Genomic DNA, 64,964 nt, shown 5'->3' with positions numbered 1-64,964 from the left:
TTATTAAATAAAAAGTTTGTTTATACGCCAATAACTAGGAAATGTTTACAATTTTTAGATCTTTAATTAATTCGATCACCCACTCATGTACCGAATTTTCATCTCATAATCTATAGAATATTGAAATTTCATTAAAACCATACACAATTTTAAAATTATATAATGCAAATTTATTTATTTTTATTTAAATGTAATATATATTATATACCTATATTATGTATTGTACATTGTACTATTATGATTGGTGCCAAAGCGATGTTAAACTTAAAAATACTATAAAATATGTATTAAAAATGTACATAAAATAAAATATTTTGTTGTTTTAAATCAACTTAAGTGGTAGGCTGTTTATTATAATTATGTTAAATTATAGTACGAAATACTAGACCGTCGTTAATATTGAAAATTTAGGCCTAAAGTGGAATTAATTTAAAATTGTATTGTTTGTGAATTTTATTATAATTATTTTTTATTTTAAGAAAATATAATGTTGTTGTTGAAATAAATGTGTATAAATGATTAGTTTGTGTTAACTTATTTTAAATAATATATAATAAAATATGAAAATACTTGAATTAATTGACCTTATAACCTAACTCAATTTAATTTTCAACAACAAGTTCATAAATATTTTTATTGATTTTATGGGTTGTTCAGTCGTTGTAAGGTAATATAGTTTGCAATTATGGATTCCGCTGAGGTTACATTTTAACTTATAGGTTACATGTGTGACTGGTCAGTGGTTATAGAGTACAGAACTACAGACATATCTAAGTTAGTTACAATATTTGCGACTCAGAGTATATCAACATCACCCTTTCGTTTATACGAATAATAACATAATATTATAATTTTTCTTATTATTAAATTATTTATGTTGGATAAATTAATTAAAAACTATATACTACGTGAACAATATTAAATGACGATTCTACAAGGATTTGTCTTCTCAGTTCCCTTCATTACGCTCACATACTACAAAACAGTAAAATTAAATTAACTAGAGACTATTGTTATACAGTCACTACAATCTACACTACAGCATATTATAAGTTGGTACTTACAGTATAGCTACATACAATAAATACAATAAATAATCATATGATTATTCTTATGGAGACCGTTCATTTATTATAATATCAGTGGAATGTCTGATCATCAGTGCCCACTTGCAACAACAGTGATCAATTCAGATTTTGTAAACAACATTAAGTGTTTGGTCTTTAAAATAATATTGCAATATACCTACTATATTTAACAATAAAAACAACCAATCAAATATTCGCTATTTTAATTTTTATAGAGTATGTATGTGTTCTTAGTATTCTTAGTATTCTATTATACGAATCGTGGACATTTGACCCCTGTAAAGTTTTTTAACAACCAGACATTTGACCTCTCAAAATAAATTCATTAGATTGTCGTATATTTAAATAATTATTATGATTACTAATATTACATTAAGAACTGTAATGTTTGAAGATAAGAACATCTTAACCTTCCAAATACGTATACATAACAACGAATGGGTTATTTAATAAAAAAAAGGTTTTTATTTTTTAGTAAGGTTATTGAGAAATTATATTAACAAGTAATAATATTTTAATACAATTTTAGAAAACGAAATATATTTTATAATACAATAAATTATACGATTTACAAATGATTGAGTAAAGTATGCCAACAAATATTACAATATACCTAATTATTAATAAATAAATATTTGTCGTTTAATTGACATATATTTCATTTATATTTTTATCTTGTACTTCATAAATAGGTAGTAAATTTTATATTCTGGATGTTACCATTATATTAAGTTGTGCATTTTATTTGAAAAAACCGTGTCAAGTTATCGTAAATTTAAAAAAACTAAAAAAAAACTAAGAGAAAAGCTCCAATTTATAAATGTATAAAAATTAAGAGCGACTGTAAACTTGGGTCAAACATTATGTTGCTTATCAGATAAAATTAAAGAAAATACTATGTAGAAAAAAAGATCCATTATTTACATCAACAAAAATATGTGTTAGAAGGGAGTATAAAGGATAAATTGAGATTAATCGAATTGTTAAACAAAGAAGAGTAGACAGATTCAAAATAGTTTGAAAATAAATTTGCATTTACCAAAATCTCAGAACTTGGCACTCCATAAGATTCACACTGTCTGTAAGATCTGCTAATGGTTAGTTTTAACAGATAAGTTTACAAAATAAACACAAGTTGTATGCAAGAGCTTTCTTGGATTGAATTTTATAGTTCCGATGACAACACTTAAATAAGAATTATAACGGACATGATAATGGGAATACTTTCGATAATCATCAAGATTGTATTAAGTGACTTTATAATTCTAGTTAACTCTTAATTTCTCAAAACCAAGTCTGATAGTTTTTTAGATAACTAATGTGGTAAATGAAATTTACGAATAGATATCTGAGAAATATAATAAATACGTACGTTATATACATAAATTAAATAAATTCCATATTAGCATCATAGTCTGTAGAAGTGTATGAAATCGTTGCTATTCTTACAAAGAATGTATGAGTAACATCCTCTCTCGAAGCATCTAGCCTGTTGTTTAGGTAGCCATGAAAAAGACTTTTTTTACTAACTGGTCAGGATGTCTATTCAGCTGCCTATTCAATGCTATATCATTTCATGTCATTTTCATAAAGTTTTACTATGGTTCTAAACTATACTTTGGCATAAAAAGGACATTACTTATAGGGAAGACCACAAAAAGGTACAGTATCGACCTACCCCCTCTCTCTTACATAGTGACTGCTGATAATATATAGTATGTACGGTGAGTAGTCCTTCATTTTTCGATGTTTTTCTTCGAGTTAAAATTCTGAAGTGATTTGGAAGATCGTTGTTGACTCGTTTCGCAAAAATACCTTAACATGATGATAAAAGTATGGTATATCACTATGTTATGTAATATATTCGCACTCACAGATTTACGGGTGGCTACGCAAGAAAAATTTGACCAAAAATTGTCGTAAATCGGGCGGCACATAGTGGCGAAACGGTTACAGGTTGTCGAAAAAATAATGAATGAATGACTCCGCTAAGCATTTTATGGATTTTTAACAATAAAGCCTAAACTTTTATAATTTCTTCCATAGATAAATACATGGCTAACAATAAAACAACGCAATAAGGATTTTTCACTGTTCACTTGTATTTTATTGATAGAAACTACACATACAACAAAGCTCAGAACCTCGCATGTTTTACAGGACTTTGTTTACTAAAGTTAACTAACTATAAAAGAAAATATACTGCTAGAACATAATCGATAATTCTCCACTTTAACATTAATAGTCAGTTGGTATTAAAAGTAATTTTTAAATTTTCGTCAATTTGACGGATTTTTTTAAAATATCAACTTTAAATGTTTACGAAAAAAAATTTGTGACTGTATTTTTGATACATTTTAAAAACCTCAAATTAAATTTTCAAGTTTTAAACAAAATGTTATCAACCTGTTTTGAAAAAAAGCTAAAAAAAAAACGTTCAATATTTCAATCGTCTATCACTAATAGCTTAATAGTTAAATATTTTCTAAATTATATTATTGTGTATATAAAAGTTAACATGAAAATTAAGTAACTCATTTTGTTTTTAACTAAAGATAATTTTACTACACCCTCTCCCAAAAGTGCCAACTAAATCAAAACAGCCAGGCACTGAACATTAAAGCATTTTTATTATTGCAAAATGTAATTGCAGAAATAAAAAAAAAGTTAAAATAAACATCATTGTAAAACCAATCAATTTATTGTTCCATTTAGAATCTAAATCGGGGCCAAGTTTTATACATAACATATTGACTACCTATCTGAAAAAAATGATTGTATAATAATTAATAGTCAAATTATTTAAAACCACCTCCTACAACTTACAAGTTATCTACTTATAGTAGCTTGTATTATATAAATAATATTGCAGCAGTCAGCAAAATTACATACGATGTCGATTGCAACTATAGTACCTATACCTATATAATATATTTATAATATATATTATACTATAATATGCATAATTAAATTTTAAACGGTAACAAATATTTATTAAACAAAAATACATATTTATAATTTAGATATATATATGTATTTATGTATGTATGTATAGATGTGTGAGTGTGTGTGCTTATATGATCTAAACTTATGAGATATACCATTAATACCTAGGTATTATTTATTAATTATATTATTACTTAACGCTTATACGTGGATAACTGTAAGAGCCAGCAGCAATTTGCCGCGGGCCTATAATTTTATGGGTACGTAAAATATTAAAATGAAATATCGAGGAGGTTATTCAATGAGATTATTACTACGATATGCAATTGAGGAGAGGCGGTCGTTGATGCGCGTGAATGTCGCCGTGGACCGGCCACAGAGCTGCTGCAGCTAAGCGCGTGCCGCGCGCGCGGCTGGTGGGAGAAATTTAGCTCTCTTCCCTTCGGCCCGACTGTATATATTATATATTTTTTCAACTTGGCGGCAGTTTTCAAGAAATTTAGTAGTGTACCATCGCCACCTATAATAATTATCTTTTCTTTCGGTTTTGTCGATCCTGACGAGCAGTCGTGCAAATACTAACTTACGCCGTCTCGAAGGTCTAATGTAGCCGTGCTGCACAGTATTCCGAACCAGTCCGTCTGCAACGTAGGTACTCGCATCACAGCAACATAAACAGCACCAACAACAACAACAAACATCGACAGTTACAATAATAATACAACACATATTACATCTGTGTTTTTCTGTGATATAATATCCACGTCGACGGAGGTGACTTGTGTGAACGTGAAATAGACAGATTGCGGTCATCGAAATTTAATTCAATTCGAGGCGACTTCGCAATATTATTTTTATAAGACCGGGCCACGAAGACGCACACGGACGGACACGAGACAGCAAAATGTTGTACGATCCGCCAAAGACGACCTTGTACGTTTGCACCGTACTCCTGCACACTGCCAGTACGTAATAACAATAATAATATGATATTATAATATAATCTTATGCTATTATATATTATTATACGACTAAAACAATATTTTGTACGACGCATTCCGTAATATTATATTATGTTGATATGTTACATATTATGATATGTATATGATAATAATATTTATACATATTATGCATATAGACCACACAAATGTTTCATGCAATATATATTTTTTTTAAATATGATCTATAAATTATATATTATTGATAAATAGTTCTGAGCCCTAGATTTTCAAAATATTATAATATACCTAATACGAGTGTTTGACGTGAATCGTGTGATTCGATGGCATACCTATTTACAATATTCTTTTAGATGGTGATGAGTGATAACTAAAACAAATTCTCAATATTATTTGCTTTGTATTTTAGATTAATGACCTAAAGCTTACTTTTTCGATAATGTCACTTACAATTCAATCAATGTAGTAGAACATTTTTATTAAAACCTTATTTTTTCAATCTAATGTCACTAAAATTAATAAATACAAACATACCTATTTATGTTTATTTTTCAAAACATCAATAACTGTGGATTACAAAATACAGTAAACATTACACATTTTTTTTCAAAAAAAAATAATTTCCAGAGATACCTAATACATATTTTTGATCAATCCTCTTAAATAAGTCACAGTTACTGTGTCAGTGTTACAATTATTAAACATTTCATATTACTACTAAACTATTATTGATTATAAATAGTATAATCAATACCTATGTATAGATACAGACTTGCAATTTAATTTATCATTATTATAAAATTTTAATTAAATTTTGTTTACATTAATTTTTTTTAGTATAATTATTTCTTTTAAAAACCGGTATTCACGTAGTTTCGTTTTTTCTATTAGCTTGTAATAATTTAATTTATAATATCAAATACATAATAGATATTATATTGCCCCCGCAGGATACCTATATAATATAAATGCATACAAGTATGTGAATTATTAAGCGTAGGTATCAGTAATGTTCTTTTATATGTGTCGGTTCAGTATTTTTTATTTCTAATTAATAATGCACTTAATAATATTTATATATAATATAATATGATGCAACTTGCCTAGACATTTGCGTCATAAATCATAATACAATAGTAATACGTATATTATATACGATGGCGACAATAATGGCACGTTTGGACCTACGAAATATAACGCGTGTTGTCGCTCTACGAGTTCACCGATGCATTAATGCAGTATTGCAGTAATACCTCAAGAAAGCTTAAATAATTTGAATTAGGGATATAGATGCTATATGTATATATTAGAGTTAAACTCTTTAAAAACGTATAAGTGTTAAAATTCCCCAAACAAATGTAAAAAACGTATGATTTACATTGCCAAGATTAACATTTTGTAGTACAAACCTAAAATAATACATGAATATTATTTTATTTGTTTTTTATCTACTTGCTATTATTGTATTGTTAAAGTATTTAATACGCTCTCCCTATAAAATATGCTGCATGGGAGGGGGATACATAACTACAGCATATTATGTACTCTTCTTATTGGATACACTAGTATAAAGCATAATATAATATTATAGGTAGTAAATTAAAATAATATAATAATAAATAATAATCAATAGTAAAACGTACATTTTAACGATTAACTACAGTATAATATGCATACAGGGTAATTATTTTATCGAAAAACACTTATCATTTTAACAACTGCTATAACGTTTTTGAAAGTATTTTGAATTAATAAAAAAAATCTATTTTTTTCTAATAATTTTTTGTTTCAATTATTTAAGTTGTTAACTTTTTGAAAGGGATTATACAATTTTTAATTTCATATTCTTAAGCAAAATATTTTTCTGAAATGTTGATATATAGAAATTGAATTTCAAACGAAATTTTCAGTTAGCTGTAAAATAATTGTCATTACAAAATATTAATTTAAATATAATAAATATTATTATTTGTTGTTAATTACTATATTAATAAATCAGTTTTCGATATCATGTGCACAAATTAGTATGAAAAAATTGAGTCTTTTAATAACAAACACTTACTATTTCGAAAAGTATTTTCATTTTTGAAAATACTTTTTATAACTATTTTAATTTATAAGTACCTATTTAAAGTTTAGATGAGTGAAGTGGCTACTCTTGTATTCCATAGGAGAGCTTAACAAAATGTTATTTATTTTGTTTATCAAAACAATAAATACTTACAATCTTTCAAAATTCTTAAAAATATATTTTGTTTTAAGTGTGAAATAAAAATGTAAGTAAATATAAAAAAAGTAAAATACATAAATATAATAACTATGAAAAATAGTGAAAGTGTAAATTTTTCAAAAATATTGTTTTATAATTAATCAAAATTATGTAAAAATAATATTTTAAAAAACTACTATACTTTTCGGTATGATGAGATTTTGTTGTCTAAAAAAATCACCCAGTATATCATTATAATATAGAAGTATATCTTTGTTGGTCGGTCAAAAATTGATTGACCTTTTTTTGACCGTTTGTTTTTCACCCGGTCATTGAGATTATCAATCTTTTCTTATTTATATACAATATATAAATTATTTATGTATAATATGATATAAACTTATTTTTACTATACAATCGTGTTGTAAATTACAGTCAAAAATTATTTTTTAAGTCTCAACAGCTCATTTTTGTATTATTTATAAATTTAAAAAAATACATTATCAAGCTTAGTGAAGACATAGTCTAAATTAACTGTTTACATTTAATAAGTACATAATCTAACATAAATTAATCTACATACGTTTACCTTTATTTAATATTTTATGCAATTTTACCATTTATTTTATCTCTACCTAAGTATAAATAATTTTAATAATTGTAAAGCCTAACCTAATCTATGCCTAAATGGCTAAACATATACGTGTATAGGTTTGTATAAAAACATATAATACAATTTAAAATATACTGAAAAAAATTAAAACTATAAATGTAATGGATAACAATCAACAAATACAAATAATATTTTAATTTTTATTTGTTTTTACTTATAAATAAAAGCATGCTTAAAATTATAAGCATATATATATATATACTTATAACTTATAAGTATATATATATATACACTTATAACTTATAAGCATACTCAAAGTTTGAACAATTTGATTGAGCCATACAATTATACATATTTTTGAAACGAAATGCACGTTAACTAATATAGTAATTTATTAATACATTTTTGAACATTGAATATTATTATATACATTTATTATGTTTAATGTTTAGTAGTAATCTGCTATAAGAGTTACACTAAGTTAATTTGAACTAATATTATTGATTTATAATGCTCAGTGCACATAGTCATTAATTGACAAATTTACAAATTATGTTTATTTGAAAAGACGACGAGTATAATTATGTTTCATACTATAAAAATTATAAAAAAAAATTAACTTAATTTATTAATATACTATAGTATCTATATTAGTCTAATTTGTTTAAAAACAATTAAAGATATTATATAATATTGTTTTCATTTTCATTTTAAAGTGGTAAACTTTGATGTACCTATACGGAGTAATCTAATTGCTGTAGTTAATGATTTAAAATTCGTAGTTTTTTAGGGTTAAAGAGTAGAATATTTATTAAATTAATTACCTATACATTAAAAACAATAATAATAATAATAACAAATGATATTATGTTTTTACACAATATTATTTTTTTTCACATTATGCTGGTATATTTTTTATCATTTGTAATTTTATTCTAAATTGTTTTCTCCCTCTTTAATAAGGCATCACATATTATTTTTCTTTTTGGTTTTAGTTTTAATTGATTACACATAGATTTCCTGCAATAATCATCATAATTAAATTTATCTTACGCAAATAAACTAATTTATATCAAATTAAATACCATATATGTATAATCATGATTTGATAAGTTGCTTAAGTTCAATTGCCTTTATGCAATTTCAAATTTGTATGTCTAAAGATCGTTATTCCATGAATTATTTAATCGTTTTAATTTTTAGATACTAATTTGTTGCTTTGAATGAAATAATAATAAATAAAATATATATTTCACTAAAACATGTTTTGGTTTGTTTGTTTTTACACAATAGTACATTTAAAAAAAAAAAAATTTAAAACAAAAAAAAAGATTTAAGTATAATAAATATTGATGTTACGCGCAGTTAAGTATATTTATGTATAATGACGACAATATATAAATGTAATTGTACATATAGGTAATATTGATTTTATGGATAATACAAAATTTAGGAATTATGAAATTAAGAATTAAATCATTTGTTTACTAAATAATAACAATTTAAAAAAGTTTTTAACATTCATAGACAATAGACATACGTAAATATAATTTTAGGTATCTAACCATTAATCGGATTATTTCATGCATAAATATAATTACTATCAATTTATTAGGTAACATTTATTCATATGAAAAATCTAATAGTTTTATTAAGTCTGATAAGACAGATTTTACTATTTTATGTAGGGTCTTACAGATTTTTTTCTATAATATCACAATTCCCGGCAATCCATTTTGCCAACAAATAAAAAGCTAGGTAAGTAATCTTCTAAAATAAAGTATTATATTTTTATTATAATTTAACACTTACGAATATTATAGGTACTTATTATAGATAAAATCGTTTATCACACTCAAAAATTTTAAAACACGCTGATGAAATACTTTGTACTTCTAATATTTCCAAAAATATCTTTACATTTTACTCGTTAAGTCATGAGTTACACAAATTATATTATTAATACATTTTCTAGCACGGGTCGTCTGGCTGTATTTTTATGACTATATTCATAAAAATTAAACGGCAGTTAAAATACTTTTATAATATAGCATAGTATATTGTTATTTAAAAATAAATATTAAAAAAAAATAAATCAATCCTACCAAAATCTAAGATATAGTTAATATTTATTGTTAAATAGGCGCTAAGCACGTATAAATAAACACGTATACTATCGTCATAATTTATAGGTATTTATAATCTGACTACTTTTCCAAAATATAAATTAGTATAGTCATCTATTACATATAATATATATAATGATAGAAAAATACTTTTACAAAAGTATTTTACGTAATCATTATTATTTTCTTCTGGAACAATTAAGTTAATTAGGATAATGTTATGATTTAATACGAAAATTCTGCGATAACTTTCATTTACCTATATAGGTATAGTAATGTATATCGACTAGTAGATATAATGTTAGTCAAATATTTATCATATAGTTTTGCTTAAAAATTATCAAAATATTAAAAATTTGTTCTTATGAGTTATATTATGTTGTTTAATAACTATAAATTTATAAACAATGATCACTTACCAAGTACCAGCAGTATTATACTATAATGTACTATAATATATTTATATATATTTATATTATAGATCCGTGTACTATGCTCGCCAAGTGTTTTTCCTGTGTTATTTTTAGATTCTGAGTTGACTGAAGAATTAATATTGCTTTAACAACGTATTTTATTTTTTTTTATTATGTGTTAGCTATTACCCTTTGGAGTAGGTAATAAAATGAAAATGGTTAAATTTTCAACTTTAAAGTTGATTTTTGATAGCAATAATTGGATCTAGAGTAAAAAAAATTTCAGAAATTTTCGAAAATTAAATTCTTAATAAACAATAGCGTACAATTAAACACTAAGATCAATCAAATGTTGTTTAAGTTATCACAAGTTCACCTACATACTTAATAATAAAGTGTTTTTATACGATAAAGATAATTAATAATAATTGAGCAATTGATAAAAACAATTATATTATTTTAAGGATGATTTTAATACATTTTTAAAGGTCATGTTCTTATCATTTTAGCAATCCCTGGTATATATTAGTATCAATAAATTCAATATATTATATTTGTATACCTACAAAAATTATTGTAGGTACCTTAAGAGTAGTACATTATAGTCATTTTAAGTTCAAGGTTAGTTGTTAATTAATATAACTATCAATAATTTCAAATATATTTATTGATATGTTAGGTATGTACTTGTGTCAGTTAAGTAAAAACATATTAGTCACATAACTCACATACTTAAGTATAATTTTTATTAACTAAACTGTAAATTCCTTCCCTGTTGCAGTTTTACAGGTTTTGACACAAAATGACCAAATTTCAAACCTTTACAGATTGGTTTATCTAAATTCTAGTTTTATATACAAAATTTTAAGAATTATAACAACTTTTGACTATTTTGAATCTTTTACAAACACAATTATTTTAAATAATAATTAAATAATCGAACTCTTTACGTTAATTTATTCTTTTATAATGTTTATATCTTGTAAAAATGATTAACAGGAAAAATAGTTTAAGTATACTTAAATTAGTTAGAAAAATCGAGACAAATTGTTGTATATTATTTAACATTTTTGTACTTGTTATTTTTTTTATAATTTTTATTTTGTATTCATCAACCTATACAGTGGATGATATATTGGGTAGGTACTAAAATATAACAGGAAAAATTAACTAATAAATTAAAGTTTGTGAATAAAAACCTAACAGAAACTTATCGCTTATAGTTTATAATTATATACGATATAAAGTTAGATTTTTTAAACATAAATTTAAATATGATATTTTTTCCTACAAATGCATTTAAAAATTAATTTAAATATGAAAAAAGAGGAAGGAAGATATGTATTTATCTATATCTCAATTACTCAAGTGGGAGACACTGACACATCACTAATACCAATAATACCCTAATCCCATTTTTGCTTTGATAAAATTCTATGCTTATTACCATTGAGTATAAAAAAATGTATTTTTTATTATTTTAATTTATTTTGAAAACTAGGTACTACAAATATATCCATAAATATTATGAGTTATAAGTGTTATAACTTTATTATAAAGTTCATTTATATTATAAAAATGATTATTAACATAAATAGTATAAAATTCAACTTCCTATTTTATTTTCTGAGTGATCGATGAATGTGTATTAATTTTACAATGATGTGCATTTAAGAGGACGCTACACAGACATTTGTTGTCTCAGTCTTACAAGTGCGTAACGTCAAATTTACATTCAGCAGATTAAGTTTAGCTTCGTTAGCTTAAATATTAGAAAGAATCGACTTTTAATAAAACTTGATGATAATAGAACATTATCTGTGTTTGTCTGTGGGTTTTTTACGATAGTTCAATTTTTTAGCAAGTTTTGCTTATTTAAAATATAGTAAATTAAAAATGTCCATAACTCACTTAAAAAATTGAATAATCGTAAAATCCCACATACGAACACAGAAAATTTTCTTACCATTAAGTTTCAATCCATCCTAATTTTTAAGCTAACGAAGCTAAACTTAATCTGCTGAATGTAAATATGCTATGTTATGCATTTGTAAGACGGATACAACTAATTCCCGTGTAGCATTCTCTTAAAAACATATATTTTGTAATAGCTGTAGCTAAAATACTTTAATATTCAATATTAATAGTCGCTTCTAATTGAAAATTTAAGCTATTTGGTACTATAAAGGATTAAAAATTAAAATAAAAAAATTCTCAGTACTTTTTAAAAAAATTATCGTAGATACTTAAATTTTAAAATATTTTAATACTTACTAAAGACATTTTAAATGTTCAAAATATTTAGTTTTATTTTTATAAATATCGATACAAATTTTTTTTTATGTGAAAAAGACTGAAAATACAAAATACTTCATAAGTTGTACATTAACCAATTAAAAAATACTGAAAATACATTTTTTATTTTTCAATTCGTGTATATACAATTTGTAAAACTTTATTTACAATAAGAATATAAGCTATGAATAAAAATGATAAGAATTGTATGAGAAAAGAAGTAACCTAGTGGTTACACTTTTATTAACTGAAAATACATATCAACAATACTTATTTTTTTAATCGTTTAAATTTAGTATTTTGATTAAATTCATAAAATTTCGAAAATAACAATTTATAAAATGATAAATTTTTATACCTTATACTTAAAAATATAAATAAAGATTCTTCGTAAGTACTTCATACTGAAATCAAAAAACATTTTTTGTACTGAAAATAGATAAATTATTTGTATTAAAAATAAGTACAATAAACAAATATGATAAAAAAAATTTATGAACTTAACTTTGAGATATTAAACTGCAGGAAAACTATCCAGTAATAGAGCTCTTTTAGCGAGTTTCGGTATAGGCGAACAAACAATGATTTATTCTAAAAGATCTCGATACAAACGTTTTTTAAGAAATGTAAAATATATAAACACAATTTTATTTATAAATACTTTAAATTCAAAATTGGACTTAATTAAACATTTTAACGATGATTAACGACGTTAACTATTCTGTTATGAATCTAAAAAAAAATTATCTATGGGGACTTAAAACTTTGGGCAATACTCATTTGCATGAATTTACCTTTTTTACGACTCATTTGTGCACGTTAACGTACAACTCGATTGCGCACATGAATTTTTAATAACTGCATTTAAAATTACCCAAATGTAGAATTTGTTTGCATACATAAACTATACCAAAACTCAAAAAAACTTACAAAGAGAATGATCATATTTAAATATTTTGTAAGATTATTTACAAATTTAGTATTGTAGTAAACAATCCTCAACCGTTCCTTGTTTTTTAAACGGGGGAAAAAGAAGAAAAAAAAGATTGTTTTCAAACTTTTTTTTCTTAACTTTCACATGCAACTCGTTTCTCATTAACATCGAATAATTCAATTAAAATAGGTATAAAAAATATATAATAACTCAAAATGTAATTAAATTTGTTACCAGAAAAAATTATAACTTGATTATAATCGATTCAATTAATGTGTATTTTATCAAAAAAGATAAATCTTATTATTATCTATAGCATTAGATACAGCGTGTTACAATTTAGTTTAAATTAGAAATGAGATTTAATAGTGTTACGCAAATAAGTTGTCAATTTAAAGATAAAAATTGTGTTCTGTGCACAAACAAGTAGGTATCAGCAAAAAAATTTAAGTATATTATGAATTTTATATTTTACACAATGACATTATCAAAATATTTAGATTAATTTTAAAACATTACCTATTTATACATTCCATACACCTTTTACACTAATGTTAGGCAGGCCCGAATTTACATTGTCATAGATCCTAGACACAGATGGTTAAGAAACCTTCTCTTTGAGAGAGGAAGTGTTAAATTTCACTGTTAAGCTTTTTAAAACAAAAGTATTTTTAACATATAAATCAAATCTTAACTTTTATATCATAGTAATTTACTCATATACATAATATTTTATCTGTTGTGCTAACGTGTATATTAACGTATAATAATGATAAAAAATAAATGAATAAATAAAAAAAGAATAATACAAAAAATTGTAGCCACACATTTTCATAGGCCTTAAACATAGTAGGTACCTACCTAATGTACCTATAGTGCCTAATGGCTAATACGGCCCTGATGGTAAGGTAGTATTAACATAAAAGTTAGTAACAATAATTATTATAGCATGATATAAATATATATTATATTTTAATAATATAATAAATACAGTATTTTTGGTAAAAATTAAATCAAATTACCGTAAAATACTAATAGTAAAGTAAATTACTTCAATAATAATTTACTAATATCAAAAAACAAATAATTAAAAATATACTTAGTGATATAGACTTGCAGTCTTCGTTCAGAATCGTTTCTTTTTTTATAATATAAAAGTACAATGATAATATATTATGAATTTAAATTTAACACATTTATTTTAAGTTGACGCTTACTATACTGCAAAATGGTACCCGCTTTCCTTAATAGCTAGTAGTAGTATGATATAAAGTACATTATTATATTAATAACACCAATAATTATAATACCCACTTTCATCACACAATAAAATACCAAAAAAAAAAAAATAATTGTAGTTAGATTCAATCAATGAATTGTAAATTGTAAAAAAAATTACTGATTATCAAATTCTTTTAAATAATAATTACCTACCGTAATTTTACATCACTACTTGCCTTCCGGTTATCTATATTTTTCTCATAACTAAAACAAAAACAAGAATTTTTTATATACAGATTAAATTTGTGACGAGTTTAATGAAGCCATAGATTTCAGATCAGTCTGGTTAGTTTGATATTGTTTAAATCATCTGGAATATCCAAAAAAAGTTTATCATCAAAATTTTTAGTCGATAATTATTTTATAGGTAAATTATTAATAATTAAAATAGTCTGTATCATTAAATGTTTAAGCTTTAAAGAACTATATCAAGAGTGTACAGACTGATGAAGATTAGCTTGTAATATAATGTTAAAAATACTCAAGATATATAAGCATAGTTATTTTTATAAACCTTTAAAGTTCAAATATTGACAAAATTCGTAGAAAAACAATAACAATTATAAAATTGTTCATTTTTTTATAGCTAAGAGTTTAAAATGTAATAAAAAGATCATGATAAATATCATAAATTCATAATAAAACCAATAAATCTAAAAAAAAAAACATTTTAACGCAATTTGTTTTGTAGACATTTGGACAAAATTAGATTTTTAAACTAAGAATAACAATTTTAGTTATTTTATTGTAATCCAAAATTATTTTTAGTATGGAATGATAACTTTTACAAAAATTATTATATTATAAATATATATATATTTTTTTAATTAAACAAAACAGATATTTTATAAATTACAATATAACAATATAAATATAAAAAAATTACAACTGAATGGACATAATATAGTATAAACTTAATGTAACATTATATTTAAAAATAGACAATAGACAAAAAAACCAAACAGACTTTATATTAACATAGCGTTTTTCTCTAATTCCAGAAATCCTTATTTGTATACTACACGTATTTAACATTCATTGTATTCACAATTCACATGTAATTTTGGTTAACTTCTAGATTACTAAACGAAGCTTACTTTATAGATTGTTAATATGAATAAATTCGATCTCATTTTAATATCGAATATTACGTCTAAGTATCATAGGCGCAACTAGAGCTCTATTTCTGGGTAGGCTGAATTGTTATCAGCAAACCTGTAGGGGCTTACACTACACCACTAGTATTGATAACATATAAAACTGGGTGGGCTACAGATAAAACTAGATAGGCTTAGCCCACCTAAGCCCCCCCCCTAGTTGCGCCTATGCTAAGTATCGAATTCTTTCCAATTTTTTAATAAATTTATAGTTTTGTGAGAAACAAATTTTGTTAATGTTATAGCCATGCAGTGGTGGCGCCATGATTATTTTCTAAATAGGGCTAATATGAGACAAAAAATAATAAGGTTGGGCCACAAAAAATGAGATTTAAACAAAAAATTTTAAAATATGTATAAAAAATATTTAATAATTGTAAATATTGTATAATTAAAAAATTATACAATAATATAATATTATTGAAGTAAATTAATCTATATTACATACAGACTGCAAAGTTAACAAAATACAAATACCATTATTTTCTGCTTATAAAAAATAAGAATATTATTATGTCTAAGATTAGGCTAGTGGTAGTGCCACTGGTAGGCCCAGGCATTTCTAGTTAGGGCCAGGTTAAGGGTTAGGTTAGGTTAGGTGTACCTGGCCCGTCCCTAGCGCCGTCACTGTAGCCACGAATTGAAATAGTACCTATTGTAATTTATAGTTATCAATACATTTGTTAATTGAAAACAGCAAGATTACAGTTTTTTTCACATTTAAAACTAGATTTCTATAATTTAAATTATCAATTATCTGACTAAACCCTCTGTAGGCTTTTTCATATACACCATCCTAAGACTTATAAAAAAAAAAAGTAAAGAAGTATCATCAGCATACATGACTATAAAGTATAAAACCATCAATATTAACATCACAGATTTTATTTATATGTGTACTTATAATAAAAAGGATTGGTCCTGGTACACTTTACACAACCCTGTGGTACACCATATTTTATTACACAACATGTAGACGATGTAATTTTCCAAACATTTAAATTAATTTCAAGTTATTATCTATTTATACTACCAGCCATTTTTATTTAAACAACTCAATAGTAAGATGGTATTGACTTAAAAATTAATAGCAATTATAAATTATACAAATATTTACTATTATAATATTATATTTGAATAATGATATTATCATAAATTCAATTTTTTCGTCAAAAACTATAAATCAATGTATCATAATGTTAATTATAAAATAAATGACTATTAGCAATATAAATGTTATACAAAATATCATAAACTGAGTAACTATCTCTGCTCTGCATCGTTTTTTGGATACCTACCTACAACAATAATATAATATATCATTGAAATAAAATTAAACACATTTATTAAAGTGACCCACTATCATATAGGTACTATAATATTAAATTATTTATATTACATTTTTATAAATTTTAAAATCGCTCATGTAAAGCCTCTTAAAAACGAATTTATGATGTTCTTAAAAAGTTAACATATCCTGTTTTATTAATGGACTTATAGTATTTTTACAAATAGAATAAATAAAAAGATAATCAAAGGTTAAGTAGGTACCTATATAGTGTTAGTTAACCACCCCTGATAAATACTTTATTAAAACTTCAAAATTCACACATTCACCTTGTAAATTATCGTGATGTACAAATTGTTACAGGTATAATACTATAATTTAATATGGTCTAGATCACTAGGAACTATATCTATTTTTTTTTTTTTAATTAATATTTTGTATTCAGCTATGGGGCACTGCAAAGCCATCTAATACCAAAACGCTTCAGGCTTTTCAATCCATCTGCCTACGAATATTAACGTACTCCCCTTGGTATTTCACAAACAATAATCTTCATAAAGACATAAAAATTTCTACACTCAATCAATTAGTAAAATTATATTATTCTAAATTTCACAACAACTTAAACTCTCACAGTAATCCATTAATAAAACAACTAGCCTCCAACTCATTTCCTGATAATGTACGTAGAAGACTCAAAAGACAGTGACCTAAAGACCTACGAAAAAAAAAAATATATGTAAAAAAACATAATAATATTTAAAATGTACACGGCTTGGTGATGCTACAGAGTGGCTGCCTTTAAATGTTTATCACCTGTCATTAACCATTATAAGTTATCAAATTTGCTTATCGTACTAATTTTTGTATAGATTGTAAATTATTTTAAATAAAAATATTAAAAAAAAAATTAATATTTTACGAAAATTGCCTATACTAAAAAAGCATACTGCAGTTACGCGGTTTTAATATTATTTTTTGTAAGTTTATAATTATAGTTAAGTCTTTAGTCGTAATTTGCTAAACTAATAAACTATCTTAAAACTTAAATACTTACAATACTAAAATTTATTAAAATCAATTATTACTTACATTTTTGTAATATGACTTTAGATAAGTGAATATATTGAATAAATAGGAACAGAATTTAAAGGATTAGGCATACTTATAATAATTTTGTTTTTATTTATACAAACAACAAAAACATTTTATTGTGAAGACGTCACCACACGTCCGATAACCAATAGACAATTTTAATGAAACTTTTAGGATATTTAAAATTTTAAAAGTTGTGCTATTTTAGTACCTACTAACAATTGTTGATAGTATTGCGTAATAATAAGATTAAATAGAAAAACGGGTTTTTGCAAGATAAGCTCACATTATTTAGTAATAAATTTACTGTAAATTTACCCTATGTTCACACAACTAAAAAGTAGAAAACTAACTATATCAATTGTGTCATAGTGTTTTAATTTTTTAATATAAATGTATAATAATTTTCAACAAATAAATTCATCTGTAAAAACTAATAAATTTGGTAGTCTTTAAGCTATCATCTATATGTGTAATAAATTTTGGATAGGTTTCTGTCTATCTAACTATCTTTGTAAATTTGTTTTGGTACAAAACCATTTTCATGGATAAATTATGGGTAGGTATTGTTGTATTATTAAATCCATAAAGATGTATTTTTCTTGACACTAACACTTAAATGTATAAATATTAAGCGTTGCCTCATGGTTATTATTTTTTTTAATTATGGATGAAATAGCATAATTAAATCATTATTATTTTTCTATAAAATCTAAATAATTTAAACGCAATTTTTTCTTTTTTTAGGTTTAATTATTTGTACAACAATTCATCCAGATATTAACCCTACACCTCCGCTAGAATTTCCATCAGATGGATTACATGTAAGGATCGTACAAGCAGTCGAACCTTATAATTTAACTAAGCCACCAATGTTTAATTTTGGAAATAATGAAACAATAACTGATGAACCAACTGACAAACTTCAAGAAGCATTCAAAAATGAACTTAATGATGGAGTACTCAAACCATCTTCACAACCTATCAACGTCATTGCTAAGATATCAAAAAATTATACTGAAAATTATATCGAAAATAAATATTACAATAATCACATTGATAGCTGGACATCAATTACATTAACATTAATTGTCCTTATAGTTTTATCAGTTATGGTGTTGGCATGTTCTGCATTATGCTTGAAAAAAATACAAAAGTGAGTATTATATTGTAATAGATGTTACAAATAAAAAAAAATATGAGTAGATGGACATTAATTGCTTATTAGATTATAGGTATAAATATAGGATTATCATATCTACTTATAAAGTGAATGGTTTACTCTCTGGTAGTCTGATTCTACATCTATACATTTCAAACATATATTTCTACTAGATAGCTATAAATTGATTTTTTTAAATAAGTTTTATTTCAAATATTTGGCTTAATTAATAGATAAGATAATTAAAAGACTAAATTATTAATATTTGTCAGTGAAAATTAAATTTTTTTATGGAGCTTTTATTAAAAAAAGAACAGATTTATAGTTGAATAATGGATAGTTTATATAAGGATGAATAAAAATACAGAAAATAGCAAATAATTGGGTAAATAAGAATTAAATGTATAATACATTTTTTATATTATGAAATCAGGGTTGAACTTTATCATTTAAACATCAAATAATTTATGATATACAAGGTTTCAAAAGGAAAATAGTATCGACATACTTTATTTTTATAATGACAATGTTTTAAAAAAAAAAAAATAATAAGATAATAAGGACTTCAATTATTTATTTTTCAGCTTGAAAATATCAAAACGACAACTGCTGATAGAAGATTATGATGATTCTGTAATGAACGATTTAATACACATTCAGCGTGTGTAAACAATTTACCATAAATAAAGAAATATATATCAATAAATGCAAATATGTATTCTATTTAACTGAATGAAAACATAAGACTAAACTAAAAAAATTAACAAACATTTATATAAATGTATTCAATGATTTCATACTAGCAATAATGATTTATTTTTTCTTAATTATCAATGGTCCAACATTGTCCTTTTGTTCAACATTGTACTTATTATGAGCACCATCACATAAAGGAAATTTAGAGCTTCTCCAACAGCGACAAAATGCTGTACTTTCACCTAATTCTTCAATATCAAAACCATCAACCACTTTTGGAGATTCTTTTTTAATGCACGGGTTAACTGGCTAAAAAGAAAAAAATACAAACATGAATTCATAAAAAACAGGTTAAAATTGTAGTACTTACATGTCTAGGTTTGACAACTCTGTATGAAAGGTAACATACACCACCAATCGTAGCATAAAACGGAATTAATTTCAATATATCTTTACCTATAAAATACAATTATTTTAGGTAAAATAGTCAAAATACGTTAAGTAATTACATATACATTTTATTTTTTAAGAATAATTAAAGAGTGCTGAGCAATAAATAATATAATTTTAAAGGTTTTGTTTTAGGTTTTATTAATTTAATAAATTGTACCTAAATGGTTGGATGTATTTAAATGTTCAAGAATATAATATATTACAATATACCTATCATAATAAAATAATTATTTAATATAATCTTATAAGGTTTATGTTAATAGTTCTTGAATTCAACTATAGAAATAGGTAATCAAGGAACTGATGAATGTATTAAATAGAAATAAGATCTGTAAGAATTATAATCTTGTTAAAAAAATAAAACAAGTAAATGGTTTAACAAATATGATAATTAATTTTATGATTAAATATAATTATTAACTAGCAAGATTTTAAGTACTTAAGTATTTCATTTTTTTATATAAATAAAAAAAGAGATACTTCTACATCTAAATTAATAGGTTGCATTTAATTTACAATAACTAATTATAGGGCCAAATACAGGCCCAAATTATCATTATTGTAGGCCATAGGCAGATGGTTAAGAAACCTTCTTTTTGAGAGAGGAAGTGTTAAATTTCACTATTAAGCTTTTTAAAACAAAAATAGTTTTAACATCTGAATCAAATCTAAGCTTTCACATCATAATAATTTTCTTATATGCATATTTTACTTGTTGTGCTAATGTGTATATTAACTTATAATAATAAATAAAAAAGAATATTACAAAAAAATTGTAGTCACACATTTACGTAGGCTCTAAGCACAGTGCCTAATGGTTAATACAGCCCTGGCCAAATACTACGTTAAAATATAATATTATTGATTATAAATTAATTAGCTAAAATTAAATTATTAATTTTAAGTGCCAGAGTTTTTAAGACTGTTAATAATTAATATCAGCAAATCAAACATACATTACAATATCAAATCATATATACAAATATATTTATTTTTTTATATAAATTAAGATGTTCTTAGCCTATGGCTATCTATGTTTATGGATAATACAAAAAAATAAACGTGACTATTTTTAACGCAATGGTTTTAAATGTAATGTTAACAATATACATGGTGATTAACCTATATAATAATTAAAATCATATATTTACTTACCACCTAATTTGAAAATACCAAGAAATGAATTTGGTAATGGTAAATTGGCTAGATAGTTAGCTAAATGAACTTTCACTAAGTTGGAACTGAATTCCATTTTATTAAAATGGTGACACTAATGTAGTTTCAAAATTTAATGTAACAAAAATATTTTTTTATAATGTAAGGTAATGCTTAAAAGCATTAGACGATTGAAGATTGATTTTTATTTTTAATACGATAGATGTCCTGATTTGTAAATACCTATCAGTCACTTCAGCATACACTGATCGATACACTTAAGGAATTAATTCACCTTTCAAGTTCAATTCTTCAAATTCTAAATGTTGACTGTTCTGAATGTTCTGATAATGAAAAAGTAAAATAAAAATTTAATGGTTAAGAATAATGTAATGTATTTTTACTTCAGTGTGGCAATATGAACATTTAATTTTGTATTTACATAAATGATAACAATTTAAAATTGAGAACTGTGCAACAGATAACTGTAGTATGCTGAACAATTTTCTTAATAATTTAAAATGTCATTCAATGACATATTTTAAATATATTGATTTTAACAAAAGATATACAACTTAATATAATAGTAGCTTAAAACTTAAAAATATTCTATTTAACTACAACCAAGACAAATTTTTGAATTAGTTTTTGATTGGCTACACTGAAATTTTATCTTTTTTGTACACTTTCAGCTGATTTGTCATCAACTTAAGATGTACCACGAAAGAAGTTTACTGCTATAGTGTACAGTACTGACTACTGACTACATAGTGACAAAGTGCAATAAAGAAAATTGATATTTGTATTTTTTTGTTATTATATTTTTTAGAAACAATCGTTTAAAATTATATTTCAAATTGTTTTGTCTTTTATCGTTTGTTAATCGCGTGACCAGTCGAAATTATTGTTGATAATGATTAATAATTTTATACCGTGCATTTGAAATAGGTTTATTTGAATTTGTTGAGTACAACGAAATAAATAACAGCAACGATGTAGTTATGTAATTATCTATAACAAGTTTAGAACTTTGCCAAGTCGCATTTTTTTACGGGTTGACAAATTTGCTGTTACCATGGGGACAATAGCTACTGAAGAGTTTGATCTCATGAAGGATTCAAAATATCGAATGTAAGTAGGATGCTTATCTATAGTTAACTAACTGTATTATAGGTAGGTGTTGTTTTTTTTTATTAATTTAATCTGGAGTGTCAATTGTATGAGTCATTTAATTTTTAACCAATGTGTACCTACCTTAATTTGTTAGGTGTACGCTGAGTCATTAAAATTGTTAGTAATTAATAATGTAAAACTGACAATTTTAACTGCAATATTTAGAATTATCTAAAATTTGACAAAACTTTTCATTGTTTAATATATAGTTCATGAATTAAGTACAGGCTAGGGTATGATATCCTGTAGCTTTTAATAATATTATTTTCAATATATCTTTTTATCATACCTATTTATCTTCCTATTTTAATTACCTTAAACTTAAAGTTGTAAGGAAAGTATTTAATACCTATTTATAATTTCATATAGGATATATACTATTTACAAGGTTATTAACTAGAATTAACTTAAAAATATAACAATGTGATTTAGGTAGATGTGTGTTGCCAAATATTTATATTTTTAGTTGTGGAAAAATATATTACTTATCAACTATATTTTATTAATGTAAACCCATATAACATGTTTCAATGAATCTTACAAGTCATATTTTTATTTATAGTTGTGCATGGTTTTTATGCATTTTGGTAGATAATACTTTGTTAAATCTGTAATAATATTGTGATCTACTTATATATTTTTAAATAACTGTTTTTTGAAATTAGTATGGTATAATGACTTAATCGATATTAAATTAAAATTATACCATTTATACAAATTTTATGATAGATAGTATTTTTGTTAAAGTTTTGATTGAAATAATACATTTATATATTATGCTATATACTAATTTATTAAAATGTATATCATCCTCATTCTATAAATCTTGTCTAAATGTGGTTTTATCTTTTAAAAGTATAAATTATAAAATTTTATTTATTTATAAAGTGTTATAAGATTTATAACTCCCAAATACTTATGTTTATATAATGAAAATAATAATTAATTTGCAGGTGATCAATTTTTTTTTTGTGTGTGTTTACAAGTCATTAAGGCTTCTTGCCACTTCCACAAATTCTTTCTAAACTAAGATTATAAGTTACAATTTCTAATTAACCTCATGAGTTTTCTTGAAAAACCAAATATTCAAGTGCTGTTCACAGTTAGTTCCTGTGAATATTATTGCAAGCCTACTTAAAGGCAATTAATATCATGTAAAGGCCCTTATCAAATTCATAATATTTTCCATTGTTTGTCGTACAGTAGATATATGCTAGTTAATTTTCCTTTCCAGAAGCCAAATTGATATTCACCGAGTAGGTAGTCATAACCTATTAAACTGCTTTAAATAGATTGTTATATTTAATTTTTTGTTACCACATAAATTTAATCATTTAAGCATAAAAAAGAGATTCTTTTTCAAAAAATTTAATATTTGTTTGATCAATAAATAAATCAAATATATAGTTTTTATATAAATAATGAAGTTTAGAGTTGAATAGCTGAGTATCAACATGTATGTTTTTTTCAGTATGACACTTCTACATAATCATTATTTATAATTTTCCAATTATAGTGTCATATTGGAACTATCTGAACAAATTCTAGAATTGTGAATGATTTTACAACCATTGATGAATTTGATGAATTGTATACTAAACTAAATCTCAGTTATAAATGTCAAACTAATAAAACTCATTATTCACAATTTATAGCTTACAGTTATGGTTGTACTGAACTTAGCAATCAAATAATATTAACATTTATCTCCCTGATTACTCTTTTTGAATACAAACTTATCAAAATAAAATGTATAGATAATTATAAATCTATACTACATGCTGGCAGAAGGGAGCCCTTTTTTTGTTTTCTATATGCCGCTCCCCCCTTGAAAAATTTTTGTATTCGCACCTGCCTGTAGAGCTGGATTAATGTATGAGCAAAAGAAAATTTTGGTCCAGGGCAGTATATTTTATATATTCATAAAATATTATATATGAATTATTTGTTGTTTTAAAAAACTGCTTATTGATAAGAGATATTAAATATTTATTACGCTATTGCAGCTTTGATATTTAATCTTGTTCTGACTACAAGTAAACATAACAATTCTTGTTTTAAGTTTTAATATTTTGGGGTGGGTAATGTAATAAAATAGTATTAATTATAATTATTTTACTTAACAATTTTAACTAGGTCATTTTTGACATAAAACCAAAAATAATAACATCTATCTACCTTGATTTTATTTTATTTTTTTTCAATTTTTTGTTTAATATTATAACTTGATATATACTCATTAAGATAATATTAAAATAAATAGTATTAAGTTTACATTAATTATGATTATTAGCTGTCTAATTAATTAGGTATATTTAAAATATCTTTTTGTTAACCTGTATATATTTTATATTATGTAGTAGTATATATTATTTAACTATTTACATACAATTTAGTGGATCATTTTAATATAAATATCTGATTAATTACAGACCTAATTATAATATGATATACAGAATAGGTAGCTACAAAAAAAAATAATTTAAAAAAATAAAAAATGTATAACTAAAAACATATTTATTTACCATAGGTATTTACATTAAATTAATTATTCTAAATTATAGGTATACACCTGTTGTTATATAAAGTGGGTTCTGTATAAAATTAAATTTATGAAGATTATGGACTATAGTCAATATCTAATATTTTTCATAAAATATAATATAAATTTGATTTTTTAATTATGTTTATTTATTTATATTTTATTTGTCTATTATCACTTATTACCTATTGGAATACTAAAATTTTCAACTTAGAATGTAGTTCCCTCAATTATTGTAAAATACCAAACTTTGAAAGTAAGAGAACCTTAAAAAGAGCCTTAATATAATTTTGTTTAAATTTTATTATTAATTTTGCTTAATTAGACTTAATTATAATTTTGTTATAAAATCATACTTGGAATACAATTAAAATGTATTATTTAATAGAACTCATGTATGTGTTGTCTTTAATTATCATTTAACATAAAACATTTTACATTCAGAAAAATTCATTTTACCTAATTATTTTTAATATTAAACTGGACTTATTATCAAATTAAGGGTAAACATACTAACTATAGCTCTGCTTGGTCTATTTATAACATTTTAATTTTAAAATGTTTAATATCTTAAAAATGGATAATTTTTAAAGGTAAGAAACCTTTAATAATAATTAAACATTATTCAATAGACCAATTAAATTTAATATTAAAAACAATAATGCAAAATGTATCATCTGGACATATAATTTATGTTACATGGTTATTATTTTTTCTTAGCAATTATACAATTTTTAGAATGATCAATTTTTTTATGATCAGCAAAAATATTTTGAATCAATACTTTTGTAAACACAATATAGAAATAATTCAACCTTGAATCTTTTTTTTCAATATAATTATTGAATGGATGTTGTCAATCCAATTGAATAGCCCTATAATATTGTTATTCATAGTTTTTCACTCAGTATTATTAGCATTATTATGTTAAGAATAATATTTCAGTAAAACTGTTTAAGTGTTGTTGTCTGTATACAACACCAATTCCAAGGCTGAACTAATAATTATTTTCATCATTGCAATTGCTCTTAAACTGAAACTAATAACATTAATAAAATAGTTTATAATTTGGGTATATTATTTAATGATCTTTAATATACTCATTAAATAAATTTATTTTTGTTTTTCAGGTATGTTAATGCTGTTGATAAAGCATTGAAGAGTTTTGAATACACTAGTGAATGGGCAGATTTAATATCAGCCTTAGGAAAGTTAAATAAGGTAAATATATTGAATTACTAAACATATCATATAATAGACTATGTTATGTATGTTATGTTATAATAATAAAGTTTGGTATTCAATGTATTGTATAATATTGCCAGTTGTTCAAAATTATATTGGTATATATCTTTATTATATACAGGTTGTAATATGGTGTTTTATAATGTTTGTTTTTTTTTCAATAATTTTGTTATAATATTTGAAAATATGTAAAAACTTCTCTAAATTAATTCAGACTCATTATCATATAAATTACTGATAATTTTTCTAAGTACTTAATGACTTTAAAATTTTGTTTTGATTACAAATTCCAAAATATAAAAATGTATTAATTATATAATAGTACAGTAGTTAGGAATTTAAAAAGGTTCTAGTCAACTTACCTTAATTTATTAATTAGTCTAAAAATGTATAATTTTTTTTTTTTTTTTTTTTTTTTTTAATTTGAAGAAGTTGATAACATTTTGAACATTAGGTATAGTACAGCAGTAGTCTCAAAATCTCAAAAACAAAATTATTATTGATCAATTTGTTCATAAGTTAATTTTGTTCTGGAACTTTGTACAATTTACTATTAATGGAATTATGTGCCTCTAGACTACTGAAGCCCTACTGTAATTACTACACTAAATTATTTAAATGCTTCATAAGTTTTAAGAGGTACAAAGAAAGAAGTTAAGGTTGTGAAGTATATTAATTAGTGGATGAAAGGAGTATGTATCACTTGTATCAGTACAAATACTATGATATTTTGTGAATATATATATATATTTAACTATATAATTTTAATAATAAATTAATAAAACGAGATTCTTTTGTTCTATGGTTTATTCGAAGCCGTTTAATCCCTCACTGCTTCCACTATGCCTTGCCACACTTCTATTCAATGCTAACTTTTCTCTATTTCTAATTCCTTGGAGCTTTCTTTTACTTAGTTGCTCCATCTCTTTCTTGGTCTTGTTTGATCTGGATTTCACATTGTGACTTTGTATACTATTCTATCCTTTGCTCTCCACACATGTCCTGTCCAGCTAAGTCTTAGAATTTTTAGAATACATATTATATCAATTTTATTAAACAATTCTCTTAATTTTGCGTTTATCCTTTGTTCGTGTTCATTGTTTTCATCAGTTTTTTCTCATCGGCCTCTTTTGACGTCCACGCTCCAGATGTATATGATACAATAGCCTGACTAGGGCTCTGTATAACCTATTTTTTGTTCTGTTTGATAGTAATTTTGACTTGAACAGCGACATCAGTGTGATGTAGCACTTATTCTTAGCTATTATTAAATAATTGATTTCCCTATGAGTATTTATCCTTTCATAGATTGAGTTTAATATAATGAGATTATTATTCTATTTATAATTTTTAATACCAATAGATCACTGATAACAGTGATAACTGTTAAGAGTTTTAATAATCATGAATATAAATTAGTTATATTCAAATTATAATACTCTTAATATTAATAACAATTTTTAATGGTTACCATATTTTTCATAGTTGTTCACTTTTACTTAAATTTTTCATTATCAAGAAAATAGAACAATATAATAATTTATTATAACATGGTCTCAATATAGTAAAATAAATGAGTAAATAAATTTTTGATTTATTACATTTTGGACATTTTTTTCAAAGATTTTATTCTATACAAGTTAAATAGATGATTCAGTAACCGATTTGTAGGCAGAAATGTGGCTTAGGGAACACAACTGGCATATAGATAGTTAACTCGGTGAGAATAATAAATGGGTATTACTTTAATATACTGGGTACTTTTTTTTAATTTGAATAGAGTATAGAGAAGTAATTATGTATTTAAATTTAAACAAAAAACACATATTTTGTATGTATATATTTATAATAAATAAAAATCTATAATCATATGTCTATAATACACATTTTAAAATAAGCATTTATGTATTTTGTATATTATTTACTAATACTTTGTATTTACATGATTATAAAACTAATATCCATTGAGTTTTATTATATTTTTTATTATCATTATAATTGTCAAATAGTTGTGTTGTTGATTTTGTTAAAGTATTACATATCAATATTTTAATTTATGCTTCTAGAGTTGGCATTAAATACATTTTTTACAATTTTTTACAATTATTTATTTATGTTTTATAGAGCTATTTTATCAGTATTTATGGTCGAGTCCTGTACTATTTTTATAGTATTAGTATTTTATTAATAACTCCTAATTACATTCATACTGAAGACTCATAAATAATAAAACTATTAATTAGCATACTCATAAACTAGAATTTGCTTTACTTTTTTGTTATTTTAATTATAAAAAAATATATTATTATTCTTATTCCATACTTATATTAAGTTTTTAAATAAATTAAATTTTGTCTTAATATTTTTTAATGGTCTTATTTCAATTAATAATATATTTTTACTTAACAATATTTAATTTTTATACCACACGTATATTATGTACTGTACTTGGTAAAAAATAACTCCTGCCAAAGATAATCATACTATACCCCTGATTTGATGTAGATATTTTTAGATATTGCATTTTGTGCCACGCCTAACCAGAAATCAATAATAATATTGTTTATTTAAAAGAATTAGGCTATAGCTATGTATTATTTTATTTACTATTGGCATTAAAATAGTAAAATAATGTAACATATGTTTTGAACTCCTGGGTAAATATTTACTTTTTATAAATAATAAAATTATATTTTTATTTTATTGTTTATTCCTGAAGGGACCTTATAATTGTAATAAAGTTAAAGGTCAATATAAGAAATTATTTTTCAAGCTATAAAAAACCAGTTAAAGTAATTTAAATAGATGTATTTATGCCAAAAAAATTTTAAATGCTATTTATATTAAGCTTCAGTAACTATGACCATTAGTTGTTGGACTTTTAAATAGGTTTCCAAAATATGTGATTTTATATGTAAGACATGGTTTTGTTGCTAAAAACACTGGTAGACATCAATCCAAGAACTAGCAATACCGAATTGTACTTGAACAGAAAACTATTCTGTAACTGTGGCCTAATTCTATACCATATCATACCCCTTTTTTATTAATAAACAATATAACATATGTTTATATATTTACTTGCTATTAATTATATATGTTCTATAATTTATTATTATACAGGTGCTACTAAGTTATACAAGATATCCAGTAATACCACGAGGTATAAAAATCAGTAAACGTCTAGCACAATGTATGCACCATGCTCTCCCTTCTGGGGTTCATTTGAAAGCTCTTGAAACATATGACATTATATTCAAGTGTATGGGAACTAATCGTTTAAGCCAAGACCTCTTTATTTATAGTGCAGGTTTGTTAAAAAAAAAACACTTTGTATAAGTATATAAAATATTAAGTTATTAAAAACATTTATATTTTTAAAATGTTATAATATTTGAATATAATAATAATTAATTATACAAATTGTCTTTAGGTTTATTTCCTGTAATGGGTTATGCTGCAATGAATGTTAGACCGGATCTTTTAAATATTTATGAAAATCATTTTGTACCTTTAGGAGAGAGATTAATACCAGGATTAAATGGTTTTCTAAGCGGAGTATTACTTGGCTTGGAAGAAGGTTCTGATTTTTTTGACAGGTAAATAAAATAATTTAAATCAAATATCAAAATATATTATTTAACAATGCATTTTATTTTAGGACAAATCGTTTATTAGACAATGTATGTGCTGGTGTTGGTGCTCCGATATTTTATAGTCACTTATGGGAATGCTTAGCTAATAATTTAGCAGTTCGACTTCCTGCAATTTTATATATACTGTCTCGATTTGATCGAAAATTATTGATAGAAAATCAGAGTCATATAATGGGTACTAACGTTGATACAATGGTTACTGCTATATGTGCATGTGTACAAGATTCTATGGTTTTGGTTCAAAGAAGTGGTTTAGATTTATTACAAATTGGATTCCCAATGCATAGCACACAACTATCCAAAAGTGATATGATTCGTTTAATAACAGCATCTTTAGTAACTATACTCCGTAGAGATATGTCATTAAATAGGTATTACATTTTGATATATTTATAATTTAGAAACTATGACCTATATATATTTAATTCATTTTTAGGCGTTTATATGCTTGGCTGCTTGGTAATGAAGTTAATTTAACTTTATTAAGTTCAGACCATCCTTTAGTAAAATTAAGAAAAGCAAGAGAATTAACTACAGTTAAATATTTTGAAATATATTCCAGAGACTTACTAGTACAGGTATTACTTTTTAAAATGGTTTTACATATTCTTTTAAATTAATAATTTTAATGATTTTATTTATTTTAGGCTATAAAAATTAAACTTCATGAAGCGACTGGTTGTAAGCCACATGACTTACGCCCGTATAGACTTCTAGTGTCTTTATTAGATAAAACTGAAATTGGTCCTGTAATTCTAGATGATATTTTATATGAAGTTTTTAGACTTCTTTATTTATGTTGTCAAAAAGATAACAAAATTGATAAGTCATCTGAATTAATAAAATCAGCAAATTTATTATTTAGTTCCTTGGAGCCTAAATATTTATGGGAATATACAGGTATCATGTTTTCTAATGCGTGTCAATCATTAACCAGAATAGATTCATGTGAAGATACATCTAATGCAGTTAAATCTGTTGGCAGTGGTGATTTAAGCCTTATTGAAATATGCTCTTTGACAGACTTTCTGTTAGATGCTATATCATTTGAAACTTTTACTGAAACTCCTAGTGAACATTTACTTGAATTATTTATCCATATTGCAAGTACATTAACAGATAATTGTGATATGTTAACTTCAGATCAAGCAAGCACATCATTAATGCTGTTCTTAAAAATACTGTCTAAAGTTCAACCAGCATTAATACCACAGACAGATTTAGGATATAGCTCATTGGATCAAACTACTGATTTGCCAAAAAAAGCCACTGAGCCTGGAAAAATTGTCCAATTAAATGTGGATACACCTAAAATAAGTGGTATAAAAAGAGCTCAGTCTCCAAAACTAAGAACTATATCTGACACTTCAAGTGTTCAATCTGATTCAACAATTATAGCAGATAATCCGTCAATAGATTTACATTCAGATACAACTAGTGGAGTATTTGATGGAGATTCTTTAAATTCAGCTATTTTGATGCAAAATTGTAACCAGAAAGAACAACATAGTATTTATAAATCTTGTATTAAACAGTATGAAAAGTTTTTTGTAACCTTTGTTTATGGTGTGCGAGCAAACATTGGTGAAACTAAAGGATTATCAGTTTTGATGGATGCCTTAAAAGTAAAATCACCACAAGCAACTGCTGAGGATCGAGCTAGAAATTTAGAAGAACTTTTAAAAACTGTGCTTAATTCACAAAAGCAAACATTGGATGAAAATGATGAATATGAAGGTAGTGATGAAATATCTCCTTTGACCATTCTTAACAATAAACGCAGTGCTGGGCTTGAATGGACAAAGCCGGTTATGTTAGCTTGTAGAGTATTAGTAGACATATCAACATTTCAAGCAATTCCATTGACTGACTCAATGACATCATTAGTATCTTCAATTGATGTAAAAGACTTAAATAATGATGTTCTACCAGAATGGTTGAAATTAATTATTGTATGTTGTTGTTGGTTGGGAAATACTGCTCCTTCTCTACAACTTGTTACTATTGGAACTTTAGTGGATATAGTTGCCCTCTGTCGAAGCTCACAATTACATTGTAAATCTAATGAATCAAGGAATGGTGTTGTGTCACTAGTCCTCTTACCACTATTGAAACCTTTTCAATTATATTATATTGAATACCACACAAATGTTTTTCACGTGAGTTTTCTTTAATTTATAATTTTTAAGAATCCTATTATAATGACTTTTTATATTTTTTTAGGTCATTGCACATTGGCTTTGGTTTCATTTGGCTAATCCATTATATCAAGTACGCTGTGTTGAACTACTTTATTTATTGCAGAGCTCTTTACATTCAAGTGATATCGTAGAAAATTGTATTGGTATGTAGAATATGTTTAAATTATAAAAATATCTATATTTACAATTTATCTTCATTGATTTTATGATGTTATAGGAGAAGAATTAACATCAAGAAAAGCGACTGAATTTCAAAAGTTAAATGCATTCAGAAAATTTTCTCTTTTATGGCATGTAGGCCGAGAACTTGCAGCAAATTCTCAAAATGTTGGAGACATGTTTTACAAGTAAGCCACTAATATTCTATTATCATTATTATTTTTATGTTTTAATTATAAAACAATTATTAATTTAATTTATTGTTACAAATCAAAACATTAAATGTTAAGAATAAAATATTATGCAGATAATTTTCAACAACCTAATTCACATCTTAATAAGATTTGTATATTTTAAATTGTCTGATTTAATTATTGATTTTTTTGTTTTTATTCATAGATCCATGTTAAAAACATTAGATAATTTAGAACTTGGAGAAAGAAATGCAATAAAAGTAGAAGCAGAAGGATGGCTTTTACACTCTTTATTAAGAGGTGATATTGGCAGATTAATAGATCCTCTTATACTATTACTTCTTGATCCGTGTACATCAAGATTAAGTGTTCTCCATGCCAAAGTTAGTCCAACACAAAATAATGATACACATGATTATTCCGAAACTTCTTTAAATGATCCATCTGCCAAAATTTATGCTATTAGTTCAGTTGATGGAAATGTAATGTATCACGTAGCAGACAAGTGTAAACAAGCACCAAAAATTGCCCCTAGTCGCAGTAAACGTGTGTTTGCTATTACAACATTGGCCGAACAAGATTCTTCAAACCTTTTTAGCCGTTATGTTACTGTAAAAAAATGCCAAATGATGACTCGATATGAACCATCATTAGCAGAAATGTCAGAATCTCATCATAAAAACATGTCTTTGCTTCAAAATATTTCTGTTTTTGTCAATCCATTTTCTGTTGATCCAAATGTTACTAACAATAATGAATTTGATGAAGATTATTCTGAAGAAAAGAAAGAAAGTTCTCAATACTCTATGGATATGTTGAATAAAATTAAACGGTTTAAATCAAATGTACAAAACACAGTACGTCGTTCACCTAAAAGAAAACCAGAAAGTAAACATATTCAAAAATCTGTACAAAGAACTGGATCCTATTCATCCCTTGATTCTATAAAAACTAACCCAGTTATGAATTCTACTACAATGATGTCATCAATTGATTTATTACACCTATCATCCATATCAGACACAATATTTGCTCGAGTTACTGATGGCGAGACATACCGTAACAATATACGAACATCTGCTTCTGCAACTGATATGAATGGTCATTTTACAGAAAATGAGACAGATTTAGTTCGGAGCTATTCATTTTGTGGAAATGAACAAATCAAAATTGATACAGATGAGTCAACACCTGCTGATGAATATTTTGATCCTTCAAAGTCTGAAGAAACATCTGTTGTACGAGAAGTTCTTAATAGTGTATTAGATGCCGTTGTAGATGAAACAGTTGTGCCTTTAAATGACGAAGAAGATGATGATGATTTAACTGAAGTGTCTGAATCAATTAAAGAAGATATTTCTATGGCTCCACCTGAACATAATATTGATGGCAATGTGAGAAATATACACTCCCATCTACTGTTATATTGTGGAGTATATGATGTTCAACGAACATTGTATGCTTTCTGTACGTTAACAAACATGTTAAAAACAAATGCTCGTGCTCTTTTATGCGCTGCTGCTACTACTTCTGTTCCTGTAAAATCTCAGATATTAAAATTACTTTCTAGACATAGAAAATCAATGTTTGGTAGAGGATTTCATGGAGAAATTGATATGACTGGAATTCCTTATAATCGAGGCAGTAGCATGTATTTAGAATTACTCATTTCCATATGTCTTTATTATATACGAAGTTACTATCCTAATTTAGGACAATCTAAAATAACACAAGAAGATATTGCTGGTAACCGTCAAGTACAAATGTCCAGTGTAGAACTGTTGAGTCTCATCTGTTGGGAATTAAGTGGTATTGTAAGAGATAGTGGACGAGGTTTAGCATGTTATTTAGCTGAATTGCTTGCGAGATGCAAAGCACAAAAAGTCGCGTTGCATTGTTTGTTAAGTAGTGTACTTGAAAATTCTGGTCCTGAATGTAAAGCTACCAGTTTCACTGCAGAAATATTATCATTTAATAATCATGACCCAACAGATCAGGGATCTGTTGAAGGTAGAATGAATCGTGAGTCTGAAGCATTCCAAGCTTTATTATTAAGACTATTGTTATCACTAATCATATTAGAACATGAAGTTGACAATAGTCGTCATCGTGGTAACAATTTGATGAATGATTCCTATGCAGATTTAGCTACTGATAATGTAGAAGGCACTGATGTACGTTACTTATCTGGCAGACCAATTCCGTTGCAACCAATGTTTGTTACTGCCTTAGTTGCAGCTTTACATCCATCTGCTAGAATGAGACATTCCCATATTAACTGGACATCACTTGTTACATCTTCATTACCATATCTTGGACCTGCTTTGGTGAATGTTGTCTCAGTAACTGTACGACAGCTGTGTGCAAATATTGAAACTTTAGCAGAAGTATACGCTGATAACACCAAAAATGTTAATTTGAGGTAATCATTTTTATGTAAATAAATTGACTACTTCATTTTTTTAAATGTTTTATTATATAACTAATAACTATAAAATTATGTACTTCAGGTTACCAGCAGATTATGCAATAACACAATTAGAAGCTCTTACTGTCTTATGTCATTTTTGTCTCCTTGATACTGGTCAACCATTTAACCACCCTTTAGATCATAATTCTATGACAAATTCAAATACTCCAGCTCAGCTATTTAATAATCTTGTTCATGTCTTTATTCCATCTCCTCTTTTAGCCGTGAGTAAAATAATCACATTTTTTTATTTAATAATAAATGTTAATAAATGTTATTTTCAATTTTATTATTATTAAAGCTCCAAGATCAATCATCTAATGATGAAACTGAGCCACAGTTAGGAGCGAGGAGATCTTTATTAGCAATTTTGCCAAGAATTGTAGCAAGTGTTTCATTATTATGGAAAGCGCTTTGTACTGGAAAACAAAGGTATACCTCCCATGTTTTAGTAGTATTATTGTTTATTTGTTATTTAATGTTCAATTTAATTCATTGCAGTGAAAATAATGTTGCTGGATGTCCAAGGTTAGTTAAAGGTCAACTTTTAGATTTATTAAGTCCTATAGCAGAATACCACGGCAATAGCTTTCTAACAGCATTTTCAATTGTATGGAAGGAGAGGCGATCACGTGCATCTGTATTATCATCAACTGTAAGATCATACATTTATTTAGAAAAAAAATTTAAATCACCATTTTATTAATTTATTTCTTACTATTTTTATTCATCGTTTTCAAAATAATATTAATGTACATATATTTAAGTCCAATGATTATCTTATTGGTAGAAATAAGTCTATGCTGTGATTAATATACTAGCAACACTTAAAAACTATAATATTACACTATATTTTTTTTTAGATTGTCCCTGAAACCACAGAAATGCAACAAGTTTTAGTACAATTATTGAGTTCAATAAAGTCTATGCCATTAGATTCATTAATACAGACTATTCATCAAGTTGTTAAACAACCATCATTAAGTCAAGTAATCACAATTTTGTTTGACTTATGTATTGTTGTTATTAATATTTGTATAATATTTTTAGGCTGGTCAACAAGATACTCAAATTAGTATTGAAGTGAGTGTACTGGAATTATTTGTTCATTATGTACAGCTTGCTCCTGGTCATTACTTAGCAGAAACATGGCAATCACTTCTTGGGTTACTTAAAGAAGGAATAACATTATCACCTCCTTCACAGTTTATGTTGTTATCAGTATTAAGTCAGTTTGTACATAGAGCTCCTGCACCATTAGCTGATCGTAAAGATCAGAAAGATCTCCAAGATATTACTGCTAAGGTAAATTAAAAAGTACAGTAAATTTTAAACTGAAGAGAACTTATTAAGAACATGTAACACTATAATTTTAGCATTAATGGTATTTATAAGTCAGACAATATTTTTAAATAATTTAAATTTTTTTGAATGCTATAAAAATTGAATCATATAATTTAAGAATCCTATATACATATATTTTTTTTAGTGATAAACTATGATAAAATGTCTTCTCTTATCATTGATTTTAGATGGTTGAAAGCTGTTCTCAAATAGCAGGAGCTTGTTTGGAACAGAGTTCATGGTTAAGAAGAAATGTTTCTGTAAGAGAAGACGAATTATCTGCAGCAAATTATATTACCGAAAAAGATATAGAAAAAGGTAAAAATTAATAATTTATTATTCTTAAACTTTTTTTTTTTTTGTAAGTTTATAATTGAATTATTTATAGTTTTTAAATGTACAGTTAAATATTATATTATATGAATTTTTTAGTTGGAAGCGGCAGTGGAAGTAATGCGCAGTACAGTATACCAGCTCAAAATGTACTAGCTCAACTTCTTGCACCCTTATTAGACATAACATTTGGTAATCAAGAAAAAGAAAGAGTATGTACAATACTCACAATGATAATGTATAATGTAACACCTTATTTGAAAAACCATACGTAAGTGCCTATTAACCAATTAGATTTAAAATGATTTTTCAAACACTATTTTTATTTTTTATTTATATTTTATTTATAAAAATATAGTAATAAAAATATGCCAAGTTTTCATGCGTGTTCTCAAATTTTGGCCAGCATCAGTACATATCAATATACACGAAAAGCTTGGAAGAAAGATGCAATGGAACTATTACTTGATCCAACACTATTCCAAATGGAAGATCGCAGTATTCAGTACTGGAAAATTATAATTGATAATTTAATGTCTCAAGACACTACTACTTTTAGAGATTTTATGGGTATATTTTTATTTTTCATGTTTATTCAATTAATAGCTATTATTATTTATTTTTCATATGTATTTATATCTTAAGGTCGAATCAATATGAACCAAGCAAACACCTTAAATTTATTTTCAAATAGAGAACAAGAATGTGAGCAGAGAGCCCAATTATTAAAAAGACTTGCATTTGTTTTGCTATGTAGTGAAAAAGACCAGTTTCATAAACATGTTCCTGAAATTCAAGGTTGAATTAAAAAAAAAATACATTTACTCCAAAAATTATTTATTTTTTTAATTATTATATTATTTATTATATAGAAAGATTAGTTGACACTCTTCGTATGCCTCAATCAGGACCCGGTATCCATGCTCAAGTGTTTCTATGCTTCAGGGTTTTACTCTTGCGTATGTCTGGTCACCACATAACTTCTATGTGGCCAATAATAGTTAGTGAAATGGTTCAGGTTATGATTCATATTGAACATAATTTAAGTACAGATTCAGAAGAGTTCAGGTATGTAATATCATTAATATTAAGTATTGTTTAATGGTAAAAACTGTAATCTTTACTTTTCCTACTAAACAAATGTATTGTTTTTCTGGGGCGTGTGGCTGATCTTCCATTTTTGGCTTATGGCAGGCGAAATACCAGGTATGTTTTATGTATGCTTATTGCCAGTTTGTTGTGTGCTTTTAACATTTTTTTTTAAATTAACATAGTTCTAATAATTATTTTAAAATCTATTACCAAGGTTAAGTCAATGTCGCTGCTTGAAGGTGTCTTGGGTTAAATCTTAAACTGATATTCTTCTTTATTTCTCATTTTTAGTAAAAGTATTGAAAATAAAATAAAAACTAATAACGCTAAAGATTAAAAAAAATTAATCAGTGTTTCTTTTTTTCCATTCTTCCAAAATATTTCCAACTCTTTATTTCCTTACTCATTATTATAGTAGTGAAGAAATTAATATGGCTGATACCACTCTTAAATCACATTCATCTTCAAGACGAAGAAAAAAATGGAATCACCGAAACAAGTATAGCTTGCAACCTGAGAAACAGAGTTCATCAAATTCTAGAAAATCTACTGTCATTGCCAACCATACAATTGAAAAGTAAGTTCTAATAGTGAACAAAATATCAATTGGGGAAAAAGAACACTTTTTAGTTTTTATGTGCATACTCAGCAACAATGTCTATAGGTTATATTTGTAAAGAAAAAAGAAAACCGTTTATGAAATTATTTTTATTAATTGCCTTTAACAATATCTAATATTGACTTGACCTTGATCAATAATTTTAGTTTGGTGTGTGGAAGTAAACAATTTTTTTAGCTATATTAATTGCCTGTAGAATTATTTAATATGTTTGAATTTATTTTAAAAAAGTTAGAGTAAAAAATCAAAAAATTGAATACTAAAGTTTAGAATAGCTTGTAGGTTAGAAATTATACCTTATGATTTATTATATAATAATTTATTTATTTGATAATTATTAATTTCTAATAAGTATTAACATGTATTACTCATATTTATGATAGTTTTATATTTTATAAATAAATAAAAATATATAACAATTGATTTGAATTTCATATTTTTAGTAAATAAAATTGTTTAATTTTATAATATATTTATATTTTTAACTAAGAAATAGATGTATATGATATATGGTTATAAATTTTAAAAAAACCATTGAATGTAATGGGTGATTTTTTATTTGTTTTATTTTCCAATGAATGAGTGAATCATTTTTAAATTTTAATTCAACTAAACCTGTAGACCAGTGGTTCTCAATCTTTTTAGTAATGTGACCCACGTGGTTTAATTTTCAAAAAGTAGTTAAAAAAAAAAAAATATATGATAATTATAATATAATTTTTATTTTTTTAACATTTGTTTATTAGGTTTAAATTATTATTTTTCTTATTGTATAAGTTTATAATCAATTTAATTTTATAAATGTACTTTTAAAAATAACAATATATTTAATATTAATTTAACATATATTTCTTGAAATTTGTATAATTCAAAAAATTGTTCATGACCCACTAAAAATTGATTGATGACTTACCAATGGGTCATGATTCATGACCCACAGTTTCAGAAATACTGTCATAGACTTTATTTAAATAAGACCCTAAAATGTTTAATTTGACTTTGTGACCTTTAAAAAACTCATAATAATCGTCTATATAGTTCTTATTTATTAACAATAAACTGAAGTATAAAATATCAAAAAAAAAAAAATAATAGAAATTACACATACTAGTATATCAATTATTTATTTAAAATGATTTTTTGTATAAATATTTTTTATTTCAAATATTCTTGAAAAATTATGTTGGAATAAAATGTGAATTATGCATTTGAAAGCCACTATAACAAGACTAGTAACAACAGTGACCTATGATTGGGAATTGTCAAAATAAACAATAAAAATCCTTAAAAATCGAATTAATTAATTCTTCAAAAGCAACAATCTATTTAGTTTTTTTTGTTATTGACTATTAATTGTATTTATCATTTATATTTATAGAAATCTTATAAACAAATTTAAATATTTGATACTTACAGTATACATACAATAAAATGAGAAAGTAATACAATATTACTTAGTTAAGAATAACATATTAAGTATAATTATTAATAAGTTAGTTTTAAGGATAATCATTATCAAAAGAAAAATTATTTACATGTATTTCAAAATTTTGAAATTGTTTTACTATCTAATAAGTAATATTATATGAATTTATGCTTTTGGTTATAGCAGTTAGCATAATGCATGATTAAAACTATTTCATACTGCTTAATTGGTTTTTGTTGATCAAAAGTAGAAGCATGAATATAAATATTACTAATTAGTTATTAAAGCTTAGCATACTTAAGTTCATGCATCATACACATTGTATTATATTTATATGTAATACTATCATTTAAGTATACAAGCATACCTTGAAATTAAAATTAATAATACGCCCGCATGGGATATCTCCATTTTATAAACGTATAGAATAGCAAATTGTTTGATCTGAATAATCTATTTAACTCTGTCATATTGACTACTACAGTGAATTTACTTACTATAAAATTTAAAAGTAAGAATATAAACTAATGAACTCTATAGACTTTTTTATATTTTTATTTTAAAACATACAAATAATTTAGATTTTTAAAATTCTCACATTTCTTTTCAAATAAAAGTATAAAAAAAGTTTAAAGAGTTCATTAGTTAATATTCTTAATTTTTTATTTAATTCACTATAATATTAAACATGACAGTGTTATATGAATCATTCAGATCAAACAATTTGCTATTCTATTCATTCGTAAGATGGAGACATCCCATGCAGATAAAATGTCCTCTTAATGTTTTACATAATAATTATAAGAATAGTAACGGTGATTTAAATTTAATTTTATTATAAGAATATATTTTGAAACCTACTAACCAATTAATTTATAAGTATCAAGATTTTTTTTTGTTTATAGAAATTGATATTATTTAAATTGTCAAAATAATCTAAAATTATAAATTTAATTTAGTCTATTATTATATTTTAGTTTATTTTTTTTATTTATTTATTAATTTTTTTTTTTTTTTGTTAATTATTAAATTCTAACATTTTTTTCATTTTGGCTTTTACAATTTATATTAAGTTTTTATCGTTAGTACATAATGTTTGTATTTATACATCTTAAAGTAATATTTACATTTTCATAGGATTTTTTATTAATAAATTATAAAAGCTCTAAATTTAAATTTTTGATTTATATATAGACAAGTCGAATAATTTAATTTATTATTGCAATGCTAACAAGCTAAATATGATTGTTGTAATATTATTTAATTTTCATAATATTAAAGCTCAAAGAGTTATTAAGTTAATTAGATTAATATAATTTTACACGTGATATTTAAGTACAAAGTATATTAATTATAAATAAATAAAATATTAATTAATAAAAAAAAAAAATTATCTGTTCAGAATTTAAAATTACTTTTCTTACTTAATTTAGTGTATTTAATGGTTAAAACGATCTAATCATGTCATACATTAGTGTATGTATTGACAAATATGATAATTGGAGAATAACAAATTGAAAATGATTTTTTAATGCATGTTTGTCAATAATAGTAATCAATAATAATATTGCTTTATTTTAACAAAAAATTAAAACTGTTGTTTTCTAGTTTCCAAAGAATTTATAAAATATGAATTGATAATTTTTGAAAATATTTAAAAGATTAAATTATTAATTTATTTTAAGAATTTAACCAGTTGTATAAGTTATGAAGTTTGTGTAGAAGTAGTAAGTGTTTATGCGAGTGGTAGATTTATATTTAATGCATTTATTTACATATTTATCTTATAGAACATGTAAATACTTATTCAGTTGGAAATATTTTTAAGGAAATTTGAGTTTTAATTCAATTGAACACTTGTAAACTAAAAATTAATAATAATAAAAAAATGTATATTTAATGGTCATCTATGACATTTATAGCAAACAATTTAAATACCATGTTTTATGAATTTCAGTTCACATATACGACTGCTTTCGGGACTTGATTGGACATGGGTAGTTAATAGCAACAACGGTCTTCATGCCAGTAGTAATCCACAATGGTTGCAACTTCAACTAGCCGCAGTTAAACTCCTTAGTGTTGCCATTCAACTTCCTGCCGATATTCTACCTCAATTTCAAATGTAAATTTAATTCATATCATTTGACTACAAATTTTATGTCTGACATAAAAACATTATTTTTTTAGGTACAAGTGGGCTTTTGTTGGACGACCTGAACTTTCACAAAACGAACAGAACCCAGTAGAATTTGTTCCTCATGTTTTAAGGATAGCAAAGATTATGGATTCAAAAGTAATTTTACTATATTATTTTATTACAATATAACATAGATAAAGTGCTTACTTTAAAAAATATAGATATTTAATAATTATATAACTCATATTTTTTAGTATGGGAGTCCAATAGAAACATACCCCGATACTTTGTTGCCAACTGGTTCAACAGCTCGCTCATTGCAAGACCTTCATCCATTTTTTTCTGCACTAAGCACTGGTGAGCCACACCCATCCCTTAACAGTTCCATTAGTCAACTAGAGCAGGAGCTTGAGTTGGATTTCCTAGAGCCGATACCGTCCAGATAGGCTGATATTAGTCTGCCTGAATTCACCGTACCTACGACAAACTGTGATGTTGTACATGTATATAAAATTAAATTATTATAAAAAAATTAATATTGTTATTTTTGCAATGATCGTTTTAATGTGAAAAAATATTATTATTATTATTATTATTATTATTGTGGTTTTTCTGATTGTTAAAGTTTTGTTTCTTTTTTTTTTATTTAATTTGGTGATACGATCATTCCGTTCTAATTAGTAAAAGAACACACATTTTAAACTGCAAACTCCTAACATTGTAATTTTCTTTTTACAACTACTTAAGTATATTTATTGTAGCAAAAAAAAAAAAAAACCACTTGCTTTAAGCACATAAAACATTAACTTATTAAATTCTATGTTACCTGTTATCGTTGTTAAGTTTGTCGTATTATAGAACCTTGAGAAATAATGTATGTTTAATGATGAAGTATGATATTGTTAAGTTGGTATAAATAATTAATATTCTAATTTAATATCATTCAATAGTCTTATTCTTCATAAATAGGCTTAATTATTTTATTTTTCATGTACATTGTAAAAGTAATTTTATAATTTAACTAAAAATCCATGGATGTATTCCTTAAGACACCTTAGGTATTTTGACATTATTCAGTTAAATTTCACTATGAAAATTGTAAAATGGTGATTTTCTAGTAAAATTTTATCCATCATTTTATTTTTCCTATCTTTTAGAAAAATTGGTTTTTTTATAGTATTAAAAAAAAATTGATGCATTAAAAAGTATATAAATATTTTTTTTTATTTATTTTATGTTTTAAGTATTTCAATTATTATTCCTTTATCATAAATTTTGCCTCCTATAAAGATAATTATTATCCTGTGGACTGGTAATTTGTTATGTTTATGTGTTACATTTATGATCTATTTATATATTAGAAAGAGGTATGATATGTATAATTTTTTTTCTTATGGTATTTATGATGATTAAAATGGATTTCACGAATAAAACAACATTTAATATTCACATGGGTCTAGCATTAATACATTACAAGTCTAATGGTTCCGGATTATTATAGTTATATAGATGAATATGTTTATTTTTTATAACCATGCATTGATTGTTTTTACCTTTTAAGTATAGTTACATTTAACAGTCAATAGAACACAAATTGGTATAACTAGGAAGAAAATATAATATCCTCTAGTTTAATTTTAGACTTCATCTGTACCTATAATCTTATAAAGTTGAAAAATATAATTTTTAATTAATAATTATAATAATTCTATTACCTACCTGTTATCACTAAATAATAAAAGTTTTATTTATTACATATTTTCATACTCGGTACCTTGCAACCTTGATACCTAGAAATTTAAAATAAACAACTGTTCAGTAGTTATCATTGCTATATTACCATTTATACATATTTTACAACTGTCAAGAAATCCATAATTTGTTTACTAAACTTAAATTAATTATTAATATTTTGCATGATCTATCAAGTTTAAGATACGTAATATTAATAATTAATATAGATAGTGGATTGTGTTTTATATTAGGTAGGTATTTATCTATTTTTTAAAAATGTATAATTCAAAATAATGTACTTTTTATTTCAGTTTGCAGTTATAACTTATAAATATTATATTTTGTATTGTATAGGTACCTAATTAAATATATATAATATAAACATAGAACAAAGTGGATTATGGTAGTAAATAGAAATAATTGGATCTAGTCGGTACATTCTGGGCATCAAAAGTAAAAAAATTCAATACTTTTCTTGATAATCGTTTAAAAAATAAATAACCATAGTTACTTAAAATGTATACTAAATATTTATAATATCATTTTCTATATATTATGTTTATGGTTTAATATTCAAAATAACATAACTCTTTTTAATCTATTTATAGACAATTGAAATAATTAATTATTTTTGGTTTTTTTTTTACAAATGCCGATAAAAATTTCTGAATATGCAAAAATGCTTGAAGTATAATACAAGATTCTTAACAAATTGTTCATTTCCAAATTAAAAGTCTCAAAAATTACAAAATATTTTGTAGTTGAAAATTCATAAATATTTTTCTGTCATAACTTAGATATATATGTATGCGCATATTCTTATGATTTTAAAAACAATAAGTCCAATTAATTAGATGATGATTCTCATATATCAAATAATTTGTAACTATCTACATTTTGATGAAATATTATAGACTTCTATAAACATAAAAATTAGTTTATAATATTTATACGTGGTTCAATTTAGTATTTTACAAATAACGGAAATATATAAACTTTTTTAACCTATAAATAATATTTATTTTCATAATCTGTTATATTTTAAACAATAAGTGCAGGTAAGTGATAAAAAAAAATTTTAGCGACAATGATAGAATAAAGAAACGTTTCAGTGAAGAAACTTTGACAGTTAGTGACTTAATTACAATTACAATTATTATAATTATTAATATTTGAGTATTAAATTTTAGGTGAATATGTACCAATATCATTGCATTATTAAGTTTTTTTGGGAATTATAAGAAATGTTTGCAGATTTAAGTCAAATTGTTTATAGAAGGTTATTGGCGTTATTGCTACATGTTAAACAGGTGAGATGGCAAGAATAAATGCTACCTAGATCATTTTATAGGAACTGGTTCGAAATGTAAAATTGAGTTTTAGTTATAGCACGGAGGATTTTGGCCTTTGGGTAGAAAACGCTGTATACACTATACGGTTTATGTTCGAGATCTTTGCAGAGCTCCATGACTCCATAATATTATGATTAAACGAATTTATCATATTATAATGTTTAATAAACAGGTATTTATCATCTATGGACTACGATAAACACTACCTAATAAATTATTACTGTACCTAGGTAGCATAACGATTATAATTATTTTAATGAACCAAAAAAATCTAGTAATAATAGGTGGTAAACTCATTAAAAAGTAATTTAATTTTAGTATATAACAGTTGATGAAGTAGGTAATAACTAATAAGTATTACCTACCTATTTATCCCATGATATATTTTTTTGATAGAACTATTAACGTAATTTATTTTACTTTTAGTAAGTACCTACATACTTAATTATTATAATAATATCGGTATGTATTCCATAATATTTAAATTAATATAACTCAAAATTTCGGTGTTGGTGAGTTACGGCTTAATCCCAAAATAAAATACGAGTTGCGGTCCGGGTTTATGAGAGATACGTGCGAATTGCGGCCATACAATAATGTATATATATTACATATTTATATTAGGAATATATATATATATGTATGTAATATATACGTGACAGTGGAATGTAAAATTATTTGAAGCAATTGCTTCATGTCTGAAATAGATGGGTTAGTAGCCAAGTCCGGGTGGATAAATATTATAATATAATACAATATAATAATATGCTAGTGTACTACCATAAGTCACTGTACCGACATGCGTGTGTTGTCGTAGTTATTTTAGTTCTGTTTTATCAAATCTAACAAAAGATAACAAATTTTTAAATTTAGTTTAAGTATAAATGTATACCATTAATATATTAATTTAAATTTAAAATTTTATTAATAATATAATATAATGATAATAATACAACCTTAAATAAATATAATATTATAATATACATTTTTTTAGAATAGTACCTAATATGCGTTAAATTGTTAATTATTTTAAGCTTTAATAAAACATTATCAATTATAAAGATTAAAGACAGTGGTAAAGAATTTCATTGTTTTTATTTATTTATAATCTAAATTTTAAAATGTGTGAAAAAAATGTATTCTCATTGAGGTGGTTCGTGACGTATCGAAAGTTCTCAAAGTGGTCTGTAGTAGCAGAAAGGTTGGGAATCACTGATCTATATTATACAAAAATATAACTTCCCATATAGGTACATAGCGAATCTTTCATTTATAGTTATGTATATATAACTTTAGTAATGATAATTACCTACTCGGGCCGCAACTCACTCTCAGCTCAAAATTTAGTTTTATCTTTCTGCAAATACCATTAAACAGCAAAAATAAGTTCATAGTATAAATATATGATATCTTAAAATAAACCAAAAATGTCATTAGTCATTACGTATAATAAATTTTATAATAATATAATTTACTTAAAATTTAAGTTAAGTTCTCACGAATTTTGTTTTAAAATTATGACAAATAGTTAATAGCATTATTTATTGTTTAAATTAAGTAATTTCATCCAAGTTTGAAATTAAGTTAATAAAAATTTCCTTTATAATTTTTTTATAGATTTTAAAATTTCAATATGAACTTTTGTTCAATATGTACCTACTTATGAGGAGTCTTATAATAAATTTCAAAACTTTAATATAAAAATTAAAATGTTTATGAATTCCTAACTGCTAGATAGTTTGCAATTTTATGTTGTTTTGACGAATTTCGTCAAAATTTTAACTTCAAATTTATGTAACAAAAAGTTGAGCACTAAAGTTAATTTAAAGTTGGTATTCCATAAAAATAGCTCAAAATTTTATCATATGGTGAAAATGATAATATGTTATTTGATAAAAATGTCAAGTACCTATTCATTATTATATATTTTTTATAATACAACAAAATTTAAAAAATTGTTTAAGAAGTAATAGACAATAGTTATTTTACAACTTACAAGTGAATATCAAATGTCGTTAAAATTTTAAATACTATAATAAAAAGTTAATTTGGATTTCAAATAGAATTTTGCTTACATAAAAAATACTTACATCATTTCTAATCAAAATAAAATTATTAAGATAGGTTGGCCTATAAAGCAAATGTGCTGAGGTGACATTAATTTTTATCCTATATAACACCGCCACACAAACAAAATACAGCTAGTATGACAGAGCATGCAGTTCCATTGTTGTCGAGAAATTCGACGAAAATATAAATACGACGATTAAACACAGTCGTGTTGACAAACAGTGTTTGTTAATAGTGATTATTTAATTTTTGAATAAGTGTTTCCGACCAATAAAGTGTATATTTTGTTTGAGTAACCACGCAATTTTGACGTACCTATGTACTCCTTGAATCTGATCTGAAACCGATTAATTTATGATCGTTGAGGATTGAAAGTCTAAACAGCAAGGTAGCGACTAGCGATACCGACTTTTTAGAGCCAAATTGTAATCAGTTAATTTATAGACTTTGATGACTCAAGTGTCGAATGTCGATAGAAGTATATCACCGAAAGGTGGCCGTGGGTCGTGAGTATACAATACATATAGTGGTGTCTGACGTAGTTCGAACTCACAGTCGAAGAAAAATTTTTTTTTGGGCATGTGCCCTTTGTTTTTTTTAAATTAATTTTTTAAAGTTTTTTTTACTAGTTGAAGCAAAACATTTTATTTTAGTTTCTTGGCACTGAATTAACCACTTTTTTATGTATACCGAGTGGATAACAAATTTGCGTTCGATAACGAACGCGACAGCGTTTGTACCGTGCCGTGCGAGTACAGTTTTACTTACCATGAGTCTAAACACGTAGTCGCCAAGGTAAGCAACCATTATATATACATGTTATATTGATATCAGAATTTTAGTTCAAGTTTTTTTTTGACAATTATAATAGATTATTTTTAACTTTTTCTCTCTCTCGTTTTTCTAATTTGTAATAAGGTTATTTTAAATAACCACATTTATATTTTTTTTTCTAAATATTTAATCATTTAAAAATTTAGGATTATTAAATTATAAGTAGGTATATTAAATTATAATCAACGCCCTAAATCAAAAATAATAATAATAATAATAATAATAATAAATTTCCTTAAAAAACAATCTATTTTACTGTATCTTATTATCTTAATTATTATAATATGAACGACGAAATCTTATAAATTTATATTTAACTTGTTTAAGAAACCAGATATTATAAATTTATATATATTATTCAAACAGTTAAAATTTACAGGAACTGTTGACAATTTAAGATCTAAATTATCAAAATAGGTACTATAAAAGGAGTAGTAGAACTAGACGACTTTGAGGATACTTTTCCGAAAAAAAACGACATACAAAACGAATCATATAATAATAATAATAATATTGAAATTAGAGATTTGCCAGTAGAATATATGATTTAAGCGATTCAAGTACAGAATCAAATAACGAAAGTACCGCGAGAATTTGCGAATCAATTTTAAACAAACTTATGACGATTTAAATATTAATGCAGATAAATTATCAGCCCAAATTAATAAATTTAAAAAAACCAATAACTAAATATATATCAAAACCAAAATACTATAATTAGACCAAAGCATTTATCACGACTATAAAAGTATAAATTAATAAATTCCGGCGCAACAATTAATAGATAAGATAATTTTATTATGAAAACATTGAGTTAATAGAAATAGACGAAACACAATAAAATTTAAAAAAAAATAACATATTTTTAATAAACTAATAATTAAAATAAAAACATCGGACCAACCATCTACATTTAATAAAAGTAAAATGAAAAATAATAAATTTATGGTAATCAAACTAGTCAAACCAGACAACTTTTCATTTTTCAGGTCAAACCGGTCAAGGGGTTATAGAACATTTTTTTAAACGACTTGAAAAAGCAGGTTTTATAAATAAATGAAACAATAATGACAAAGTAAAATGTTTATCTATATTTTTAAAAAAACACCGCAGGTATATTTTCGGAAAATTTGGAAAACATTAAAAAGTATTGGTTTTGGGTTGAATTAAAAATTAATTTTAAAATGAATTCCAACTGATTAAAAACCAAACTAGAAAATAGGAAACATGAAGATAGTAAATCAATTATGAGCTTTGTAACAGATATTGAAAAGTTATGTAAAAAAGCCAAAAGAAATATGAAAAAAAAAGACATATGCACTTATATTTTAAAAAGACTAAAGGTTTTAAATGCTATTTCTCTTCACGATGATGATAATTTAATCAAAATACGAAAATACTCATACAATTTAGAATACATTTTAAAGACACAATTTATATTTATATACGGATTTTACTTAATCTACCCGTGTTCTTTTAAATACACGCGAAAGAAAGACCTCTCTTTACTATACCTACATAAAAATTAAATACCTATAGGCTATAGTAATAAATAAAAATTCAAATTTAAACGCTTAATAGCGATATAATTCATTATTTTGTTATAATTCAAAAACATTAGATATTCCTGGAAATTAAAATTTCTATATGTAGGTATTGTAATATTTTATACCAACGTACAATAATATTTTATAATGGGATGTTTAAGCAAAACCTAAATTAACCTACTTTACTGCTAATAATAAAATAAATTACTTTTATTGCAATATTAAAATCGTCCCAATTTTGTTAATTTTTAAGTTGTTTTCTCTTAAAAGTTTATGAAGAATTAAGACTAAAGTTATATTACTCTTGATGTTTAATTAATATTGTTAAAAATTGTTTGCTTTTTTAATGTTCTTAAAATATAAAAATAAACCATGTTACAAAAAAGATAACAGCCAAAATTGGAAACCCAAAAATTCACTACTCATATCCCATAATATGATATGACAAATCTTTTCTAACAGTTATAAACACATTTCAGAACAAAACATGCCTACCCAATTATTTGTGCTAGACACGCCACTGCCGTTTTTCCTTCAAATAAGTTTTCGTGAACCCACAATGATATATTATTAAATTCAATTTTAACTAATCATTTACAGTGACCTACTCGAAGACTCGATGATCACTAACTATACAGCACTACAGCAGAGTGGTAACCACTTATCATTTTTTTTATTTTTAAATTGTTGATACCAATATAATTTGTGAGTTTATTAATGAATTAAGTTTTTTTTTAAAGTTAATTATTAATTGTCTCTTGTCAACTTGTTAGCGGGTAACCGTGTTTCCAAGTATTAATAAGTATATTATGTAAAATATATGTAGGCGCATTGGGTGTACGGTAATTGTTGACGGATTTCAAGAGCCACGGGGTCATAAACCCGGTAGTTGTGATTATTGACTAATTCAAAATAAATTAGTGGCAAGCAGGCAACTGCCAACTAGGACAGCTATATCATATTAAGTGTAATAACTGCTAATACTGCATATTGCACAATCACATAATAAAAATGATAAAATATTAAAAATATTCAAACAGCAGACATCGTCGTAAAATGCCCGTAGACTGTGGAATAATAGCCCAAAGCGACAGTAGACCGCCACTGGTTAAACGGTTAATCCAAAGAGGTTTGTTACTTCGATAATCGTTGCTAGTCACCGATGGTTCTGTGACACATTGGAACCCCTTCTCTTACTTCCACGCCCTATCAATGTTTTAATCACTTTATTTTGCACGTCAAGTCATCGTTTGTATTTTTATTTTGCTTTGCTCATAGTCCATAGGTTTTATTTATCATTAATTTAGTTTAGGTGTATTGTGTACATAAAATAAATTATCTGTTTTTCTACTACGACATTTCGTTAAAGACTTAGTTGGTAACGTCGCCGTCTTCACTTTTCGTCGGCACCGACGTACAGTGAGAATCAATTGCGGCCAACAATAATTGTTACGACATCAAAAACTATTTACCAATGAACGACACAAAGTTGTGACACTAATCTACTGTACCATATTACTTATATTAAAGGTATGTAAACCTTATTTATTGTAATTAAAGACCTTTGGTCATAATTTGATTGGTTGTTTTACGAAAAGTTTAAGTTTGCATTTATCTTAAGTATTGCATTTGTATAGTGTGTCTGTATTAAATAGGTACACAAAAATCATTTAATATTACGTTTCCTGAAATCAGTATTACTCCGTAATGTATGATTGCGTAAAATTAAAAACAATTTTTAATGACGTCATTGCAAAATTCAAATTTAAATTTTATAACTCTTACACTTACCTACCTAAAACAATAATTATTAAGAATAATATAAGTAAAATTAAAACCAACTATTATATATGAAATGAAATTAATTTAGAAGAAAAATTAAGGATATTTTTCTGGGACTATAGATTAATATAGTGTATACAATTATTAATTATTGATTTATATAGATTAGGTAACTTTCTTTGTTAATTTACCTTTAGAGTATTCTATTATTATTAATATCAATTTTAAAATAATAGAAAATTATTATCATAGTTTTAAAAATGTTCTATGTGTACTATAAATAAAATAATTTTCAAACTTAAGTGCTTTTAAAATAAATATTAGTAGTACTTTCAATATTTTCATGATATATTAAATAAATTAAACTAATATTTTACTTCATGAATATAGTATATTAATATTTTATTCAAATATCTAACTTTTATAGGCATTCAAATCTATAAATTTTAAGGAAAAACAAATTCTAATCATACATTTATATTTTATTATATGTTATAAATTAAGATCTTTCGTTACAAACTTTAAAAAATATGATTTATAATGTTATGAAATGATTTTTTTTAAATTAAAATTTCAATTTTTGTATTGTAATATTACATATTTTATTAATTAAAAGATGTGTAACTATGAATTGATATGTTAATACTTAACTTGCGGAACCAATAAATTTAATAGTAGATAATTTAAACTGAAATTATTAGCATAACAATATTATATACTTTGATTTACATATATGAAATGTTTCAATCAGCACAGAATAGCAATTACATTTTATGATGAATTTTTAACTTAATATTACATTTTTAAAATAATAAAAGTATAATTAAAATTGTATTATGTCGAGTATTATGTTAATGAAATAATTAGAAAAATTTCCTTCATATAATAATAGATAATTCAAATAATACAATTAATAAAATAAATAAACTAAATAAACCTATAATTTATTCTCCTATTTATTCAGTACATATAAATTTTGAAATCTCTCTTACTCAGAGAAAAAAGAATTGTTATATTTTTATAAAAAAGAAAATAATGTACAACCTATTTAATTTAAAACTTACTTTAGATGTTTAACATTTTTATCAAAATTTTAATACTAACATAAGTTAGGTTTTATATTCTAAAATTATCAAAATATTTTTGTTAAATGTAAAATATAAAATTTGAATTTGAATTTATGAGTAAACATTGTCTTAATTAAGTAGGTGATATCATATTCTATATTTTTAAAATACATTTTGATATAAAACATGGATACTTTTAGATGTTCACTAATGATTATAATTTTATTTGCGTATTTTTTTTATCATAAAAATTGTAGTTATACCTTTAATTCCTTTTAATATGTTTTAATTTTTTTTTTTTTTTTAGTTATTTATAGAATTTACCATTGATTTTACCCCCCCCCCCCTCAATATTCATTATTCTAGGAGTTAATAATAGTGTTTAGCTAGCTCATACTTTATAAAAATAAAAAATGTCTGCTGTTACTATTTTTTAATTCAATTTTGGAAGAATTTCAGTATTATTAATACAAATAATGAAATCGAAGATACATTTTATCTTTTTATATTGTGTAATAAATCATCTACATCTGGCATAATATATTAGTATTTACTATTTTCTATGCTAACCTACTTAATGATTATGATAGTATATTTGTCCTTGATGGTATGAATACAAAATGCTGTGATTAAATCATGAATATTTTTTTATTTATTTCTTTAACAAGTTATATTACAGTAATCAAAACTGCTCTTAAAAGTTTTTAAATAATAATTAATAATTTGTGTTAACTAATTTTTTTTGATACTTACCTACTTATTTATTTTTTTAAATTTTAAATTAAAAACTTATTCTTATATTTTTGAGTTAAGATATTTTTTTTCATTATAATTAATTTATACAGTATTAAGTCATCAATTTTTTATTTAATTCTTATTTTTAGATATGTTATAGAAAATACAAATAAAATATGATAAATTTTTTATAACATTTCCTTATTATGTACCTATAGTATAATATGTTTGTAAATTAAAAATTGGTTATATTAACATACCTTTTTTGCTAAGATAAAGTAGTTATAAATACAATTATATCCTTTATGTAATAATATACCTACATTTATATTTATATGATATTTATAGTATTTATACAGTAGAGTCTCATTAATTCAAACACTGATTAATCTGTAAGATGCGGTAATCCGAATTAGCTTGGAAATAGCCATATTGCTATACTAATACACACATGACGTATCATAATTCGTAATAATATGCAATATATTATAAATATTTTAGCTGGCTATGTGTACATAATTATATTGATTTTGATTGTATTCATTGTATTTTTCAACAACAAATTTTATGAATTAATACTGCAGTATAGATAAAGATTTATTTCAAAATTTAAATTGCAAGGAAATTGATTTTTTTTTTAAGTCATAAGTAATTTAAATACATCATTAATCTGAATGATCCCTTTCCCCAATCTCATTCTGATTAATGAGACCCTACTGTATATATACAATATCTATTTTTATTTTTATTTAAAAAAAAATATGATATATTTTATGTATTCTATAAAGTAACAGTTATTATTTAATTTAATTTTTCCATAGTTATACATTATTGAGATGGTTTATTAAAAGTTAATCTTAAATAGAACATTAGAACATATTTAAATAATATTATTACCTCTATTATGTGTTACAGATAATTTCATCAAAAAATGTTTCTTTGGGATTGGGTTACTGGCGTCTTAGGATATTTAGGTGAGTAATATTTTATTAGCTATTAATCATTGTTTGTGATGTAATTATTGATTAGATAATGAAAATGTTTTAATATTTTTAATTGATTAAAATATACTTAACTTTTATCCGTGTAAATATGATTGTTTATTTATTTATTATATAATATATTATACATTAATATCCAACCCTTACTATTTTTGAATAATATGAACACAAAACAAATAATTTTAATTATACGTGTATACTGTATATATTATTATATTTTACATTCACTTATTTACATTAAATTTAATCAACTATAATACTTTAATTTCATAGGGTTGTGGAAAAAATCAGGAAAATTACTATTCCTTGGTTTAGATAATGCTGGAAAAACTACTCTTTTACATATGTTGAAAGATGATCGTTTGGCACAACACACTCCAACATTGCATCCAAGTATGAATATTGAACTTATTATAAAAATATAAATGTTTTATACTTTTGTACTTTGGTAATTTAATATTTGATAATTTATTTTATAGCTTCTGAGGAATTGTCTGTTGGAAACATAAAATTTACAACATTTGATTTGGGTGGCCATTCACAAGCAAGAAAAGTATGGAAAGATTATTTCCCTGCTGTAGACGCAATTGTATTTTTGGTAGACGCTTGTGACAAATCTAGAATTATGGAAAGTAAAAATGAGTTAGATTCATTATTACTTGATGAATCCTTATCCAATTGCCCCGTACTTGTTCTTGGTAACAAAATTGATAGACAAGGTGCATTGAATGAAGCAGAACTAAGAAATTATTTTGCATTGAACCAAACAACTGGAAAAGTATGTAAACCATAATATTATGAACCTATTAATTTTTTTGTAACTTTTTATTATTATGCTTATACATTAAAATGGTTTTCAAAAATTTAACTCTTAGTAATTGCATAATTTTATTTGTGTATACAAATATGTTGGATGTGTAAATTATTTATAAACTTAATTACTTTTGTTTATTTATTTCTTAAAATTTTAATTTTGGTAAACATTTTTTTTTTCACTTTTTACCCCTGCAAGTTTTATAATGGTTTATGTGATTCTTAATAGAACTATTTATATTAACATGTCACTAACAATTAAGTTTCTGTCAACGTGTCACCGCCTTATTATTTTTATCTCTTTCTAATCAATTAAAAGCTTAGAAAATTTACATGCTGTAAAACAAATATTGTATATTATTAGATTTAACAAGAACTTGAGAATTATAATTAAAATATCACATCAAAAACTATATGATGTAAACATTTTGACAAGACATTATGTATTAAGTTAGAAAATTCTCTTGTATAAGTAGTAGAATAATATAGTAAAAGGTGTTTCACTCAATATTTAAATATTATGTTGATTGAGATAGTTTATATATTATTAATTAATTAATTCAGTACTTTATGCAAAAGATATAAATTAACAGTAGATTGTGTTACTTTGGTAACATAATTTATTATAATCTGTTGCAATTTAATTCTATATTAACTAATATTGATTTATTTTTAGGCTAGAGTACCTAGATCAGATCTTCCGGGTCGTCCTTTAGAAGTATTCATGTGTTCCGTATTAAAACGCCATGGTTATGGAGAAGGGTTCAGATGGCTGGCACAATATATTGATTAATGTTTATAATATATATGTTAAAAAAATATATATTTTAATTTTTAAATTTATTCTTTTTTTTTACTGTTCTCTCTACCAGTAAGGTATACAATTTAATGTAACGTAACATGGCTAAACTTCAAATAAAATAATTTTGTTTAAACAGAATTTCAGTTTTTATGTTGATAATTTTACTGAAGTAACACTTTTTTTTGTCTTGTACCACATATTATTTTTTATTTAGGTGTGCAGTAATGAAACAAATAAAAGTTAATTGTATTTAATTGCTTTTTCGTTATTATTTTTATTAAATAGACATAATAAAGAGAAGAAAAATTTATGTGACTAGAAAACATTTTATGTGTAAAAAAAATTGACAGTTGACTAATTAATTATATTTTATTTATGAGCCTGATCCAATAAGTTACATAATGCTGATATGTAACTTTGAGCCATTTGTAGTGTCTCATATTTTGATAATTTATGTTCATCTTCTATAGAAGTTGGTATGGCCTCGCGGAGTCTATCAAATGCTTCATTCAAGCCATTCATGCGTCGACGTTCCCTTGCATTAGCTGCTAAACGTCTCTTTCTTGCAATCGTTGGCGATACACATTCTTTGCTGTTAGACTTTGTTGGTATGTAGTCATTTGATCGTCTACTATAAATAAAAGGTACAATGAATTATGCAGACAACACTCTAGTATAGATTGATTAGTTGTGTAATGCAGAAATAGTTATTGGTTATAAATTTTAATACTTTCTTATATATTTTTTAATTATATAAACTATATCATATCAAAAAAAAAAAATGTTTAATTAAAACATTAAAAGAATAAAATTAAGTTTAGAATTTTAAACAACCCATGTTTTGGTACGTGTTATCTAGTTAAAGTATTGTATAATAGTATAATACTACTAACATATGATGATAGATATTTTATAATTTGAAAAAAGAAACTATTTTTTTGAACAATAACAATGCTTCAATCTTCAATTATAAATTAATTTGTCTTTTTGATATCAAATTGGATATAATTTTTCATTTAAGTAAATTCAAAAAAATTCTTGAAAATATAGTTACCTAGATCACAAGTTGTCTTTTGGCAACTAAAATATTAGGCGCAGTTTTTTTTTTATAAACAATTGCAGTTCAAATGTTAACTAAATTTTCAAATTATTTCGTGATTGAAAATGCATTCAATTTTAATATCGAGGAATTATAAATGTATTTTCGGTTTAGGTTCCTCAAAAATTTATCTTAATGCGTTTTAAGAATAAATATGAATAATTTTTTTAGTTATCTTTGAAATTAAAATGAAACCTAATAAATTTTAAGTAATGAAGGAACTGAGAAGGTTATATTTATAATGTATAGAGTCAGCTCTAGATTGCTAATTTAGGTCCTAGAAAAACAATGTTAATAGGCAAGTTGAGTTTTGGAAAAAAAATTGTAAGTAAATCGAATCCCAGAAAAAAATAAATCATATATGATAAATGTATATTATTTTTTAGTATCTAATAAGTAATAAGGTTTATTAGAAAGCAAATCAATAATAGGTATATATAATAATTATGGTATACATTGTATAAATTAATAAGTCAAAAATAAATATTTACTATTGTAATTAAATTAAATTAATTATCGAGTTCAATTTCGCGTATTTTCCTGGTAATAATATGATATAGGAAGATAAACATATATTATTTAATATAAAATAATCAAAAGTAGAAACGAGACCTACTTTTTTTTCAAAGGACTCAATTTACCACTTTCAAAATGTAAACAAATTACAATGGACCTAATTTACCAAGCAGCGGTTACTGGTCCATGATATGTGCCTTTCACGGGAGTCACGAGCACTTAACAAGGGAGACAAATTAAGTATTAATGTTGTTATGAAAAATGTTTCATTTATTCAAGGGAGGCGAGATTGGTTTTTTTCATTTTTGGCGTTCGATACTTATTATTATTAGAAGACGGAAGTTATAGGTTACCTACATTAATTAATTTATATTATGAAATGATATTAATATTTATTTTATAACAGAAAAAATACCTATACGTATACTATAAACAGATTTTAATCTAATACGTAGGCGAGTCGTGAGTGGGTAGTTTTAATATTTGCTCTTACGGATGAAATATTTGTAATGCCATCGTTTTCCGCGGGTATGTTTTTTTTTTTTTTTTATAGTTACCTATTATAGCATAGTACGTACCTATCTATATATAACCTATAAGCCTTATTCACTATATAGGGTGAGCGATTCTATTACAATCCATGATTGCTATGTACCCATACATTAATCATATTATATAATATCGTACGTAAATAAAGAGATAGATGTGGGTGGGATAGGTGGATACCTGAAATAGGAACGATTCCATCGGTCACTGCGCTGGGACGGAAGTGGCTGCAGAAGCTGCAGATGACCGGTGAACGAGCATTCGCCATCCAGCCGCGGTAGTCGGGTCGATGCCGGTGGCGGACTTCCGCAGCTCGCAGTCGCGTCCCAGTAGCCGCGGTCCGCGGAGTCGTCGAAGAACGCACGCTGCCCGTGATTGAACCCCTCGGACGACGAACCGTCCGACGAGTGTTGCCACTGCCAGTAGGCGCCGTGTTGCGATGGCGATTCGCAGTTTCCGTTCGAATTTTTCGGGCCGCCGCAACCGTGTACGTAGTCCACCGCCCCCGCAGCCAGATGCCCCTGGTGCGTGTCGAATGACTGGTGCTGGTGCTGCTGGTGCTGATGATGACGATACTGAACCATGTCCATAGTCGCGGGCCAGGTCATTCGGCCACCATTCACCGCTATTGCTGTACACCTACATTATATTTGATGATTTAATCGTTAGTTATATATAGATTGGTGTTGTCCTGCTGAACATAATTTGATTATACGAGTATAGTTATAAAGAAATATGTTACCTATGTATACGGTCAAGCGGTGGGGATCTGGGATTTTTTTCAGGAGAAGACAACATTTTTCGTATTAGTTTATTGTTAACATAATTTAGGATTTTATGATAAGTTTTATAAATATAATAACTGCCAAGGGGGGTGATGCCCTGAAACCGCTACTGCAATCGAGGAGACTAGGAACAGCTAAACGCCATTTAATGTACCGGACGCGTACACAAAAAGAAATATTGGGGGAGGGGATAAACCCCTAAACCCCGCTTGTGTGCGTATCTGTAACATACAAAGTAATACCTACGCCACGTCTGCAATACTATATAGTACGTGCCGACACAAGTTCAATTTCGAATTTTTTTTTTTTAAACGTCGGTTATTTAAATACTTATATTAATTACGTTGATAGCTGCCTTTTACAATGTTAAAAACTTATAAAGAATTTGTTCTAACTCGTTACTTAAATAACTCAAAAAATGAATTCTACTAAACCTATATTTTTAATAGAATTTGTAATTTATATGAATATTAATTATATTACGATCCGCTTGACTCAGTGTATCGAATCAATTATTCAAAATGTTAATAAAACAAAATATTTAAACAAAAAAATAACGTTATTATTAAGTGGTTTTATAGTTAGATTTTTGTACCTAGCTTATTCATTAAACATTAATTGAAGATTTATAGATTTCTGCTATTACTAAGTAATTTACAAGTAACTTAAAATTACTTATTATAGTAAGTAGTGAGTACCCCTAATTTTATTCAAGTACATATTAATATATTATATTATAACACATTGCACATCAATTAGCTACGTGTAGGTACTTCCTAATTTTCTATAACCTACCTATAACCTATATGCAGCATATATACCATTTACTTACATAATACTGTAATAAAGATAATTTTTCTAAATATAAATAAAAAGTAATATTCGCTATTGGTGGTAAATTACACCGATTACCGTGTTTTTGAAAAAAAAATTTACATGCAAATTCTATTGGTAAATACTTTCTTTTCTTATCTGAAAAATATCAACTCCCATATCATGTTTAATTTTTATTTATTTTACTAATCAAAAATATTTTTATGATGATTAATAATAGTATTAGTTAAAATTAAATAAAAATTAATTTTAATTTAAATTAATAGAGATTTATGATAAATAGATAGATACAGCTTAGACACGCGAATTGCATCATGATAATATTTTTTATCTTGAATAACAAAATGATGGTGTTTTTGGTTGGAAATTTCTGGGATTATTAGGTTTAATGTATCTAAGTAGATGTTTGAATTTTTAATAGACAGAGCTATTAAAAATGGTTTATATTTGGACGCGTGTTCTCAATTCTAAACGGATAAATTTAATAACTCGCGCTTGTATTAGCAGTTAAATTTAATTCAGCGCTGCTTTGAGTCTATACTTTTGGTGGAAATAATGCTTCTTCTGTGATGTCGATTTTTAGTATATAATCTGCAAATTGTTATGTTTTAAGTTTGTATCACGATATGTCATTTATCAACCAGTGAGATGTCGTTTATGTAAGACAAAACAGTTGTTGCCAGCAAAGTTGTTCTGAGTGACTTTCTGGGTACTCAAACTAAAAATAATTGAGTTTACCATCGGTAAAGTCAACATATTTATTTTTATGTAAAAAAAAAAATATATCGTCAAAACATACAAATAAAAGAATATTATCATTTTCCACTTTCATACTTTGTGAGTTGTAACGGTTTTTAGTTCCTATAGGACCTAGGCTATAATCTATATGTAACACAAGTAATATCTTATAACTTCTATAATAATATGGATTCAATATAGTTTATTATTGAGGTAAATAAATGTATTTATCGAACAAATAAGAACATTATATGTATTTTATTTTCTTCTGACGATCTATTTCTATATTTTAAATTATTACAATATATTTATATATACCTATACTAAGTTAGGTTAGGTTAGTATCAAAAAGTACCATCGAAAGAACACAGATAATGCCGTTTACTCTAAAAATTCATATTTAAAATAACAAAAATAAATAAGTAGATATTAATTAAATTTTGTTTTATGCTAAACGTATATTTTCTAGGTAGGAATAATTACTAATACGTGTATCACAATATTTTTACATAATCACTATCTTAAACATTTTAACTTTTAATGCTGTATCGTTATTTTTTTGCTTATGGACATACTTTAGAATTATCAGTATAAAGTTCTCTTATATTAGATAGGAAATTACTCTTATAATAATTTTTTTATAATATTTAATAGTGCCTATAATCATAAATTGAAAAATATTGTTAACAAATTTAATAAACATATTGCTTACAGATTACTGGCTTAGTAATAATATTAATAAATAAGAATATACAATAGGTACTTTACTATAAGTACCCACAATAGGTACTGATAAATGATAATCTATATAAATTAAACCTATTAAATCGTATACCTATCGTTTAACCATTAATTTGTAATGTTTTTACACGTTAATATGGAGTATTATATAAAATATATACAATGATTTCACGCATATCTTTTCAAGTACCTACTCGTATTTAAATTTTGCATAATATACTAATCCTATAAATACATAAAATAATTTTTCAGTTATTTAATAATAATTAGAAACATGTGGTATGAAAATTGGGAGTTTTAATTAAGTATTAATGTTTATTAATTTATATATTATCATAGTTAAGAATATCTTATAAATTAGATTATAAATAATTCAAAAAATTATGTAGAATAATTCACCAAATGCCTCTTAATTTTTCTTCAATAATATTTTTATTTTATATCTTATTTTGTAATTTTTAAATATGCTTTAATTTTAAGATCATGTTTTTTAATTCTTGTGATTGCTTTATACTACTTAAAAGTATCTTACGGAAATGCATTTTTCAAATGAAAAACTTCTTATCTATTTTGTATTTTGTATTTTGTATTATTTTTTTTTTTTGTTCTAAATACTTACTAATTTCAATATAACAGATATTATATTTGTTTTTTAAATTATTTTTAAGGACTATTATCCTTAGTATAAACATTTTAATATCTGAGAAATTACTCGTTCAAATTTTGATTAAAGTAAATCAAAATAATTGATTTTTATTACACCTTATTATAATCCATAAATATCCTCTTAAAGTTTGAAATATGTTATTTTGTATTTTAGCAAGTACACAAAGTACCAAACTCCACAGATATACCGTTACCAAACTTAAAAACGGAAAAATTCATCTGCATAATACAGATTTACATTTACGATTAATAAATTGGAATTATAGTCGTTAAAATCGATCATTTGAAAAAGAATAAAATAAATACGCGTTTTTATCAACAATTCAACTGATTTTGAATTTAAATTAAAAATGTTCGGTTAGGTTTACCTACTTACAGTACATCAAGTAACAAAAATCACAATATAATATATTCTTACCTGCGTTGATAAGGCGTTGGCGGTGTTCTACCCGTACGTATGTAGTATGTTACAATCTAAGCCAGCGATCTATATTTATTACTCATGTAAGTATATTTATACAAACGCGACAGTATAGTGCATATTATAATATTATGAACGATCAATCTACAGCCGTGGATATATTATAATATTATAAACTTAAACGATTTAATATGTGTGAAAAAAACTCGCGGGCGAAATGCGATCGCAGACCGCACCAACGGCACTATGTATTATTATTACTATTGTTATTATTATTGGGCACTTAAGCAGACGGCACCGGCAGTTGACGGCACGAGCCCCGAACACTCATTGACGCGGAAGCGCGTGCCGGCAGACGGCATATGGTCATCCTACACGTGTGTTAGGTAACGGCGATGATGATAATAATAATAATAATAATAATAATAATTGTATCATAATAGATAGATCTTCTATCTTTTACAACGTGCGCGCGGTCATTATAAATATATATTATTCGTTATACGATTCTATTCGCTCTTCGTTTTGTTTCGAGTTTTTTTTCTCCGCCCCCCACCGCAACGGCGGACCAACGCCTGCACCTATCCGTTATAGCCCGACTCCAACATCATCCCCCGGAACAATAATTTTCAACAGTTTTAGTAAAATAACGCGAGTATACGTAATTGTATTACTTATAGATATATAATCACACGTATGTGTGCCGTGTGGCCGTTATGTTTATAAGTTACAATAAACTTATAATAATACTAACGTCTTTTCCTCGAATGCTCGCCAAGACTCTATTTACGGTCAACTATCTTATATTTAAATACCGTAATAATTAGAATCCAGAACTGTTGCATATTTTAATAATTTATTATGAATTTAAAAAGTAGCTCCATATACACTTTTACGAGCTATAATGTAAATCTAAGACTATTGACTAATGTGGGAACGATTATTTTTTATTTTTCATATTTTCATGCTTTATTATTATGCATTTTTAATCTTTTATTTGCGTCTATGAACGTAAATACAATTAAAAGTAAAATTATTAAAAAAAATAACAGACATTATTGAAACTTTCATATTAACATTTAAGTCATTTAATTGAAGTTTGAAAAATCATTGTAATAATGAAAATTAAAAAAATTTAAGCATTTAAATCACCTTATACAGTCGACTCGTGATATAATGAATCCCGATGTAACGAAAATCTCAATATTACAAATAAATTATGTGGATGAGTGTGTTTCCTAAGTGCTTCTTTCATTTTGGACGGATTGTTAAATAATAATTTGTGTCTTGATAGTCGACATGGAGAAATTTAGCCAATTTAGGACATTTTGAACAATATGTTTGATCCCGAGATGGCTTTTGCATTGGTTGCAATTGATTTTTATTTATTCTTTATTTTAGGTAGGTATATGGTTATATCTAAACATTTTTTTACTTATATCATGACTTTCCATTTGTAAATTATATTGATTATGACTTTATGATTTTATAATCCTCTGACCTTTTCTCGTCTACGTGCTTGATGTGCGTATAACTATTATTCGTGGATTAGGTACTGTAATAACGACGCGAATGCTGCTTTACAGACTATAAATTAATAATTATATTACACGCTGGAGTCAGCCGCTTTTAGATACAGTCGATACGGGGCTGTAAATCGTTTGAAATATATGTTCAGTACCTACTGAATCAGCATATTGTACTCGTATGTTTGTATCACATCAGGTACTGTATATTCGATCAGAATGTTTAATAAACATTGTTTATTATATATTATTTACAAAGCGTTATTACATATTGTATATCAAATTATTATTTATTCATTGTATCTTGTATCATTCATTATAATGTATAGTTGTATTATTTTAAGTATTTTAGTATAATATTATAGATAATTATATCATGCATACGACGAATGCACTTAATTTTTTAAAAGTTAAATAATTATAATTTTCAATTTGTCCATAATTATTTGGATTCTTAAATTATTATTCATTATCATATATTTTTTTAAGTTTTAAAGTTAAAGTAGAATGCGTAGGAACCTATACATATCAATTTATTACACATCACACACAAATAGATCATAAATATTATATATTTCATGGCAGTTTTTTGTATTATTGTTGGTATATTTATATTATATAATCGAAGTCACTTTTATTGTACCGTTACATTTACGAGAAATAAACCATGCATATAAGTGAATATATGTAAGATATGTACCCTACTACCCTAACGGCTATTATACTGTATAATTATTATACTTTCGTATTCGTTCGGGACTTGTTCTCGTGAACGAGGGTTCAGGTATGTTATACTTGTCTGCCTAAATATAAAATATTATATATTAATTAAAGTTATGTATACCTTACCACTAAGATTGTTTGAAAATTATAAAAACATCTTTATTAATA

The 64,964-nt window shown here is 24.9% G+C and overlaps 5 protein-coding genes across 10 annotated transcripts; 3 read left to right on the top strand and 2 right to left on the bottom strand.

Annotated features, from left to right (window-relative positions):
- Positions 1–4,515: 4,515 nt before the first annotated feature.
- Positions 4,516–20,336, top strand: LOC112593722. The gene is made up of 3 exons (XM_025338238.1): positions 4,516–4,999; positions 19,152–19,560; positions 20,151–20,336. Exons 1-3 carry the CDS (start codon positions 4,939–4,941, stop codon positions 20,233–20,235), a joined length of 555 nt encoding a protein of 184 aa, XP_025194023.1. The 5' UTR covers positions 4,516–4,938; the 3' UTR covers positions 20,236–20,336.
- On the bottom strand, positions 20,269–22,232 carry LOC112593723 (CDGSH iron-sulfur domain-containing protein 2 homolog A). The gene is made up of 3 exons (XM_025338239.1): positions 21,871–22,232; positions 20,633–20,718; positions 20,269–20,571 (listed from the first exon to the last, which is right to left on the bottom strand). The coding sequence occupies exons 1-3, from the start codon at positions 21,965–21,967 to the stop codon at positions 20,380–20,382; spliced, it is 375 nt and encodes a 124-aa protein (XP_025194024.1). The 5' UTR covers positions 21,968–22,232; the 3' UTR covers positions 20,269–20,379.
- A 392-nt stretch (positions 22,233–22,624) lies between these two features.
- LOC112593758 (protein dopey-1 homolog) lies at positions 22,625–43,000 on the top strand. Of its 5 annotated transcripts, none has more exons than XM_025338293.1 (25): positions 22,625–23,001; positions 26,716–26,806; positions 29,954–30,140; positions 30,264–30,429; positions 30,492–30,857; positions 30,923–31,064; positions 31,134–32,645; positions 32,710–32,830; positions 32,905–33,034; positions 33,246–35,462; positions 35,551–35,734; positions 35,812–35,942; positions 36,012–36,165; positions 36,374–36,499; positions 36,561–36,815; positions 37,043–37,172; positions 37,287–37,458; positions 37,546–37,757; positions 37,833–37,985; positions 38,060–38,255; positions 38,382–38,393; positions 38,698–38,856; positions 42,282–42,449; positions 42,515–42,620; positions 42,719–43,000. In XM_025338293.1, exons 1-25 carry the CDS (start codon positions 22,946–22,948, stop codon positions 42,908–42,910), a joined length of 7,338 nt encoding a protein of 2,445 aa, XP_025194078.1. In that variant the 5' UTR covers positions 22,625–22,945; the 3' UTR covers positions 42,911–43,000. The 5 variants fall into 5 exon arrangements, with proteins under 5 accessions (XP_025194078.1, XP_025194081.1, XP_025194076.1 ...); XM_025338291.1 differs by having other exon boundaries at positions 22,626–23,001; positions 38,695–38,856; XM_025338294.1 differs by lacking the exon at positions 38,382–38,393 and having other exon boundaries at positions 22,626–23,001; positions 38,695–38,856.
- An 8,253-nt stretch (positions 43,001–51,253) lies between these two features.
- LOC112593748 (GTP-binding protein SAR1b) lies at positions 51,254–56,242 on the top strand. The gene is made up of 5 exons (XM_025338273.1): positions 51,254–51,531; positions 54,501–54,559; positions 54,860–54,979; positions 55,066–55,364; positions 56,076–56,242. Exons 2-5 carry the CDS (start codon positions 54,517–54,519, stop codon positions 56,190–56,192), a joined length of 579 nt encoding a protein of 192 aa, XP_025194058.1. The 5' UTR covers positions 51,254–51,531; positions 54,501–54,516; the 3' UTR covers positions 56,193–56,242.
- A 276-nt stretch (positions 56,243–56,518) lies between these two features.
- LOC112593747 (protein dimmed-like) lies at positions 56,519–62,917 on the bottom strand. Of its 2 annotated transcripts, none has more exons than XM_025338272.1 (3): positions 62,545–62,917; positions 58,543–59,001; positions 56,519–56,829 (listed from the first exon to the last, which is right to left on the bottom strand). In XM_025338272.1, the coding sequence occupies exons 2-3, from the start codon at positions 58,968–58,970 to the stop codon at positions 56,571–56,573; spliced, it is 687 nt and encodes a 228-aa protein (XP_025194057.1). In that variant the 5' UTR covers positions 58,971–59,001; positions 62,545–62,917; the 3' UTR covers positions 56,519–56,570. The 2 variants fall into 2 exon arrangements, with proteins under 2 accessions (XP_025194057.1, XP_025194056.1); XM_025338271.1 differs by having other exon boundaries at positions 56,519–56,832; positions 62,545–62,914.
- Between the last annotated feature and the right edge of the window lie 2,047 nt (positions 62,918–64,964).

The sequence above is a fragment of the Melanaphis sacchari genome, unplaced genomic scaffold, assembly GCF_002803265.2.
Source record: "Melanaphis sacchari strain LSU unplaced genomic scaffold, SCAv2.0 Contig20_pilon_pilon, whole genome shotgun sequence".
Lineage (NCBI taxonomy): Eukaryota > Metazoa > Arthropoda > Insecta > Hemiptera > Aphididae > Melanaphis > Melanaphis sacchari.
Note: the sequence above shows the minus strand (reverse complement) of the source record. Positions and strands in the feature narration are given on the sequence as shown.

What these genes read in the sequence shown, in the direction of transcription:
- LOC112593722 (XM_025338238.1), top strand. Translation starts at nt 4,939, where the DNA reads ATGTTGTACGATCCGCCAAAGACGACCTTGTACGTTTGCACCGTACTC. An exon ending in CGTACTCCTGCACACTGCCA is followed by an intron (nt 5,000 to 19,151) that starts GTACGTAATAAC and finishes TTCTTTTTTTAG; the next exon opens with GTTTAATTATTTGTACAACA. An exon ending in TGCTTGAAAAAAATACAAAA is followed by an intron (nt 19,561 to 20,150) that starts GTGAGTATTATA and finishes TTTATTTTTCAG; the next exon opens with CTTGAAAATATCAAAACGAC.
- LOC112593723 (XM_025338239.1), bottom strand. Translation starts at nt 21,967, where the DNA reads ATGGAATTCAGTTCCAACTTAGTGAAAGTTCATTTAGCTAACTATCTA. An exon ending in TGGTATTTTCAAATTAGGTG is followed by an intron (nt 20,719 to 21,870) that starts GTAAGTAAATAT and finishes TGTATTTTATAG; the next exon opens with GTAAAGATATATTGAAATTA. An exon ending in GAGTTGTCAAACCTAGACAT is followed by an intron (nt 20,572 to 20,632) that starts GTAAGTACTACA and finishes TTTTCTTTTTAG; the next exon opens with CCAGTTAACCCGTGCATTAA.
- LOC112593758 (XM_025338291.1), top strand. Translation starts at nt 22,946, where the DNA reads ATGGGGACAATAGCTACTGAAGAGTTTGATCTCATGAAGGATTCAAAA. An exon ending in AGAGATATGTCATTAAATAG is followed by an intron (nt 30,858 to 30,922) that starts GTATTACATTTT and finishes ATTCATTTTTAG; the next exon opens with GCGTTTATATGCTTGGCTGC. An exon ending in ACATGTTCCTGAAATTCAAG is followed by an intron (nt 37,986 to 38,059) that starts GTTGAATTAAAA and finishes TTTATTATATAG; the next exon opens with AAAGATTAGTTGACACTCTT.
- LOC112593748 (XM_025338273.1), top strand. Translation starts at nt 54,517, where the DNA reads ATGTTTCTTTGGGATTGGGTTACTGGCGTCTTAGGATATTTAG. An exon ending in TGGCGTCTTAGGATATTTAG is followed by an intron (nt 54,560 to 54,859) that starts GTGAGTAATATT and finishes TTAATTTCATAG; the next exon opens with GGTTGTGGAAAAAATCAGGA. An exon ending in CACTCCAACATTGCATCCAA is followed by an intron (nt 54,980 to 55,065) that starts GTATGAATATTG and finishes TTTATTTTATAG; the next exon opens with CTTCTGAGGAATTGTCTGTT.
- LOC112593747 (XM_025338271.1), bottom strand. Translation starts at nt 58,970, where the DNA reads ATGACCTGGCCCGCGACTATGGACATGGTTCAGTATCGTCATCATCAG. An exon ending in TGGAATCGTTCCTATTTCAG is followed by an intron (nt 56,833 to 58,542) that starts GTATCCACCTAT and finishes TTTTATTTATAG; the next exon opens with TAGACGATCAAATGACTACA.